This window comes from Abramis brama (assembly GCF_963993115.1).
Source record: "Abramis brama genome assembly, chromosome: 1".
NCBI lineage: Eukaryota > Metazoa > Chordata > Actinopteri > Cypriniformes > Leuciscidae > Abramis > Abramis brama.
The window spans coordinates 52,593,961-52,660,033 of record NC_139963.1 but is presented as its reverse complement, the minus strand read 5'-3'; the positions used below and the strand labels follow the sequence as shown (position 1 = coordinate 52,660,033).

Sequence of the window (66,073 nt, the reverse complement as noted above, 5' to 3'; positions counted from 1 at the left end):
TCGTCCTCTTCTGCCACCTCTTCCTCCACCTCTTGAGTAATTTTCCATCATCAACCCTCCCATCTTCAGCAGAGCCAGTTGAGTGTCTTTGTCAGTCTTTTTCTGTTTGTTCTTGGCTTGGTCTCTCAGCAGCTTTTGTTGATGCGTTGCGTGTCGTTGGATTTCTTCCAGCCGCGCTTGGTGGTACCCCACACAAGATGTTTTTGACCTTTTTCCCTATTTCAGGGTCCAGACCGTCCAGAAAAAACAGTTTTCAGATATTCTTCATACGTACTTATCGTTGATTGTCTGGCCTGTGCTTCTCTTTGGGTTGGTGAACATTTACGAACTTTGCAGATGGAGGAGTGTAGTCTGGAGGAGCAGAGGGCAGGGTGATCGAACCTAGCAGGCTTCGATATGGGTGTTTTGGTGGTCTTGCTTGCAGACTCGTTCCCTCTTCTTCTTTGCCTTCCTCAGGATCTTGACCTCCCATTGCTCCTGGTTGTCTTTGTGGTTCGTGGAGGGCCACTGCTGGTGGTGGTTGGTAGGGGGAGTAGGGAGCCGGACAGCGGTCGTCCTCAGCCAGGCGGGTTTTCATGCATCTCATTTCCTCGGAAGAATTAGAAACAGAGTTTAGTAAAGTTTTTCTGGCTTCCCCTGTTGCCACCCTGTTCCATTTTTCTTGGTCATGGAACAATAATTCCCCTTTGAGAAATCCACTGTCTCCAACTCTTTATCATTAACATTACCCATTTTTGCACTAATTTTACTCAGCAGTATTTGTATTTTCGTATTAAAATTTTTCCCCTGCGTGGTCACCACGCACTATATTTATTGTATTAATTATTTCCCCAGCGTGGCCACCACGCACCTGCCTATATTCGTCAATATAGGACTTTCAAAAATGCCTGCATCCGTCGATGTAGGTCTTTCCCAAACGAGTGCCTCTGTGATGTTTGAAAATTACTATCAGGCTTATTTCAAACAAGCACCCCATCTGGTGTTGAGAAATTACTATCCGGCTTATTCAACTTATTCTCAAACTCTGGCCCTTTTGGGAAAGCAATTAACACATGGCATTTGAGAAATTACTATCAGGCTTATTCTCAAACCCTGTTTGGAAATTACTTTCAGGCTTTTTCCAAATCCAAAATCCTGACCCTTTTAGGAAAAATATTCAATACGCAAATAATTTTCTTATTTACTACGTAAATAATTTTCTCTCACTGTCTTTTGATGACCTTGTGAGTTCGGTTCTAGGAGTGCATCAACCTAAGTCGTCGTGATGAGTAGAACAATTCTCTCTCCTTAAGATTTGAGGATATTGAGCCGCAGAGTATGGTCTCTCGGGATGATCAATTGTTACCCTCAGTCACGCCGATCGTCGGTTAACTGCATCCCATCCTCCTCGTCGCCATTTGTCGTGGAAATTACTTTCACGACTTTAAATAATAATTAGAAGACAGCTGGAAATTTCAAAAGTTATAAAGATCTTTATTTCTTGCAAGAAATTTTGGCATTCACATACAGAGAGCATCTGATATGAGAAGGCAAAGGTTAGTTCCCTTTTGCCCAGCTATATACCCTTAACACATCCTGGTCTGTCTCAAAAGATCGCCTTGGTTTACCTTAAAAGGAAACGTCTTTGTTCAAGATCTCGTCTAACATAAATTCTATCTAGACAGAACAATATCACGTCTGCAAAAGTTTCCTGTTTTTAGCTGCTGCTCTTATTCACACATTTTGCTTATCTCCATTTTCATCAAAGCTGGACACATACTTTTCACACTTGAAGTACACAAAAGGTCACTTTGAGTACTCATAGTCTCTTTGCTACCCAGAACATTTTGTTCCTGCAAGCTTATATGATTATATTTCTTTAAATGCTTATGAGTAAAAATAAATGTTCAACGTTAACACAAGTTGCACACACCTAAAAGTAAAAAACACATCTAAATGTAAAATTTCCATTACACCGCCCGAAAGGTCGTCTCCACCCTGGCCGCCCGAAGAACCTGCTCCGCCCTGGCCTCCCGTCCTGCCACAGTCTCCAGGCCCTCTTCCGCTCCATGGGCCTGGCCCTCCATCCCACCCCCAGGCCTCCGCTCCACCTCCCTCCTGGAGAATTTTAGGAGAATCTGGAAGCTGCTCCTTTGAGGTGGGGGCTATGTAACAGTCATCAGCTGGAGTGCTCTTGAGAGCCACCTGAGGGCACTCCACATCAGACTATCATTATTCACTTACAACTACATTTCCCATAATTCACTGCCCTTACTCATCATCCCTGATTATCACATTCACCTGTGTCTCATTATATTGTTTAGTTCACCTCATACAAGCCTGGTTCACTTCATCATTCTCTGTGAAGTCTTGTACGTTATTCCACTGCATTTGGATCCTCAACCTTCGTGTCTCGGAGAAGTTTATAACACTTTTAATCTATTTAAACATAGTTCATGTTTTTGTTAGTATATTTTCAATGTACTATTGAAAAAAGGAATACATTTCAAATACAATAAAGTATACTTTTTTCACTAGGGAATTGAAAAACAATCCTGTTATTTCTCACAATATGACATGGATAAAACATTGCTAGTGATGACGTAATCGGCAGTAAATGGTAGATTATCAAAACACGTATAAAAAAAATAACGATGGATTACACGCCTTTATTCACGCTGCTCTCTTTCTGCTGGTTGTGTAAAGTTGTGGTGAGAGAGACAGTAATCATGTGTTTATTTTGTAAAACCTGTTGTTTAATTTAAGTTCATAGTAATTGTTCTGACTTCATGAAGCCTCATGGTGTGAATGAACATCAAACTGACTAGAACAAACTCTCTGAAATGTATATATGATACTGGATATCAAGGGTGAAACTGTTAATAATGTAGACAGATAGCAATCTCATTCAACATCAGTCATGTGTGCAGTGAAATATAATTTATTAGCCAGTTAAAAGCTATTTTGAGAAAATTAAAACATGGAAAGCTCAAAAAGCAATTATATCAGGATTCTTCATGGCTTTCAGAACTAAAATTATTCCTGATTCAATCAGAATCAGCAGAAAATAAAAACAGACAATAACAATGAGATGTTGATAAAAATTGAGTAATGAGTTTAATCAATCATTACTTTAAGCAAATACAAACATTATTGTACATTGTATATTGTTAAAAGTGAAAGCGAATGAGACAGATCTCTCTCTTTACTGACCAATAATAGCCAAAGCATCTCAAGAGAAGAAGAGAAGTGTCCAGTTTCAAAGACAAATGAAAGTATATCTTGCGTTTGCATGGAAGAGGAGAAAGTAGATGTTCTAATGAAAAACAAGTTAAAAATTTCTATCAGATTCAGGTCTCTCTTAAAATGTTATGGCCTTCTTCTCCAGTGTGACTTTTTAGTTTATCTTCTGTAGTGAAGGACTTCCTGCACTGAAACACACACCGCCGGGTCTTTTCTGCTGTAATATTACGAATGAATATTCTCCTTTGTGTGAATCTTCAAGTGTTTCTTCAGGACTGATGCCCAATGAAACGGTTTACCGCACTGATCAGTTAAATGGTCTTTCTTCAGAATGAGAGTAGATGTGATTTCAGAGAGAAAGCCTGAGCCGCTTCTTCCCAGTGTGAACTCTCATGTGAATCTTCAGCCTTGATTTTCATGTGAAGCGTTTTTTACACTGAGGGCAGGGGACAGATTTTTTTGGCTTTTGTTTTTCCTTTCTTGTTCACGTCCATCAGGTCTAAAAGAAACATTAAATCAAGTGAGATTTCAAATGAGAGACAAATGTGAAATGAAAAGTGAAGCCAAGTCAAAGTCAAGATCACTGATGAGTTTAATAGTCATTTTAATCCCATCATATCTGGTCATCAACTGCTGTGCACGATTATTATCTATTTTAATATTATGAAGATGATTTGTGTTATAAATCACTAGTTTGGTCATGAAACGATGTAAATCTAGTGAGCATCATCATGTTCTTCATCATGATGTATGAATGAGAAATCAAGAATAAACACAAACCTCTTTGTTCTTCAGTATCATGATGTTTCATTCTGCAGGTTCTGGATCACTGCTGTTCTCTCTGTCCTCTCCTTCCAGATGCTTTCTGGTAGAATTGCCAAAAATTATAATAGGCATGATGAGAGATGATAAATGATAAATCACATATTTTAAATAAATAAATAAATAAATAAATAAATAAATAATAATAATTATAATAATAATAATAATAGTGGAATTGATCGTGTCACAAATGGTTGCAAGACACACACGATGAAGATCAGGTATAACGTCTTTATCCACTCAGAAGGTAATACAAACAAGATAGGCAAATGAAACCAACCGCTGTTTGACCAGAAAAGTGAAAAAGTGACCAGACAAATGAGAACTTAAAAAAGGCAAATGAGGGTATAATAACAAACACCTGTGCAGATCTAATCAATGGCGATGACAACAGATAATGTTGGAGATTTTCCTTTGCCTCATGTAAAAGTCTGTATTTCTGTGTCTCAGTCAGAACCCAGGTTAAATCAGGATAAATCAGGTTAAATCAGGTCAAGGGGTCTGTAAGGATGAAAGAGTACCTAATAAGCTCAGAGAGAAGATGTGTATAGGTAGTTGATAAGATGGTACTAAAAACGTTAATTAAAAATGATGGATGGCATTACAACACTGCAGGTGCAGAGAATCATGTGACCCGAGATATTCCTTAAAAATGGGAATGGCCAAAGATTTTTCCAGCAATAGAAAAAAAATGTCTCCGGGAAAAATGATGCTAACGGTAGCGAGATCTTGAGGTGGAGCAAGAAGAGAAAGATAGCTGATTGGCTACCTAGTGATAAGAAAAGGACACGATTTGAGGACTTAGAATTTGCTACAACATAATGTGGTGGGAAAACTAAGACAAAGGAGAACATGTGACTGAGAAAACAAACTAAAATCCATGAAAATGAAACTAACAGAACTGTGACATCTGTAACTAAAGATCTTCAAATCATGCAGTATAACATGGATAATCAGGTTTTGTCGAAGCCACAGCAACAAACAATTATTCTTCAATTATTTTTAATGATCAAAACCAACTTCAATGAACTAGGGCTGCAACTAATTAATGAAATTAATAATAACAAGCAGATGTTAGAAACAGAAAGCTGATTTGATTTAATCTGTTTTCATCACATGATGTCGGTGGGACAAAGTATGGAAGCCTGTTTAAATCACAGTTGCGCAAATAATATAAATATGTAAGTCACAATAATGAGAAATGTTGTTATGACTTAGTATCTTATAATAATTAGAAACTTTCTTGTAATAACTTAACATTGCATTATAATGAGGTGCTTTCTTATAATAACGATTTAACATCTCATAATGATAAATGTTCTCATAATAATAATGAGATACTTCCCTATAATTATAACTCAATATCTCATAATAATGTGAAAAACGTGAAGCGGATAGCAAGCAACCACCAAGATGTCCTGTTGCTCATCATGTCTGTTAGGAAACTAACTTACACAGAAGAGACTTTAAAGGGCACCTATTATGCAAAATTCACTTTTACATGGTGTTTGAACATAAATGTGTGTTGGCAGTGTGTGAGCAAAACCACCCTAGAATGATAAAAATCCACCCAGTAGTTTTTTTACTATCTCAATAAATCACAAGCACTGTCTCAGAACGAGCTGTTCTAGATTTTCCTCAGTGTGACGTAGAAATGAGCTAAGCCCCACCGACGCGGTTTGATTGACATCTGGTTTTGGCATAGACCCCGCCCTCGGTGATCTGTTCTGCACACCATTGCCATTGTTTCGACAGCCGGTAATGTCTCCTAAGAAGTGTAGGTGTTCTGTTGTGGGATGTAAGAATGGAGATACTAGTCTTCACTGACATCAGAGCCACTGAAAACGCAGCGGATGGATTTTATTTATGAAGAAAAGGCACCACTTAAACTTCCTAAATACAAGAATCATTTTCTGACTGACTGTTTAGTGAACGAGGGTCAAAGTTAATTCTCAAGTGTGGATCGTTGCCTACAGTTCGTGATCCAACGTCACCTCCAGAAGTAAGTGTATTTTATCATTTTTGAGCAAATAGTCATTTCAATCGATGTCAGCCAGTTCAACAACAAATGCGTCTAAAGCTATTTATTGTCGTCGTCATAGGATGTCTCAACAAACAACGTCAGACAGTTTTATGTCACGTACATTATTTTTTGCAGCAATAAAAAATGTAAAATGAATACCTCTATCTCCACAGACAGTATAAACGTCTATCTCCCTGCAGCATTTGTTTCTGGTTCTGTAACGTTAGCCGTCTTCTCATATTTGCCACATAAGCGTGTGTGTAAGTTAGTTTTTCAAAAAATTGCGCGAAAGTTATCACAATTTGTTTGTGTGTGTGTGTGTGTTGCACATCCATACTGTAATTGCAAAGGGGACGCGATTAAAACTCTATAAGTACATAAATGTATCAAATAACCATTCCGAGACGTTTAGTCCATTCTCATTCGTGTTTATTCTGTGCCGGAGTCTCTTCATCATCTGGGTCCAGCAGGGCGGGGATTATGCAGCTCATTTACATTTAAAGTGCTACACACAAAAACACCTCTTGTTAAAACAGGCCCCAAAAATGACATTTTCAAATGGTTATAATAAATTAACTGTGGGGTATTTTGTGCTGAAACCTCACAAATACATTCTGGGGACACCCAAGACCAATATTACATCTTGTAAAAAGGGGCATAATAGGTGCCCTTTAATGCTCAGCACTGAACTACTCACCGTGATCTCAGACTGCGGTGATGTGGTTTCTCCACTGCATGGATCTTCATGTGTTTCTTCAGGTGACTTTCAAAAAAGAAACTCTTTCCACACTGATCACATGTGTGCGGCTTCTCTCCAGTGTGGATCCTCTCGTGTCTTTTCAAATGTGTTGATCGACTGAATCTCTTGTCACAGTGTGAACACTTGTAAGGTTTTTCTCCAGTGTGAATCATCTGGTGCAGTTTCAAACATTGTGCTGTAGTAAAAGTCTTCTCACACTCAAAGCACATGTACTCTCTCACACCAGTGTGAATTTTTTGATGTACTTTTAAATTTTGCCGCACTTTAAAACTCTTTCCACACACAGAACATGAATAAGGCTTCTCCTTCGTATGAACCGTCAAGTGTGCCTTCAGGTGTGATGCACTAAGAAATGTTTTCCCGCATTGATCACATGAGAATGGCTTCTCTCCGGTGTGGATCCTCATGTGTACTTTAAGGTTTTCTAAAAGGGAGAAACTCTTCCCACACTGATGGCATACATGCGACTTCTCTCCAGTGTGGATCTTCATGTGTATCTTCAGGTGACTTTTAATAGTGAAACTCTTTCCACACTGATCACACGTGTACGGCTTCTCTCCAGTGTGGATCCTCTCATGTGATTTCAGAGATGATGGCTGACTGAATCTCTTGTCACAATGTGAACACTTGTAAGGTTTTTCTCCAGTGTGGATCCTCTCATGTGTTTTCAGATTTACTGACACATAGAATCTCTTGTCACAGTGTGAACACTTGTAAGGGTTTTCTCCAGTGTGGATCCTCTCATGTGATTTCAGATGTGATGACACACTGAATCTCTTGTCACAGTGTGAACACTTGTAAGGGTTTTCTCCAGTGTGGATCCTCTCATGTGATTTCAGATGTGATGACACACTGAATCTCTTGTCACAGTGTGAACACTTGTAAGGTTTTTCTCCAGTGTGGATCCTCTGGTGCAGTTTTAAACATTGCGCTGTAGTAAAAGTCTTCTCACACTCAAAGCACATGTACTCTCTCACACCAGTGTGAATTTTTTGATGTACTTTTAAATGTTGCCGCAGTGAAAAACTCTTTCCACACACAGAACATGAATGTGGCTTCTCCTTCGTATGAACTGTCAGGTGGCTCTTCAGGTGTGATGTACAAAGAAATGTTTTCCCGCATTGATCACATGAGAACGGCTTCTCTCCGGTGTGGATCCTCATGTGAAGATTAAGATATGATGATTGTGTGAAACTCTTTCCACACTGATCGCATGCGTACGGCTTTTCTCCAGTGTGGATCATCATGTGTATCTTCATCTGACTTTTAATAGTGAAACTCTTTCCACACTGATCACACGTGAATGGCTTCTCTCCTGTATGAACTCTCATGTGAAGCTTAAGATGTTTGGTTGTGAAACTCTTTCCACACTGAGTGCAGGTTGTAAATTTCTTGGCTCTTCTTTTCTTTAAAAATGTCTGTTTATTCTTTGAGCGACGCAAGTGTTCTTCACTCTCCTCGTTCTCTTCCATCAGATCTGAAGTGGAAAAAAAAATCATAAAAATCATACAAAGAGAAAAAAAAAATGAGGTGAAAGGACATAAATGTAGACAACAGCTATAAAACATTACCATTTTGCCGTTTGTTTTTTTCTATTAATTAAATAAAGTTAAATAAACAAGTTTCCATGTGTTCCAGTTTGAGTTTGGCAAATCCAATTCCCGCTCTGCTTGCCACAGAAACGTCACACTGTGGCATCTTAGTTGAATTACAAGAACACAAACTTTATGCAGTCAAGTGGAAAAGACTGTATATTATTATATTTTGGATTTATTGTTGTTAATTAATAATTATAATAATTCATTACATTTATATCGCGCTTTTACATAGAAGGGGAAGGGTCGGATTATCCATAGATGGCAGCCATATTGTGCCAGAACACCCACCACACACCAGCTTAATGGTGGAGAGGAGACAGAGTGATGAAGCCATTATATATTTTAATGGGGATGATTAGGAGGCCATGATGGACAGAGAACACTGGGCAAATTTGGCCGGAATGCCGGGGTTACACTCCTACTCTTTTTCGAAGGACATCTTGGGATTTTTAATGACCACAGAGAGTCAGAGAATATCTGCTCAAATGGATAGTTCATCCTGTTCATCCTGTTCCCTATGATCACGCGCGTGAACTCGACAATCGACTACTATGGACTTCGACCGAAAACAGGAAGTAACTACAGGTATGTGCGCTGGCTGAATTAACATCACTTTTATTCATATCTTTCACATCTACTGCAGTCAGATTCACCCGCGTTCACTCTGAAGGAATCACTCACATGACCTGTGCACTTGTAATGACACATCAAGGATGTTAAGAGGCTAAAAGCAGGTTTAAAACTTGCCCCATTGAAGTCAACAGGGTGCAAATTTTAAAAAGAGGATAACACGGTGTAGGCAACACCGATTTTTGTCGCTGTTCTCTGTATTGACAACACTCCAAATTTACAAAAAAAATTGACCGGAGTTCTCCTTTAATGCTAAATCCTGAAGTATCCCTTTAAGTAGGGTTGTCATTGTGGTACTTATACTTTTACTAAAGTAATTATTTCCCTGGTTATTTGTACTTTTACTTAAGTACTGAGATTCAGTACTTCCTCCACCACTGGTTCAAAACATCGGACAAAAATTTCATATCGGTGCAACCCTAGGTATTGGTTATAAAAAACAGTATGGTTGATCACTAACTATCTGGGCTCTTTTTAGAGCATGATGGGAGGACAAGAAAATAATCTCAATCCAATTACACAAATTGCACAGTGTTGCCACATTCATCAACCCTGTTACCTAAGATATTATAAGAAGACTGATCTCTATAACTATGAATAATTAGGGTTGGGTATTGTTTGGGTTTTTTAAAATATCGGTGCCAAATCGATACTTTTTTAAAACAGTACCTGTGCCTGAACTGATACTTAAAAAAAAAGAGCCACAAAACTATGGTGAATGACATTACATTACGCTTACAACTCTGTCTGCCATTCTAGCAAGTTCATTTACTTGATACAGAATGTGTATTGCAACAAAACAAAAAAACTAAACAATTGTTGTAAACTATGAAAAGTCCAAAATTTTTAACAAAGAAGAAAAAATGTGAACCAGATATAAATTAAAAGTAAAAGAGCTAAAATAATATTTAGTTTGACCTGATGTTGACAATAAATATGAAAAATTCTCAAACCTCGCGTTACTGACCTTTTTTTGAAAACCAAAAATGAAATTTTTGTACCAATGTCATAGTTTACCTGTTTAACTAAATGTGAAGAAGTGCTTGAATGTTTCTAACACGAATGTTCTACAGCATCATGAATGAATGAAGAATAAACACCAACCTCTTTGTTCTTCAGGATCTTCAGTGTGTTTCATTCTGCAGGGTTCTGGATCACTCATGTTCTCACTGTCCTCTTTAATAAACTCAGTCTTTGCAGATTTCAGCTCTTCCTGATGCTCTGATGCTCGTCTTCACTTGTAGACTGATGGGAATTTACAGCATTTATTGGAGAATTACAGTGGGAGGAGCTTCACTGATGATGTGATTGCTGTGGGAGGAGCTTATCTGACAAAATCAAGAATACATCAGTTAGTGAGTTTGTTTTTATACTAAATGACACTTCTAAGCATTTTTATCTATCCGTCTATCATTAAGTAACTGATGCTCATTCAACTCATAACCCTAAAATTAGTCTCCTTATTCATTCAAATATTGTTGTGGAGTCTTTCACTTAAAATCCCTCTTGAAGTCTTGGGGTTTTGATGCCAGAAAATAAACTTTATTCTTCAAGTAACAAAGTCAAGCGCTTTTGCAAACGCAAATCCAGAGTCCAGTCTCGAACATACAGTATAGCCTACACCTCAAATGTAATCAATACACATACGTGTGTTTTAAACAGTGAACATGAGGCTAAGGGCTTTACCATATTTGAGCATTTCCATCCCGGCCTGAAATAAGCAGCTGTAAGTTTCATAGTATAAAATGCAAAAAGCACGTTTTATCACACTAAGTGTTGTAGTAGGAGACCATTGATGTGTGAACTGAATTTGGTCACACTACAGTGTTTAACATTGAAGTTAATGAGTTTTTTTGTAGTAGGGTCATTGACGAATAAGGTTTTTAAAAGTGTAAAAAAATAGAATGGCGATATAACTATATTTGAAACCATTTTTTAGTTTACCTAGGTGTTAACAATAAGATTTTGTGGTTTGTACAAATTCAATTTAAACTGTTTTTTGTCTTTTTTTTTCAAGATCTAATGACATGAATATATCTAAAATTATTAATTTGCAGATAATTCTTCATGAAAAAAAATGATTTGACATTGATGTTGAGATATAGTGTGTACCACAGAAGAAATATTATATAAAATTATCACTGATCTCATAAATGTAATCATTTATTGGACTACTCTAAACACTCCAACATATTCAATATTATTCCAATTAAATATTTACTATATCGGTTTTACCGAATGACCAAGGCCGGTTATACCGGATGACCATGTCTGCTGCCCTTGACATTATGAATATTTAAGACAATAAATAGACACAAATAGCTTCAAAAGCACATTTTATCGTTAATATATATTAACAATATTGTTAATATAATAGGCTATTAATGTAAAATGTAGGCTACTTCAAACATTAAAATATTTTGATATCCAACATTTTGATATTGGAATGAACATATAACTCATATCGCAAATTATATTAATTAAAACATTAGGGGCCCTATTTTAACGATCTGAAATGCAGGTATCAAGCGCGAAACGCAAGTAACTTTGTGGGCGAATCTCGCGCTGTTGCTATTATACCGGCGGGATAAATGACTCTTGCGCCCGACGCAAATCTAAAATGTGTTGGTCTGAAGTAGCTTCATTACTCATAGGTGTGGTTTGGGCGTAACGTGAAATTAAACCAATCAGAGCGACATCTCACATTCCCTTTAAGAGCAGGCGCGCTTGTTCCATGGCGGATTCCTATTATAACGGCGGATTTGCCAGGAGCGATTCACAGCCGAGGAGACCAACGTTCTCGTCAGGGCCGTAAAACACAGAGAAGTGACATTGGGGATGGAGAAACCCACCCAAATTAGCTTCAGTTAAACAGGCGTATAATAATTTTGGTAAATGTGTAAGCTAGATTTATGCCTATTTTTTTCACATCTTCATGGACACAACAATGATTTCCCTCGTGTGTTAATATTTTTCCTTGTAAGAATGTATGATTTGCAAAAAATGAAAATTGCTTCATCTGTGTGTAGATGAGACAATCAAAGTGTAAGCGCGTTGTGCACATGCTACATTGACTATGGCCAAGCATGCGCCCTTAAAATAGCATCTGAATAACATGTGCAACGCACCACTGACTTTAGACGAGGTTTTTCCTGGTCAGTGGCGGAATTGTTTTCTAAACCTGCAAAATAGCATGAGGGAACGTTTGTGCCGGAACACGCCTCCTCTTTGCGCTGAACTGCCCCGGGAGCGCAAGTTCATTTCCAAATTTACCGCCGTGCGTCTGTGGAGGGAAAAGTCCGCTGTGTGCGGGTGCAAAATAGGAATGATACATGCATCGGTGTACAAGTCAATTGCGCTGGGTGCAAGATAGGGTCCTAAAACATTAAAGTATTTAATTGGTCTTGGAACAAGCGTTTAAATTGTCAAACAATGAGCTGCTAGGCTATAAATAGGGCTGGGTATCGTTCAAAAGATTTCGATACCAATACCGATACCTTGATTTCGATACCGGTTCCTAAAAGATACTTTTTTCTATACCAATTTTATGAAATCCATTTTAACAAGATTACATAAGACATTACCTCACAAAAACTTTGGTTTTATTTTTTCAGTTTGACTCATGCTCCCTAGCCAGTGCACAAAGGCACAAAAAAAGTACAAAGGAACAAAATATTCCTTATACATGTACATAAGGAACAAATTTTTTTTTTTTTATAAAGAGCTCATGCTCACCAAAGTTGAATTTGTTTGATCAAAAATACAGTAAAACGTGTAATATTGTGGAATAGTATTACAATTTAAAATCTTATTTGAATATATTTCAAAATGTAATTTATTCCTGCGATGTCAAAGCTGAATTTTCAAAATCATTACTTCAGTGTCACATGATCCTTCAGAAATATGAAAACAGCTTTTGGAAACTGATACATTTTTTCATGATTCTTTGATGAATAAAAATTTCAAGAGAACAGCATTTATTTGAAACAGAAATCTTTTGTAACATTATGTTTTAAGGTCATTTTTGATCACTTTAATTTACTGAAAAAAAAATCTGACCAACCAACACATTTTTGAACGGCAGTGTACGTTCAGTAGGTCATTATTGCAATATAAACACTGGCAGAGTGATCAACAAGGTATCTCTTCATTTACCAGTCAAAGACGGAGCAACTTTCTGCTCTTATGTTTACTCCGTGCACCGTCAAGGGCTTCATCATATCTGTCGTGGTACCGGTCTTTGCAGCAATTATTTTACCGCAAATACTGCATTGTGTGCTGTTGGCATCGAGCCTGGAGAAATGTAGCCACACTTTTGATCGACTTTTCCACATCTTTAGGGTATTGTGAGTGTGTGTACTGTGCTCGCGTCTCATTGAGTATGTGCGCAAGTTTGTGTGTGTGTGCTCGCGTCTCATATGAGAATGTGCGTGCCGTGGACAGTTTGTGTGCGTGCGCACGTCTCATATGAGTATGTGCGCAGAGAGTTCCGTGCGTCTCGCATGTGTAGTTTGCGTGTATGTGCGTGAGTGACTTTAGGCGTTTCATATGTATTTGTTTGAGCACTGACGTTGACGGGTTAACCCCTTAGGCATCGAAATCTGGTACCGAAAAACAAGTACCGTAACTTTTCGATACTCGATAGTATCGAGGCAATTCGGTCGGTACCTAAAAAGTATCGAACTCGGTACCCAGCCCTAGCTATAAATTCATGAAAAATGTTCGGATTTGAAGATCCCTCTCTGTTTGGGTTGCTAAGGTGCTCTTAATGGTTGCTAGGGCGTGGCTTGATAGCTTCACAATGATCCTGAGAGACTGATTGGTTGCCCGAGTAAAATGAGCCCACCTCCTTGCCTCTATGAAAATGTGCTGCAAAGATATCCTTCTGGGCCTTTTATAATGGCAGTCTATGTAAACAGTTGCTAGGGTGCTCTTAATGGTCGCTAGGATGTGGCTTAATAGCTTCATGATGATCTTGAAAGACTGATTGATTGCCTGAGTAAAATGAGCCCACCCCCTTGTCTCTATGACACTGTGCTGCAAAATCATGTTCAATACAAAATCCCTATGCAATTTACCATAGTAGGATAAAAATGCACAATCCAGGTTTTTTGGCCATTCCCTTCACCATAGTATGTCTATGGGGTACTTTCAGACACCTATATTATTGGATATAATTAGGGCTGGGTACCGAGTTCGATACTTTTTAGGAACCGACCGAATTGCCTCGATACTATCGAGTATCGAAAAATGACTTGTTTTTCGGTACCAGATTTCAATACCTAAGGGGTTAACTCGTCAACGTCAGTGCTCAAACAAATACATATGAAATGCACAACGACACGCCTAAAGTCGCTCATGCACATACACGCAAACTCTACACACACGAGACGCGGAACTCTCTGCGCACATACTCATATGAGACGCGCGCGCGCACACAAACTGTCCACGCATATTCTCATATGTATGGCGCTCGCTTTGTGTCATTTCTTTCCTAACCAAGCTTAAAGACGTGTTAACGTGTGTGTGGAGAACGTCTACACGTCTGCCCGTCTTAACGTCTGCCCGTCTGAACGCAAAACGTGCCTTGGCTAATTTAAAAATAGCGCACATACTTTTATGCAGCTACTTGTATGATGGATTAATAAACTACTTAGCCTACTTACTAACTGTATTTTTATATGTACATTTCTGAAATGCATTTTCTGTAAAGCTGTTTTGAAACAATATTGTGAAAAGCGCTGTACAACTAAATTTGAATTGAATTGAATTGAATTGAATGGACTTGTCTTATTTGAGACACTGTTCGAACAATGTGGGCTAGAAGATTTGATAATTTAGCTATTAAAGGTATTATTAAATTATATGAAGTCATTTTCAGCAGAGAAAATCACATTAATAGCTATTTAACATATATAGGCCTAGCTTTTAACATCCTCGAAGAATATTAAGAAAATACTATTTAGGTTTGAATACATAAAAAAAACTAATCTCAACAGTAAAAAGCTTTTAATGTATTTTGCAATATCAATTATGCACGAGCATGTATGGGAATAGGAAATAGGCTATAGGCTACAATAATAATAAAAAAAGCTCTATAGTAGAGTGGATGCATTACTTAATTATATTCTTAAATTCTATGTTATAAAAAATCGTTCTATGAACTTCTAGCAAGCTCTTTTAAACCGAGTTGTAAATGCCGCAATGAACGGAGGCTAAAAATATATAAAATTGCCAGTAGATGGCGCCAATGCCCTGTTCTATTGAGATCACTGGTTGATGTTCAACCTATTCTTTCAAAAACACAAATATATATTTAAAACCCACACAACCACTCCTTTTAGACAATTGCAGTTGTTCTGCTGTTTGGAACTGTATTTTCATAGACTATTGTGTGAAATGCCAGTCATTAATATATTGTTTATTTACTGGCATTCTGGTTTTCTAAAAACTGCTCATTATAGAAACATTCAAACAAATATTTACAAATTTGTGTTTTACTTGGTATTTTTTGATATTCTTGGCATGTTGGCAACTAATTTTCATTATATAGGGCAGGGATTGCAATAGGCGGCCCGTGGGCAATATTTTCTGGCCCGCCGGATTATTTTGTATGGAAGCCCTGAACCGCAACGAAAAAAAAAAATCCAAAAAAAAAAAAAAAAAAAAATTAGCCTACGTAAAAAAAAAAATTATGTTAAAAAAATGCCATCATTTCGAGATTAAAGTCGAAATGTTTCCAGATTAAAGTCGAAATGTTTCCAGATTAAAGTCGAAATGTTTCGAGATTAAAGTCAAAATATTGAGAGAATAAAGTCTTCCGTAGAAGTTGTGCGCTTGCTGTTATTTCACAATGCCGCACAGGCATTCATGTGTGTGCGTGCGTGTGTGTGTGTGTGTGTGTGTGTGTGTGTGTGTGTGTGTAAACTGGATCTACACAAAATAATAGCTTTTTACCACTTCATTAAGTTTTGTTTTATAGAAAACCTTTATTTAAAGTGAATTTCGTTTTGTATGAATTGTATCTTAATTTTAATAAATTTTTCGTCAACCAATTGCCTGGATTTAAGCAAATATAGCAGACAAGAGGCGCCCGCGCGGTGACTTTTATTGCATGTTAACTGGAGCGCATCTCATCCTAACTTAACCAAAACTCAGTGTATGCCTCACACAGATGAGAAATACATAAAATACACAAAGCTTGAAATGTCTTTAAACGAAATAATTCAAAACGAAAAGAAAAAGGCTACTTATTATGTAATCCATTATGTGCATTTCTCTCTATAGACGCATTCACTACGGAGATGGCGATCGTCAACTTCATCTTTGCAGTCGACACTGTCAGAAAACAGTTTATTAATAAAAATCAATACACGCGTCACTTTACAAATGCACATCTTGCTTGTTGCACGCACACATATTATGTCGAAATAAAAAAAAAAGTCCCGCGTAGACCTCCTTAAACCTTAGGTGTGTAGCCTACGTGTGTGTCCCGAATAAATAATAATAAAAAGGAATAATGTTCAAAAGTCGGACTAAGCGAATGAGGCATGATTGCTATTCAGTTCGATTGCTATTGAAATGGGAGGTGAGACAGAGTTCATTAAGAGTATTTAATTTGTATCCATAGGCCTGGCAAAAAAAAAAATTGGCCCACGGCCAAAGTTACTTGCCGACCCCTGCTGTAGCCTATACGTACTCCACTTGCATTTTACATAATACAGTAAATATACTTTATAGAGAATGTAACACATAAACACACACACTATATATATATATATATATATATATATATATATATATATATATATATATACACACAGAGTGTGTGTGTGTGTGTGTGTATGTGTACATATGTATGTCATTGTGATGTAAAGAACTGAACAAGGAGTGGACATGGCTAATGAGCAGATAAGTGTCCCTCTGCTGCCACCTACTGATGTTAGTGGTCATTTACTGTCATTTTTGTTTTAAGTGTTTGTTTTTCCTGCAGGTGAAAACAAGATGCATCCATTTAAGCCTTTTACTTTATTTATCAGGGCTGTCAATTGTTTTGCCTGAGTTGGGTGATATATTTGTATGATCTTAACATAGTAGCAAAAAAATGTGCAGTATGACTAGGCTACATTTAATAGAGTGCTAGGCTTTATAAAAACTTTAGTGTAGCTCTATTAAATAGTATATTTATGTTAAACAATTTTAAATGGAATGATTAGTGACCTGTTCAGAATAAGTATAGCAGTAACCAGCAATCAGAAGTATGATAATTAATTTTAGTTTAAAATCCAATACGTTTTAAAGTGGTTTCTGAACGGTTAATTAATAGCCTACTAAATGCAGCATCTATGAATGAACTTGAGGCATGCAGACCGGCTGCTGCAGGGCTTTAACAAATCTTAAACAAACAAATAATTATATGACCCACTTTTTCTGAATTTTACTAGCCCATTTTATTTGTCTCTCATAAGATTGTATACATGACAATATACTTTTATCTATCATTGGGATACCAAATGTATGTACTTAAAGGGTTAGTTCACCCAAAAATGAAAATTCTGTCAGTAATTACTCACCCTCATGATGTTCCAACCGCGTAAGACCTTCGTTCATCTTCGGAACACAAATTAAGATATTTTTGATTAAATCTGAGAGTTGTCTCACTCCTCCATAGGCTGCTATGTGACCGAAACTTGCTGGCCCAGAAAAGTTATTAAAGAGATCGTTAATATAGTCCAAGTGACTCCAGTGGCTCAATCTTAAGTATATCAAGCGACGAGAATACTTTTTGTGCGCAAAAACAAACAAAAATAACGACTTTATTCCACTTTTCATTTCCTTCTCTCTGGGCCTTTGGAAACAGGATTTCCTTTAAAAATATAAATAACTCATGATAAATTCTTGATTGTTAGGTACCTTCTCCTAGGAGAACCTGGGGCCTGTTTCAATAAGGAGGTTCAACCAACTCTGAGTTAAAACTTGAACTCTGAGTTGACTTACCCTGAGATGGGAAACTCTGAGTTTTCGGTTACAGAACAGCTGAAATGAGTTAGTTCAATCAACTCTGAGAGTTGACTGACTCTGAGTTAAGCGCGTGCACCACAACTATAAAAAGCCATTATAAATGGAGCACATATATTATGAGTCACCATGGCAACAGCGCCAAACAAAAAGAGGAATTACTGTTACTGTACGTTCACACCGCCGCCGACTTGAGCTTCCAAAGTTACCGGAAGTCATTCATTTTCAATGGAAGCTGGCTTCTCTCAGCTGCAAGGAGCGTCAAATCCATCGGCGTCGCGTTTTGGGCGTTTTGAGCGTTTTGAGCGTCAATCTGAAAGTTGAAAGTAGCTCAACTTTATGGTAATGAGCTATGACGCGGTTCAGCGGCAAGCAGCGGCAAACGCCAGCAACCAATCGGAATATAGACGTCCTTCGCGCTGGCTGATTCCGGAGAAACATACGATGTAAACTTTCGTTCCTACCAAAACATTAGTTCCGAGAAAACGGAGGAGAAGCTGATCATCGCCGTTGCTGGGTTTCCTATCATTATCGGATTAATTGCACAGTTTAACCATCACAGAGTGAAAGTTTATCATTTTATCACAGAGTCCTGACCAGTTTAACAGGGCGCGCTTGACAGGGCATATAAGAACGAGCAGAGAGAGAGAGAGAGAGAGAGCCCCGGCCGCGCGCGCGCACCCACTATTAATAATAATAAATAATAATGTGACCAAAACGGTTATACAAATGCGGTCATTATAAAAGGTTTCTAGTGTCAATGTATTGCTTGTTTATTCTGTTTACTTTTCATGGTGTGACACTTCTCTTCTCCCATGAACGAACATAGAACGCTGCTACGTCAGAGCGGCCAAAGCGTCAACAAGCTTCCTCGTACTTTTTGACAAGCGTCCTTGACAGGGCGGCCAGAGCTTCTTTGCCGCTCAAGTCGGCGGCGGTGTGAACGTACAGTTATACAGTGTTGGGTGTAATTAATTACCAAGTAATCTAAATATTGTGATTTAATTAAAGGGATAACTCTTAATTCTTCTGTAATTTAAAATAAAATCTGATGTAATTACATTAAATAGGCTACTGCATAGACTATAGAGAACATTCTGTATAAAACAATAGTGGATTTAACATATATTTTTAAAAGGTATATTTTTTATGTAACCTTCTCCCTCTACACACTTTGGTCAATTCAAGAATAATTCATGCAATTGTATATTGTTTATTTGAAAGCATTAAAAGTGCAGTTTCTTGTCTCTCCTTGTATTGTTCAAGTGGTTGAGGATGATATGGGATTTAGTAATTAGTAATAAGTAGACCAAAACTTTCTAAAGATAGTAATTATTACATTAATCTAATTACACTGTTGAAGATAACATTGATAACTATTTTAGAGTAACTTACCCAACTGTTGTAATATCAGAGGTGAAACTGGAAGAACAGTAGGCCTATGTTATTCAACCTAATTTTAATTTTCATGTGGAGCAATCCTGCAGGCATTAAAAGAACATGGCAGCAGCTGAAAATTAAATATAAAAACATAAATCAATCAAGTAAGGCTTGAGCATATTATGGGTGAAGGCTGCCTGACTTTATAAACATTTGACATATTAAATTACTAAATAGCATCCAGTGTCTAGCAGTGCAGCAGCATTTACGGCTGAGGGAATTCCTGGAGGGACTTCAGAGCCAGTCACTCCCGAAGATCCAAGGGCCTTCATAAAATGTAAGAGGTTAATTATGTGTTATTTTTTAGATAGGCTATTTTTGATATTTTCATTTATTTTACTTTGAGGTTGGGTTTTTTGTTGGTCCTAACAGATTCTGATGGTAATATCTGTCTTTCGGAGCCTCCTGTCCCAACAGAACCCCAGGCAGTTGTAAGTAGCCTACTCAATACACCAGAAATTAAATAGTGTTATAAAGTGTACTCGACCAAATGCTCATCTTCACAGGACGATGAGGATAAAGAGTTTCTGCTGCCACAGAGAGGCCTACAGAGGTAATGTTAATATTATGTGTCTACACATCAAACAATCTACACATTCAGATTTTTTCAAATTTTTATGTGGATAATCTAAGTTTAAATCTAAGTATAAACGGGTATTCTTATCTCTCCCTCCGCCCTCAGAGTGTGGAAGAACAGCAGGAGGACGGTCCATCAACTTCTGGTGCACAGATCAACACATTTCAGTGATTTCCAGTAAATGTCACTGTTTAATTCTGTAGAATTTGTTTAGAACTACATTATGTAACTCTAATCTACTAGTGTATTTTCAGTGTTAAGGAGTTATATAGACTTCATCTTATTAAAAAAATAAATAGAAAAAAACTGCAGTAAAAATAGCAATGTTTTCTTTATTAATAAAATATTAATTTTATTAATAAAAATGTACTGAAAGAATGAATGAGGTGTTTAAACACCGCTTCCCCTTTAAAAAAGGGGAGGAGACTGATAGAAACTCTGGGTTTACCGAAGAAAACCTGCTCCCGACCAGGTTAGGTTCACAGAGTAAGTTACCATGGTAACTGACTCTGAGTATAAGTTACCTCTCTTTCAGAAACGGGCTTGACTTACTCTGCTTTCTCAGGTTTAACATACCTCCCATTCTGAAACAGAAAACTCAGAGTTTCCCTCATTTCAGGGTTAACATACTCAGAGTTTTCACTTAACCTCCTTTCTGAAACAGGCCCCCGAAGTGTCAGCTCATTGATTTCTATATTTCTTAAAGCGTGTCTTAACTGGGACCGCTCTCTTTCATAAGCTTCACACTCTATAAGCACATGTTCTACAGTTTCAGCTAACCCACATTTATCACAATTTCCATTCTCATGTTTACCAATTCTTTGTAAGCATTGATTTAATAATTTAATAATAAACAATGTTCAATACACATTCTCGTTATTAAAACGTCCTCTTTCCTGTTTCCGAATCTTCTTCTCTCTGAACCAACTTTTTCTTGAATGCAATAAAAATGTCTACCTTTTGTTCCTTCATTCCATTCCTTCTGCCAAATTTCCTGTATTTGTTTCGCTATTATCACTTTAATTTCTGTTTTACTTAATGCCACTTCAATGTCAGTTTGTGAATGATTTAATGCCTGTTTAGCCAGATTGTCAGCCTCCTCATTTCCTTTCACACCCATGTGCGATGGAACCCATACAAGATTTACCAGAAGTCCATACTGTCTTGTTCTGTAAAGACTCTGCATTACTTCGTTTATCATGTATTGCCTTGCTGATGATGTTCCACTTTCCTAGAGCTGATAGAGAATCAAATCACTGCCCTTGTTGGTTGTATTTCTTCTATCCACTGAAGTGCTAGACATATTGCTATTATTTCTGCAGTGAATACCGAAATATGATCTGATATTCTTTTTGACATTCTAATGTTAAAAAGTGGAATATATACCGCTACTGCTGTTTTCCCAAATTCTGGGTCTTTTGAACCATCAGTGTATATTTGCACTGCACTATAATAAGTTTGATCAATGTATTGCTGTATACCTAAATTTTCTAATCCATTTGAATCGTTGTGCTTTTCTTTAAGCAATTGGATACACTGTAAAAAAAATCCTAATTTTATAGAAAATAACTGTGATTTTTTGACGATCATTTTCTTTAATTTTAAATTGTAGTCAAAACACTGTAAAATTACACATAATATTCTGTAAAATAAAAATTCAGCTGTTATTTTAGGTATTAAATACCTTCATTGAAAAAAAAATCGTAAAAAAGGGTCAAATGACTGGCAGCTACGGCTGCCAAACAAAAACCATAAAATTAAAGTCAAATATTCTAATTTAAATAAACCGAAAAAACACTGTTATTTCACAGGTATTTCCTGCATCATTATGGTCAAATACCTTGATTGTAAAAAAAATCGTAAAAAAAGGCTGCCAAACAAAAACCCTAAAATTAAAGTAAAATATGCTAATTTAAATAAAGTGTAAAAAACTTTTAAAATAAATTTGATGTCACCATGATTGAGATCAGTGTCTGCTTTAATAATAATAATAATAATAATAATAATACATTTAATTTTAGGCGCCTTTCAAACCACCCAAGGTCACCTTACAAAAAAAATAAAATAAAAATAAAATAAGTAAAATAACATTAATGTCTAAAAAATAAACTGTTAACTGCTATTAAAAGAATTTAAAAACAACTAATTAGCTAATGCTAATGAGGTGGAGGGGTGCTTAAAGTTTATAAGCTGACTTGAAAAGATGGGTTTTGAGAGTGGTTTTGAACTGAGAAATAGAGTCTATAGCACGAATATGAGGGGGAAGAGAGTTCCAGAGTTTTGGTGCAGCATGGGAGAAAGCCCTTGCTCCCATTGTGGAGAGTCTGATGTCTGAATTAGTTGGGCTCATGACCCGTGAGTTTTTAACTTTAGGTTTCTCTGGTAGCTTTATCTGTGTATTTGATACACATTTGTTATAGCAAAAAATGCTGGAGAATATATCAGATGGTCTCGATCATTCTTTGATGATGTTATAGTCATTATATGATGATTAGATTCACTGATATCACAGTCAATTTTTTTAATGTATTAGCATAGAATACATAACAGATAGAATGTAGATTCATCCAAAAGTCTACAGTAATGTCATAATTTTTCATGTAACCTTGGAAATATTGTGGCATCCCTATTACAACGATCAAAAATTCAAAAAGATGTTTAGCATCACTAAAAAGTGACCAACATCATCTGATTGGAGTTTCTCTTGGATTCCTGCAGTAACAAATGTGCATCAGAGACACACAATTAATGCAGCCAGAGAAACATTAAAGTTAAATATTAAAAGGTCAAGAGCCCAACTAAAGCAAAATCTGATCTCCATCATGGTGACATCAAACTTTATTATTTTCAATAAGGCTTCAACTTCTAAACCTCTGTTAATTCTCAATAAGAATGTTAGTATGAAAGAAATAAAGTCTGGATTGTAATAAGTGAAGATGCTGAGATGCTGAGAGATCTGGTAGTGTTTAATGTTCTGTTGGGGTTTAAAGTGTTTCTGTATGGTGTGTTTCGTGTGTCACCATTGTGTTGAAGAGTAGAGCCTGAGAATCAGTCCAGGATGAGCAGAGAAACTCTGATGAAATGCTGCATGTTGCTTTATTTAACTGACAGTAACTGTGTAGTTGCTGATGCAGTGACGTATAGTCACAGTGAATCATGCATATAATTAACTGCATGTTTTTCAGTAAAAAAGTCAGAAAATAAATGTGAAATAACTGTGTTTTAACTGTGTGTTTCAGTTAAAAAAAGATTAATGAAGATTTCTATAAAAGTATTTTGCACTTATTTAAATTAGGATATTTTACATTAATTTTACAGTTTTTGTATGGCAGCCATTGCTGACAGTCATTTGACTGTTTTTTTATGGGATTTTTTTTACAATGAAGGTGTTTGATCGTAATAATTCAGGAAATAGCTGTAAAATAACAGTGTTTTTCTGTAAAACATTTAAGGAAAATTTCTGTAAAAGTTTTTTGCACTTCATTTAAATTAGGATATTTTATTTTATTTTTACGGTTTTTGTTTGGCAGCCGCAGCTGACAGTCAATGACTGTTTTTTTTTACGATTTTATTTTTTACAGTGTATCAATCAAAGGCATTGGGAAAATCCAAGGAGGAATTGCTGACCTAGCCACAGTAGGGGCAACAATGAAATCACTTTATCCCATTCTCCGGGCTTCCTCACTGGCCTTCCATCCAAAACTTGATAACTTTTTATGTCCATATTCCCAACAGTCCTCCAACACCATTTTGTGACTGTCCGAGTGTCCCTTAGCTAGATGCGATATAAGTCATGCCTTTTGTTTTCTCTGTTTGCTATTTCAAAGCCCTGTCAGGGAAGCGTTGTGGGCAACGACACAGAGGGTAAATGAGATGATGCAGTTTAACTTGATCCGATCATCGAGATCCAAACAATGGCTTGTGTAGATAATATAGTTATACAATGGACATGTCTCTGTTCAAATACAATACGAGTCCATAAGTGTCAGTTTTATTATATGTAGGATACTATATTAAAATAGAAAAATAATATAGTGTCTCTTCATCAATTTGACATTCATTCAGTCATGACAACTTGACAAATATGTTGTCAATATCATTCAAATTAAGATAAATTAATGGTCTACAAGTATTTTGGAGATCACAGTTTTTTGCAAACTTATTATATTGGGCTTTATCAAACTTTATGAAACGATAATGAACTTGTATGCAATTTTTTTACAAGAAGTCAATTTATTGAGCAATTTCACAGTCTTTAAACTAAGATCTTAAAGGATTTGTTATCCTGTGTCTCCCTCTATTGGACAACATTAGTATTCATCTCTGAATCACATTGATTTAAATGGCTGATTTTTTTTTTCTTTTTAAATGATTACACATTTTTTAATGATTATTTTATTACTGATAATATACCCACATAATACACCATAAATGCATCAATTACATTCTGTCCTGTTTGTGAACTGAGCAGTGTAAACAGTATTAGACAGAAGCCTGTATAGTTATACTTTATATCTGGTGTATTTTGAATGGTTACTTTTGTGGTACTTTTTAACATCCTTTTGTAAATAATGTAATCATGAATACTCATTTATCAGTAAGAAAACACTTGGATTTATCTGATCCCTGCAGAATTGATGTGAATGGCATTAGTTTCACATGTTTCCTCTTCTTTCATAATTTTCTATGGAGAGAATGACATATTTGCTCTAGGAATTACAGAAGAAGAATTGCACATGTGGAAAGATACAGACATAGTATATAGTACATAAGATATAGTTTTAAAGGCTTAAATATCTCACTGGCAGATTTCTGTCGGGCGCGAAAGGGTTTTCTGCATATTTTTCCCCCTCACATTATGTGAAATATTTACTAAATGAAATTGTTCCTATTTCTCATGCATGGAAATGTAAAATATGTACATATATTGCATGTGCGCACAGGTTTATGAGGATGTTTCATCACTCAAGATCAGGTGTTGTGATCTCTGTCCATTTCTGCTCATAGTCCCTTCTGTGAGTTTCCTTTCTGCATCTGACTCTCCATTCACTTCAAGTTTAAAGTTGTATTAATTCCCTTGGGGCGACTAGTTTCGGCTACATTGGTGGTTCACATACATAGACAACACAATACATTTAAATACTAAAAGAAAAGAGGGTAAAAAACCCACTCATAACTTCAGGCTCAAAGGTAGCCTACATAGTGCAAAGGATGTGTGCTGCCCCCTATTATTAATTTTTAAACACATTTTTTAACTATACCTTGCAGACGATTTTGTCCTTCATGGAGAGTGAAAAATAAGAAAAGGACAAAATGATTACCAACATCACATAAACACCGTAATTAATGTTTCCTGCATTTGCCAGACATTGAAGGAATGTTTTTTTTTTATGCTATGTTGCTTCATTTTACCTTGTGTTTCTTTAAAGGTGCATTGCGCAAGTCTCTGAGTTTTTGCAGAACTATGCCCATATATTGGCGACAAGCGAAACTGCAACACTGTAACTGAACGCGCATGACATCACGCCCAGTCTCAAATTCCGTCCCGAATCCCTCTTATTTATTTTACTGTACAGGATTATAGAGGCAATCGCAGTGATCAGAGAAGGGCTCATTCAGCCCATCAGGCAATTGTTTAAGCATGTATGGGTTAGAAAAACGGGTATGTTTAACATGAAATGTTGCACCTTTAAGTCAGGAAAATATGGCAAAATATGCTCAGTGTGTCACAATTAAAGGGCTCACGACTTGGATTATGTTTATTTTGTATGTTTCTTGAGCTAGTGCTTTTGCGCCTGATACCGAGGCTTTGAAGCTTGTGTCGAGAACACCAGGATCTTCCAGTCGGATCTCCGTATCCAGGCTTGTGTTGTTTTAGTGAAGGGACATTCGAAGCCTTGTTTGATTGCAGTGCCTCGAGAAGGGTTTGGACTCGGCCTGAAGACAGTGGAAGAAATATTGTTTTTAAACTTCCTCTTCCACTTCTCTCTGTCCAGTCCATATTAATCACTTTCACCCTCTTTAATCCTGTCTAAAGAACTCCATCATTCCCTCTGTTCAACAAAAGCACTGCCCAGTTACAATATTATGAAACAACAAAACTCAAAGAACTCATTTTTTTATTTATTTATTTATTTATACATACATGTGTTTATGCGTGTATATGTTAATATATCATGAACCATGTAACACATCTTGGTGCTGTCAAGACTCCTGAGGATTTTTGTTCTGCAGAATATTTGCACTGACCAGCAGGTGTCGCTGTGTGCATTCAAAACCTTGAGAAATCAACCACTTTTACACACATCAGGCTGAAGCTTCATCTCACCATCACTACCTTCAGGTTCACTTAGCTCAACAGTTATATGGTATATATTCGCAAACATACATATATGTATTTACTGTAGTAAATCACTTGCAACATTTTTTGAATAATGTCCAAACATGAAAAAAATAAAACAAAGGATGAGTTTTGGTATCTTGCCACTGTCACATTCGGCTTGCTCAGTTAATTAATATTCTGAAAATACTATAATAACTGTACTTGACCCTTTTATATGAGAACACAATAATTGAATTGATTTGAGCTGGATAATGACACTATTGTCTTCAATAGAGGTGAAGTTTACAGAACATCTTCAGTTTATTGTATACAGTGACACTTCACACGAGAGCATCCGCTAAAGAATGAGTTCCCTTTCAGACTGTAATGTTCGACGTCACATCAGAACGCACCGATGAATTGGGATCTGGCCTGAGAGATTCTGCTGTTTATTCAGCTTGAAAGAGTGAGTGCTGCTGCCATTTCCCCTGTGCGCTTCAGCACTATAAAGAGAGTTTCAGTTCCCTGAAAGAGCGTTATACACGTGTGACACTGCGTCTTTTGCTGTTGTTTCCTGGCGCCGGCTGATGGTCACGATCGTTGCCTGGCATGTTTGGGCATTAAGCACACTGAGGTAGAGTTCGTGGTTCAGTGATGTTCTCACTGCGGGAAGATGATCATCTCGGTGTTACGGTTGAGACTCCAATACCTCAGGAGTGTCTGAAGAGGAAATAATTGTTTAAGGTCCGGTGTTACCCGTGTGGCATGATTTCCAGAGTTAAATGATTGGGCCGGGCATTTTAATGTCATCAATTGTGTGGGCTATAAAAGCCATTGTCGCAGAGCGTCATTTCCCGGATGTGGTGTGGTGTGGTAGAGCAGAATATAGTAGGATAGAATAGTCTTTATTGTCATTATACACAGGTGCAATAAAACTCTACACAGCAAATTTACCTGTGTTAAATGAACACTGCTCAGTGTTTAAATGAGTCCAGAAATAAAGTAAATCTGGTTAGTAATAACCCACATAGCAACATTGTGTCGGCCCAGATCCGGCCCACATCTGGCACACGTGGAAAGATGATCTGGCCCACATGCAGCATGGACTTACGGCACTTGTGTGGGCCACTACTGTTTGCCAGATCTGGGCCACAAGCAGGCCATAGCAATGCCACATGTCAGCCAAGGGCAAATAAATAAACCAGAACTGGACCTTATCTGAGCCACACAGTCTGTATATATTAAATATGAAGTCATCTCAGCCTTAATAAGTTAACAAAAAGAATCACTGAAATAAAGAAGAGAACAGAAAAAGAGACGAGCAGAAACACAAGAACTACAACTGACTTCAGACACAGCATTAGATGAAATCAACTGAAGAGAAAAGAAGACATTAAATCTGTGAAGATCTCAGCAGAGGAGGATTCAACAACTCCACAAACAGCATTACCAGCTTCACTTATTACTAACCAGACTGACTTTATTTCTGGCAGACGTCTACAGAAGTTTTTATTGAGAATTAACAGAGGTTTAACTCTAATGTGTTTCATTTGAAGTCACCATAACAGTGATGAGTGCTTCCATTAGTTGGGCTCTTAACTCCTCTTATATCTTTTGTCTTCTTTGGCTGCTGTGATGGTGTGTTTGTCAAACACATTTGCAGCAGCAAAGAAAGCTAAAGTGAAATGAGTTCAGGTGATGATGGTTACCTGTTGATGGTTTTATTATCATCATGAAATAACCTGTTTCACTGATATCTTTGGAATGTAGCAATTGTGTTGTACCATTAATATATTCTCATCACAAACCCTGTGTTAATGCAGCATGAGGTCCAGCAATATTATAACAATCACTTAGAAGATTTTAACAAACATGAGCACGAAATATGAGGCAATGGTGACACACAGAGATATCAAAAATCAGCACATGAATCTCAACAAGGGTGACAATATTTTTTTTTTAAATAGATTAATTCAGAGCATCACTGAAAAGCTACTAAATGTCACAACAAAAACAACAGCAAAAAATAAAAGCAAATATTTAGAATCAAACAAAATTATAGGACAATTCAGCTGCATAATTTATTCATGTTGCAATGCATGCTGGGAGTTTTGTACAATGATGGTACCCATCATGCATTGCAGCAAGGTACTTTTGGTTGTCACCATTGTTGAGATTCATACGTTGGTTATTGATGTCTGTGTTTGTCATCAAACAGTAATGTTTCGTGCTCATGTTTGTTAAAGTCTTCTAACTGATTGTTAAAATATTGCTGGATCTCACGCTGCAGTAACAGGTTTTGTGGTGTGAAGATATTAATGGAACAACACAATTGTTAGACTCCAAAGACATCAGTGAAACAGGGTTTTTTTAATGATGATTACAAATCCATCAACAGGTAACCATCATCACCTGATCTCATTTCACTTTAGCTTTCTTTGCTGCTGCAAATGTGTTTGACAAACACACTGTCACAGCCGCCAAAGAAGACAAAAAATATAAGAAGAGTTAAGAGCCCAACTAATGGAAGCACTCATCACTGTTATGGTGACTTCAAATGAAACACATTAGAGTTAAACTCTGTTAATTCTCAATAAAAACTTCTGTAGACGTCTGACAGAAATAAAGTCAGTCTGGTTAGTAATAAGTGAAGCTGGTAATGCTGTTTGTGGAGTTGTTTAATCCTCCTCTGCTGAGATCTTCACAGATTTAATGTCTTCTTTTCTCTTCAGTTGATTTCATCTGAGGCTGTGTCTGAAGTCAGTTGTAGTTCTTGTGTTTCTGCTCGTCTCTTTTTCTGTTCTCTTCTTTCCTTCAGTGATTCTGCTTGTTAACAGGCTTATTAAGGCTGAGATGACTCCATATTTAATATACACAGACTTTGTGGCTCAGATAAGGTCCAGTTCTGGTTTATTTCTTTGCTCTTGGCTGACATGTGGCATTGCTATGGCCTGCTTGTGGCCCAGATCTGGCAAACAGTAGTGGCCCACTCAAGTGCCGTAGATCCACGCTGCATGTGGGCCAGATCATCTTTCCACGTGTGCCAGATGTGGGCCGGATCTGGGCCGACACAATGTTGCTATGTGGGAAGTGTGTCACGGAGTCACCAGATCAGCTCCGCCCACTCGTTCCCTCTCCCCGGAAGTCTGATTCACCGCTCCTGCACATCATCACCGACTCACACTATAAAGAGACACTTCCCTAGTGATGGCGAAATGAGGCTTCCTGAACCACTGAGACCTCACAGCCCATTGCTTCACTCAAAGGGTCATTACTCGAAGCTTCATTCAGCATTGCTCACTAGTGACACCTAGCGAGTGTGCAAAGAAATAGCAGACAAATAAATCAATACTGAACCAATGACCTGAGCAGACATTTGTCCATTGCCTGGGTATAAAATAAAATGTTTCTTTCTCTGTCTGAATTTACTTATGCAGAGACAACAGAAAAGTGTGGGGTGTGAAAGGTTAAGAATTGTTTCTGGGTTGTTTAGTGCATTGAACTGTTACTAGTTTTAGTGCAGTGTTGTGCTTATGGGACTGGGGATATATGAGCAAACTGCAACACTGCAGGTCGGGGTGGGTGAAGGAAGGATTACAAATTATTTTTATTGAGGAACAGAATTGTTTCAAGTGTGTTGGGGTTTAGACGATTCCTCTTATTCTTGGGGCTCTCTCCTTTTGCCTCCTCTCTCTCTCTCTCTCTCTCTCTCTCTCTCTCTCTCTCTCTCTCTCTCTCTCTCTCTCTCTCTCTCTCTCTCTCTCTCTCTCTCTCTCTCTCTCTCTCTCTCAGGTAACATTTTTTTTCATATATGCTGGGTACAATTAATAATATAAGTTATCATCATCTCATACGTCTATTTTGTAACTATTCTAAGTGTGACCATAAACATATTTTGTCATTAAACCTTTTCAATTACAACTAATGTGCTAACTACAGTAGTTTTGATTTGGTATTGACTTTGAAGTGCTACATATTGCAATGCAATATCGTAACTTTCTATAGCAACGCTCTCCCACAAATAGTAAGCTATTGTAACTGCACTTATTTCCATCGTTGGTATAAGTGGCAGTGGGTGGAATAGACAAGAAATGTGCAGTTTTCTACCATCTTGCCAATAACGTTTCTTTAGTCATTCGGCATTTCTTGCAGCTTGAACCACTGCAGGAATCCACCCTTACAGCGTGACAGAGTGAAGCTGGTAATGCTGTCTGTGATTTATGAGTTTTGGAGGGCTCTTATTTTGGAATACAACATCAGAATGTCCTGAAAAGGTGCAGTTGACTCAATAGCTGTGTCCCAATGTGAAGGTTGCATTCTCCGAAGGCCGATTGCGTCACAGCAGCGCGACGAAGGACGTCCAAATTCAAAGGCTGCATCCTTGGAAGGTCGCATTTGAAGGCCGGTTGTGTCATCGCGATGCGACGAAGGCTACCCTGATTCAAAAGTGATGCCAAATGCACCCTTAGTTTCCCCATGAAAGGAAGGATACATAAAAGGATCCTAAGCGGCCTATCCTACCCTATTCTACCCCATAAGTCATTGTGCGCCGTTGACGACAGCATTTTTTTTTTATTTTTAAAGGTGGCCGAGACTAGAGTTCGGTGGTGGACAGCAAATTCACATTTAAATGTAAGTATTATGTTTTCATTTACTCAAACAGCTAGCAAACCCAGAGTTAAAGTTTCTTATAAACTTCATCTTAACTCCTTCGTCACCATTGCGTGGCTTCATTTGTCAGGTGGTTTGAGGCAAAATCTGTGCTAATATTAGTTTAACGACCTATTTGTAATATTTGCACTAGTCTATCTCACTTGTGTATTATAAGAAATATCACTCACCCTATAAAGTAGTATTTTATAGGGTGAAGTATTTTGTATGCATGTCTTGATGTGTCATATTTTGCAGTGTTAACAATGCACTTAAGATTGCATGCCTGTGTTAAGTACCCTTTTCTGCTTTTTTAGAGCAATTCAGGAGAAAAAAAAAAAAGTAATAAAGTTAATACACACGTCTTTGCTGAAATGTATTGTGCTGTTGTTGTTACCAAGCCATGGTTCATTTGCTCTGCCTTAGGATTGCACGTGTCCTGGGACAGTTGAGGGTGTGAGTGGGAAACCCACTGCTGAAACTTGCCCGGCCCGGTTGTGTCCTCATGGATCAGGTGTTGGGACAGAGGCATTGCACCAACCCCCCTGTCCTCATTGCCTCAATCCCTGAGGACACACCAGGGCCGAGTTCAGCAGTGGGTGCCCACGGTGAGGAGGAGCCAGGTGCAACACCAGCACCACCAGTAGCACCAGCACCCGCACCAGCACCAGCAGCACCAGCACGAGACAGAGGGCAACTAGAGAGGGAGGCAGAGGCGAGGAGAGCACAGGAGAGGATGGACAGGCTGTATTCTCTTCTTGAGAGAATGATTGAAAATATATATATTTTTTCTACATATTCTTCTTTAACTTTTTTCACTTTTTTTTAAAAAAAGGAAAGAAAAAATCTGTACATTATTTTTATGCAACTTTAAATGTGTAAATAAAAGAGAATGAATTGTTCTGGACATTGTTTATTTTTGTAATGACAGTAATAATTTCTACATGAAACAAATTCTTCTATACCTTTTTTTTTTTAATAAAATTGGTAAATGAAAATCATTTGTTCCATGGGCTACATTAAAGTACTTTTTCCAACTATTAACAACATACGTTAAACATAACAAAATCAACAAAGACATTTACATTTACAGTACATAAAATAAGAAAAAACTGATTCAGCTGAGTGGGAGACCCTGGTGGAGCTGGTGGAGCTGCTGGACCGTAAGGCCTCCTGCTGGTGGAGTGTTTGAGTGCATATTTCCACTATCCACTAAGTTGTCCACCAACAGGTTTGCAGGGCTGACTCAGTCGACGGCTCCCATGTCACTGAGGTTTTTTTTTTTTTAAAAGAGTATATTTCTGAAAAAAGTACTTTTAATAACTACTAATACTGCATTGGGGAAAAACTACTAAAACCTTAGTTAAGCAAAAATATCTTGCATACTCTAATGTACTTAAAGTATCAAGAGTAAAACTAGAGATTCTGCAAAATACATGATCCGGCAGCGCCGGGGCTGAAACATCCTCACCATGTCCTCCAGTAAAATATAAAACATAAAAATGACAATAGCCAATTCTGGCTCCATAGCGCCTGGAGTGGTGATCAAAAACACCTGGTTGCGCAATTAGGAAATCCTACGAAAGCTACATGGAGGATGAAATGAAGGATGCAGCCTTCACATTTCACAGCTGTTTACTCAATTATATCAAATGAATTATCAGGATGGCAGCTGTCCTCTCGCACCGTTGCTTGTAGACACAACAGCATATTTATGAATTTTGGAGGGCTCTTATTTTGGAATAAACAGCTAAAAATAATTGGATGGATAGATAGATAGATAGATAGATAGATAGATAGATAGATAGATAGATAGATAGATAGATAGATAGATAGATAGATAGATAGATAGATAGATAGATAGATAGATAGATAGATAGAGTGTGTGTGAATAGTGGCGGATCTGATCTGTTTTCTCAGGGCTGGAGAGAGTAAAGCAGAACATTATAATCCATGTGTAGAAACTCTTCCTGAAGACATTTAATATCTGCTTTACAGACGCTCATGAAGTGTCTGCAAATACTTTCTGTTTCACCAAACTGGAGCTGATGTTAATCATTTCAAAATACTTTAAAACTGCTTTAGAATTAATTTTCTACAAGTTAGTCATGGACAGTGGAAACCTTTTCAGTAACAAAACAATTCTTTCACTAATAATGTAATAATCGTATTTCTAGATTTTAACGTCATGTGGGAAACTGCTAAAATAAAGAAGTGAGACTAATAGTAATTCTCTCGTGTGCAAAATTAGCCAATAAACTGTTCAGAGCAGATGTGTGTTGAGACAGTGTGATTCACAGTATATGCACTTCTCACACACTAAAGCAACACTTTAGTGTCACTATAGCAACTCTAGCAGGATTTAAACACTCAGTATGTCAGATGACAGGAAGTTAATAACCACAGAAGGAGATGATGATGTTTAAAGGAAGAGCTGTAACTATATATAACGAAGGGAAAGACTGACAGAAACACAAAATGGCTGATAAGTGTGATCTGTGTCTGCTGGGACTGATCATTCTCTCTTCACTTCTCACAGGTAAAGAAATCTGTATTTTCTCTAAACACATTGTAGGATTGAAAATAATCCAAGAGCTCTCTCTCTTTGCCTCCTCTTCTCTCTCTCTCTCTCGCTCTCTCTCTCTCTCTCTCTCTCTCTCTCTCTGGTAACATTTTACATATATGCTGGGAACAATTAATGGTATAAGTTATCATCTCAGACATTTATTTTGTAACTATTTTAAGTATAACTGTAACCATGTTGTCAATAAACCCTTTCAATTACAAATAATGTGCTAACTAGTTTTGATTTGGTAATGACTTGATATATAGTATAATAGTGCTTTCTATTGCAATACAATATTGTCACTCTCTACAGCAACGCTCTCCCACATATTAATCTATTGTAACTGCGCTTATTTACGTCGTTGGTGTAAGTGTCAGTGGGTGGAATAGACAAGAAATGTACAGTTTTCTACCATCTTGCTGACAATGTTTCTTTAGTCATTCGTCAGTCCTGCAGGAAATCCACCCTTACAACATTTAGTGGAATTAGTCTGGAAAGAGTTCATTTGAACATGCTCAGTTTATTCTTGCACACATTCACGTTGTGATCTCAGAGTTGTGTATTGATACACACAGATCATACTGTATTATTCCTGATACTGGACATAGTGTCACTCAAACATCTGATGATGAAGAATTATCTTCATATTAAGAGTGTGTCAGTGATTTGAACAGCTCTCTGATAAAGACTAATAGTTTATTCTGGAGAGTGTGTTGTTTGCTTTAAGTGAGGGTAAAGCTGTGTGTGGAGTTGTTTAATCCTCCTCTGCTGAGATCTTCAGAGATCTAATGTCTTTCATCTTCAGTTGATTTCATCTAATGCTGAGTTCACACGGCACGATTTTAGCCCCGATTTTGTTACTGTCAAAATTTGGCAGGTTTTTTTACAGCAAATTTTTACAATGTGCACAGTAACAAATGGCCACATTTTGACAGTAACATGCTGTTTTCCATTAAAACAGCAATATAACGTAAAACCAATGGATTCTGGGAGATATTTGTTTTTTTCAAGAAAGTAGCCTACAGGAATATACTGAGAATTAACAGCTCAAAGTCGACACTCAGAGACTGTTCAAACACACACCATACTCCCTCATTCACTATTCCCTACATTAGTTCACTAATATAGTCCACTTGACTGAGTGAATAAAAACAAGTGAGTTAATTCAGACACTGATAAACACCTGCTGTTAACAAGGAGAATCACTGAAGGAAAGAGGAACAAGAAGAACAGAAAAAATATGAAATCAACTGAAGATAAAGACATTAAATCTGTGAAGATCTCAGCAGAGGAGGATTAAACAACTCCACAAACAGCATTACCAGCTTCACTTATTACTAACCAGACTGACTTTATTTCTGTCAGACGTCTACAGAAGCTCTTATTAAAAGGTGACAGAGGTTTAGATGTTATTGTATTTTCATGTGATGTTACCATGATGGTGATCAGTGTTTGGTTTATTTGGGCTCTGGACCCTTGACTTTTGAACATTAGTTTTTCTTTGGCTACGATAGCTTTGTCTTTAAACACATTTGCTATTGCAAAAAAGCATCAGATGACAATGGCTGTTTGTTAATGGTCACATTCATCATCTAGTGCCACAGATCTCATTTATTGTCTAATGTATTTTATCAGCGCAGTTTTTTTTTACAGTGTGTATTTTAGTTTTATGCTGGTATGTTTTATGTTTTCATTTATTAACATAATGATCACTGATACTGTGTGTCAGGTACCAGTGGAGTGGATGTGTTCATCAGTTCTGGTGAAAATGTCTCTCTGTCCTGTAATAAAACTCTTTCTGACTGCAAATCAACTACATGGATCTACTATAACAGCTTCAGACATTCAGCATCAGTTGTACTGATTGATTTAGGGATAAAGAAGAACGACACACAGAGACATGAGAGATTGAGTCTGGAGTCTGACTGCTCTCTGAACATCAAGAACGTCACAGAAGAAGATTATGGAAGATACAGCTGCCTACAATATGTGAATAACGGACAAGGAACTGATGCTTATGTTTATCTGCATGTTCTTCATGGTAAGTTTATGATTATGTGGTCAATTTAAAAGTCTCCCTTTAAACTCAGATGATGATTGAAGAGTCTGTGATTTGTGTCTTGTGTTCAGTTTCAGTGTCTCCATCTTCATCATCATCATCATCCTCACAGACTGAGATCAGTCCAGGCCGCTCTGTGACTCTCTCCTGTCAGTTGTATTCATATACAGATGCTGGATACTCCTGTGATTTTTTGGTCAGTTCTGGGGGATTTGAGCTGTTGTGGGTGAATCAGGCTGGTGTTGATCTGAAGACAGACTCCAGATATCAGATATCATCATCATCATCAGATCAATATCCCTGTATCATCATCACTCTGACTACAACACTCCTGAATGAAGATGACAACAGAGAGTGGAGATGTCAGCTTACTCACAGAAATCAACTCCAGACCTCAGTCAGATACACTGTCAAGTATTCAGGTGAGAAAACAGTGTTAGAAGAGCCTCATAATGTCAGTAACACTAAGGTCTATCAGTATCACTGAACCAGAACAAACTGAGGGAACAAAAGCTTCTTTGACTCTCACAGAAGAGTAACTCAAAGCATCACTGTCTTTCTCACATCAGTGCTTTTCATAGCATAATTCTAGAGTTATCTTCAGTGTTCACTCATCAAAATATGACTGTCATTTTCTACAGTATGATTGAGTTGTTGTTTTAGTTTCATTTCATGGACTTTTATGTGTGTCCCAATTAGCGTACTTATGCATATTCTATGACATGTTTAGTATAAACAGTGAGAGTAGTGTGTTCATATAACACTGCGGTTCTTTCACTCGATTCTCCCAGAAAGCGTCACATGAAGACGATATGTTGAGCTCATCCATGCAGCGCATTCACTGTAGATCCATGAAAAACACCAAACAGACATAAAATACTGCTCATCCACTCACACAATTATCAAAAAACATACATGTAAAAGTAAACAAAACAAATATACAAAAAAAGAGAGAAACACAAAATAGGCCGTACACTAGTAATGCTCGGCAACAAGTTTAACATATAAAACTTCAGTTATTAATCAAGTCTGGGTGTCTTATGACCCCAATATGAAATAAACTGATTTAAATACCTTTTTAGAAATATATCTTTTTGACCTTAAAGAAAAATAGTTATCTCTTGCCTACATTTTGTTTCGTCTGACCGGAGAAAGATTGACCAGCCATTCACCTCAACAGCTCAGATGAAACTGAAGAGAAAATGGCCGACTTCACTTATTTTTTACTCTTATGCTCAATTCTCTTATACTACGCCCTAAAAGTATGTACTCTTTTTGTGAAGAAAAAGTAGATATTTTTGAGTGTGTACCAGAAGAGTACACTGTAAACCCTAACATTCAAAAATAATTAATTGGTTTGAGTAGGACAAACTTAAATTTAACTAATTAGTTCAGTCAAATTAACTTATATGAGTATTTAGCACTTTCTTTTTCTTTCAAGTTCACAGAACTGATTTATTTTAAGTAAACTGAACTGTTTCATTGTTTTGAGTTTTATGAAATTATTTATTTTAATTTAGACAAACTTAAGTTTTACTGAAATGGCTGGGATGTCTATTTCCCAGCATGCTTTGCCCATGGCACTCGAAAGGGAGAGTAAATGCTAAAATTAAGTGTAATATGTTTTTTTGTGTGTGTGTGTGTGTGTAAGATTAATGTTAAGTGTGAGATTTAGTAGTAATTAATGTTTTGTCATGCTAATTTAGAAGAATTTCTGTTGTTTCTGTCTCTTGTTGGCTTTACACTGTAAAAAAAATCCCATAAAAAAACAGTCAATGACTGTCAGCTAAGGCTGCCAAGCAAAAACCGTAAAATTAACGTAAAATATCCTAAAGTGCAAAATACTTTTACAGAAATCTTCATTAATCTTTTTTAACAGAAACAGTTATTTCACATTTATTTTCTGAATTATTTTACTGAAAAACATGCAGTTAACTACACGCATGATTTGCTGTGACTATACGTCACTATATCAGCAACTACACAGTTACTGTCTGTTAAATAAAACAACACACATCATTTCATCAGCATTTCTCTGCTCATCCTGGACTGAAGCCCAGGCTCTACTCTTCAACACAATGGTGACACACGAAACACACCACACAGAAACACTTTAAACCCCATCAGAACATTAAACACTAACAGATCTCTCAGGATCTCAGCATCTTCACTTATGACAATCCAGACTTTATTTCTTTCATACTAACATTCTTATTGAGAATTAACAGAGGTTTAGAAGTTGAAGCTTTATTGAAAATAATAAAGTTTGATGTCACCATGATGGAGATCAGTGTTTGCGTTAGTTGGGCTCTTGACATTTTAGTGTTTAACTTAAGTTTTTCTCTGGTTGTTTTAACTGTGTGTCTTTGATGCTTATTAGTTATGGTAGGAATCCAAGAGAAACTCAGATCAGTAATCAGTAATTAAAGCAGCCAGAGAAAGCTAAAGTTAAATCTCACGGGTCATGAGCCCAACTAAAGCAGACACTGATCTCAATCATGGTGACATCAAATTTATTTTAAAAGTTTTTACACTTTATTTAAATTAGCATATTTTACTTTAATTTTATGTTTTTTGTTTGGCAGCCGCAGCTGCCAATCATTTGACCCTTTTTTAACGATTTTTTGCAATGAAGTATGATCGTGATTATTCAGGAAATACCTGTAAAATAACAGTGTTTTTCAGTTTATTTAATTTAGGATGTTTTACAGTTTTTTGGGGAGCTGACAGTCAGTTGACCATTGTATCATTTAACTGTTCTGTTACTGTTTAATTACAGATTATATTTGTAATTTTACATACATTTTTATGTAATTTAAGAAAACAGAAAAAATACTATATGAAAAATAGTCAATTTTCTGTATAAAAAATGTGAATTACTTGAATTTGTTATTAATGTCACAATACCTAAAATAACAGCTGAATTTTTATTCTACAGATATTATTTGTAATTTTACAGTGTTTTGAGTACAATTTAAAATGAAAGAAAATGATCGTCAAAAAAATCAGTTATTTTCTGTAAAATTAGGATTTTTTTTACAGTTTTTACGTAGGATAGTTACCATCATGGTGACAAGTGGTGCATGCAGCTTGATTTGAGAGCAAATAAACTTTTTATATTGTTGCTCTCATACAGCAAGTGCTTTTGTATATCATACTATTGTTAATATGTTAGCAAGTTAGTATGTTAACATATTAGCTTTTAAAAGCTAAGCTTGTACTAATAAAAGTGATCCCATTAAGATTACATGAAAGTTTTAAGTTAATTGTATGAATTAATGTAGGCAATTGATTGCCTTAAATGTTTTGAGTTCTGTCAGCTTATTCGGGTTTACAGTGTACTTCATAGATTTGAGTTATATTAATTGAATGGACTTAGTACTATTAACTTTATTTACCCAAGTTATCTTAACAATAAGTTATTGAGTTACTTGGACACAAATCAAATATCTTTGATGAATTAAGGCAATCGGTTTCCTCAAACGGTTTGAGTTGAACTAACTCATCAGGTTTTACAGTGTACTGTTAAGTTGTAAAATGTATATATTTGAGTACAGGAAACTTAAAAAAAACAAGGCAATCAGTTGCCACAAAATATTTAAGTATCATTACTACTACAATTTAAGTTACGTAAATTATATAATTTAATTTAATAACACTTAAAGTTCTTTAAAGTAAGTTTAGATAAATTAAAAGTGTTGATATATATTTGAGGGATATTTTAATTAAGTGAAATGATTAAAGTTGTCAGTACTCAAAACTTTGAGTTGCATTAAAGTAAAGATGAGCAATACACTAAATATATATTTTGATTTAAATGAATGTTTATTTATAATTTACAGGTACTCAAAGTAAGTAGCTATATGCTTACTGATGATATTTAAGTTTGCAAACTTACACAAATAGCGGCAATCAGTTGCCTCAATTCTTTTGAGTTAGTAGAACTTATCCGGGTTTACAGTGTAGACAAGCTTTGGGACATACTATAACGTCATATCCCAGATAGCAACATTGTTTCGGCCCAGATCCGGCCCACATCTGGCACATGTGGAAAGATGATCTGGCCCTCATGCAGCGTGGAATGACGGCCTTTGGGTGGACCTCTCCTGTTTGCCAGATCCGCTCCTGTTTGCAAAATAGTAATAAGTGAAGCTGGTAATGCTGTTTGTGGAGTTGTTTAATCTTCCTCTGCTGAGATCTTCACAGATTTAATGTCTTCTTTTATCTTCAGTTGATTTCATCTAAGGCTGTGGCTGAAGTCAGTTGTAGTTCTTGTGTTTCTGCTCATCTCTTTTTCTGTTCTCTTCTTTTCTAGATGAGAAAGTTCGTCGAGACAAACTTTAAGTTGGCTTGAGAAAGCTTGGACCAGAAAGTTTTTTGCTAGGCGGTTGCTAGAGTGTTCTGGGTGGTTGCTATGGTGTTGCTAGGCGGTTCCTAAGGTATTTTGGGTGGTTGCTAGGTGGTTGCCAGGGTGTTCTGGGTGGTTGCTAGGGTGTTGCTAGGCGGTTGCTAGGGTGTTCTGGGTGGTTGCTATGCTGTTTCTAGGTGGTTGCTAGGGTATTCTGGTTGGTTGCTATGCTGTTCTGGGTGGTTGCTAGGGTGTTTTGGGTGGTTGCTAGGTGGTTGCTAGGGTGTTCTGAGTGGTTGCTATGGTGTTGCTAGGCGGTTGTTAGGGTATTCTGGGTGGTTGCTAGGCAGTTGCTAGGGTGTTCTGGGTGGTTGCTATGGTGTTGCTAGGCGGTTGTTAGGGTATTCTGGGTGGTTGCTAGGCAGTTGCTAGGGTGTTCTGGGTGGTTGCTATGGTGTTGCTAGGGTATTCTGGGTGGTTGCTAGGTGGTTGCTAGGGTGTTCTGGGTGGTTGCTATGGTGTTGCTAGGCGGTAGCTAAGGTATTTTGAGTGGTTGCTAGGGTGTTCCTACACTGTTAGACCTTACCGGGTTTTTTTACAGTAAAATACTGGCAACACTGTTGCCAGTAAAATACTGTTAATTGTACAGTTCTTTACTGTAATCTAGTTTGTTTCTGTAAAAATGCACTAAATTATAGTTAACTAATTACACTTGCAGAAACCGACTGCCTTAAATTGACCAACTGTCATTTAAATGTATTAACTAAAATTTATAATGCATTAATAATGTGAGCAAAGTTTTACTGTGAACTTCTTTCATTTGAGACCACTAAAAAACTATTGTACATAAAAAGATTTTCACTGGATCAGCAACTACACAGTCACCGCCTGTTAAATAAAGCAACATGCAGCGTATCATCAATGTTTGTAGATCTTCTCCTGGACTGAAGCACAGGCTCTACTCTTCTGCACAATGGTGACCCAAAAAAATAATTTTACAGTAAACTACTGGCAACAGTGTTGCCAGTATAAACCTGTTTTATAACTTACAGTTTATTACTGTTAAAATACATTTTGTGGGTGTGTCTTTTTTATCTTACACAGTTAACCCTTTCAACCCCTCAGGGAAATCCACACTACGAGTAAAAAGTAGCGATGCAGTGAGATAATTAAGGGAATATGTAAGTGATTGTAAGCAGAATCACTGAAGAAAAGAGAAACACAAGAACAGAAAATAGAGAAACACAATAACTATGACTGACTTCCAGCCATTACACATTATTACACTTATTATTAACCAGTATGACTTTATTTCTGTCATACAGAAGTTGTTATTGAGATGTTTAATTGAAAATGTTTGGTTTGAAGTTACCATTATAGAGATCAGTGCTTGCTTTAGTTGGGATGCTGATGCTAAAACGTTAGTTTTTCTTTTGCTGCTTGAGCTGTGTTTTTGCAAGTCACACTTGTGCACACACAGTTTATGAATGACTGCAGTTATTATGATTATGATGACAAAATCATCATATTGCCTGTTCATTCACTAAGGAATTCATTCTCACTTATTCAGAGTTTAATCCTCAGTCAAAAGTGTTGCATTACCACCACTGTGAAAACGCAGCAATAAGATACAATGACTTTTTTTTTAACACATGATGCATAACCAGAGAAACAGAGCTACACTGTGTTTTAGAAACACCGAGATATCACAATTTAGCACATGAATCTCAACAATGGTGGCAATATTTTTTTATTATTATTATTATTATTCATGCCGCAGTGCATGCTGGGAGTTTTATATTATCCTGGAACCCAGCATGCATTGCGACATGAAACTTTTCACCATTGTTGAGATTCATGTGCTGATTGTTGATATCTGTGTGGGTCTCAGTCAAGCAGGAGTAAAATAAAATTGAATGCACTATATGATTACAATATTCTTCAGAAAACCTGATTACAGAAATATTGATTTCATTTTGTAGATTCACAGATATATGCTAAATATGAGAACTATAATTTCAATGACTATATACAGGAAAAATCTGAAAATCAGGCATGTCCAGGATGATTGTGACATCATCACAAAAAAATAAAAACATCTGATCATCTTCCTCTTGACTTTTTCTTGCCATAACAAATGTGTTTTATAAACTCACCTTTACAGCAGTCAGAGAGAGATGAATGGTAAGAAGTCCAGGGACAAGAGACCAACTAAAGCAAATACTGATCTCAATCATGGTGACAACAAATTTTATTAATAACTAAATCTCTGTTAATTCTCAACAATAACTTTTGTACATGTATGAAAGAAATAATCATAAACTGGTTTGTAAACTGGTTTCACACTCAGTGCTGCTGGAAGTCAGTTGTAGTTTTTGTGTTTCTCTTTTTTCTGTTCTTGTTTCTCTGTCCTTCAGTGATTCTGCTTATCAGGTGTTCATCAGTGTCTCAATTCACTCACTTCTTTTCATTCAAGTGGACTATATTAGTGAACTAATGTAGGGAATAGTGAATGAGGGTATAGGGTGTGATTGGGAAAACAGCCTCTGAGTGTCGACTTTGAGCACTGTTAATTCACAGTATATTCCTGTAGGCTACTTTTATTTTCTACGGTATATTACTGTTTTAATGGAAAATGGTATAATATTGTCAGAATTTTACAGCAAGGGTTAACAGTGTAGGCAGTTGTTAGGGTGTTCTGGGTGGTTGCTATGCTGTTGCTAGGTGGTTGCTAGGGTATTCTGGTTGGTTGCTAGGGTGTTCAACAGAAGCGTTAAGAAAGTGTCAGGAACCGTTGTGTGTATTATTTATGTAACTTTAGGGAATAAACTTGCTTGAAAGCCATGAAAACAACAGTGAGACAGAGTTTTTGCAGCTTGTCAGTCGAGTTGCCCCGTTTACATGGTAATGTAAAACGAAATGTTCGTGCCCCCTTTAAGAAATCTCTCTCTTCTCGCGATACTATTCACTGGTTTTGTATGCAGGCACGCGACCAGAGAAGCATTTTCACTGTACAGAAGAGCTCCACGATCTTGTGCGTGCATCGATCTGATTCACTGCTTAGTATAATATAGTATATTATAGTGAAATCTACATTTTTTGTTGTGAAATCTCTTCAAACAAGTCAAGCTTTTCTTTAATTAGACTTGTATCTGTCTAATTGTGCTCCCATCGACAGCTGTTGGCCCACTTATTTAAAACAGCAGTCAGAATAAAACCCCAGTTAGTTTGCTTCAGGTGTGTACTTCCTCCACACCGGGTTACAAAAAATAGGCAACAAATTGCAAAAACACACTGATTAAAAATAAATTTTGTCTCTGATATCTACATAGAGGGTATGGCTTATTTAAGGGCATTTAAAATGTCCAGATATGGTTTTACAGGTCCATTTTCAACCCTAGAAATTGGCCCTAGAATGAAATGGTCTGTTTTTACCTTATTTGGAAGGGTCATGAATAGTAATGAGGAGTTCTGCTCTGATTGGCTGTTTCACTGCAGGCTCATAACAGTAGCTTAGAGTGACAGCAAAAAGGTCCCTGATGTCCAGCGTGACAATGGAGAGATTAGGCGTTCAACCGTACATCAGAGTCCTGCACGGGTCCGATTTTGTAAATCCGCACCCGCCCGTACCCGCAGTGCTTCAAACCGCATCCGACCCCTTTTCCGACAGCAGCACTAATTAAAATCCGCACCCGACCCACTTAAAATAGAACCGACACCCGACCCGCACCTGAAATAAAATAAGTTTAGCCAATCACATTATAGACACAATTACAAAAATGTTTATTGCCAGGTCATACAGAAGTTATTACACGACAATTAACACAAGGACAACTGCAGCCGAAGCTGTCAAAAGGCTGGTACATGAAAAACATGGCTACACAGCAAAATCCCCAGTGTTAAATTAACACAACTCAGTGTTTATATGTGTCCACACTACAGGGTGTTAAAAATTAACACTGAAGCAGTGTTGAAGTTAATGAGATAATTAAGTGATTAATTAAGTGATGATTGGCCATTAGTGGTGACACCTGATGTTAATAAGCAGAATCATTGAAGGAAAGAGAAAAAAAACAATAACAGAAAAAAGAGAAACACAAGAACTACTGACTTCGAGTCATTACACATTGTTGCACTTATTATTACCAGTTTGACTTTATTTCTGTCATACATCGACAAAAGTTCTTGAGATTCAACAGAAGTTTAGACGGTAATATTTTATGGAATTTTTCTTTTCAAGTTACCATTTTGGTGGTCAGTGTTTGCTTTAGTTGGGCTCTTGACACTTTTCATTTTTTAATATTAGTTTTTCTCTGGTTGCTACAACTCTGTGTTTATAAAGCACATTTGTTACTGCAAGAGAAAACATGACCTGCTCACAATATGTTTTGATGATAAAAACATTATCATCATGTAGTGTCCTGATTCACTGATGTGAGAGTCTAAATGTTTGACTATATGCTTGATGTCTTGTTTTAGTATTGGTGGTTGTAGCTCTGAGATTCTACAGTTTGAGATCCAACAGCAATATCAAAAATTTTGAAAATACTTTGAGCAAAGAAGAAATTGTGTTTAAACGCACAGACATCAATAATCAGCATATGAATCTCAACAATGGTGACAAAAAACAAATTAGTGACAAACAGATCAACTCTGAACATCACAAAACAAGCTACTAAAGTCAGAACAAAACAATAGCAAAATAAAAGCAAACAGAAAAAACAATGAAAATTACAGGACAATTCAGCTGCATAATTTATTCATGCTGCAATGCATGATGTCAGCCATTGATGCGTTCTGATTGGTGGCTCCCATCATGCATTGCAACATTAAGCATTTGTTTGATTGTCACCATTGTTGAGATTCATATGGAGATTCTTGATGTCTGTGTGTGATTTTAAATCCTTCAGATCTTTAAAACATTGCTGGAAGTAACTACTTTAGTGAAAAATTAATAAAACAATTAGATAATCAGTTTATAATGCTGGGTGACATTTTTGAATCAGGTCACTAGTAATTTCATCATTGAAACATAACCGGGGCTGCATTTCCAAAAGCATCTTAAGTCTAACTTGATTGCAGACCAACTGCAACAAATGGTCTATACGATCAAATTAGGCTTGCGATGTTGTCAGGAAACACAGCCCAAGTCATAGTTTCTCTTGCCACAACACATATGCTCTATAACAGGGGTCGGCAAGTAACTTTGGCCGCGGGCCAATATTTTTTTTAGCCAGTAGATGGCGGGCCAGCTACACAGAGTAGGCCTATGGATACAAATTAAATACTCTTATATAGGCCTATAATCGCAGAATATGATGGGTCCGTCACCGTCCGTGGATCATTCGTTCAATCGTTTTTTTTAAAAATTAAAACCAAAAATAAAAAGATGAAAAACGACTTGTTTTTCCATTATTTATTTCCTGAACTAAAATGAAAAAAACGAATAACGACGGGTTTTCTGATGTTCTGATTGTGCTCAGATCAAAAATAGAAAAAATGAATTACTGGATTAGACAGATTTTAATTTTTATTTTGAATTTAACACCTTAGGCATATATCAAGGAAATCATTTTAAACAGATCAAGTACTATTGTGGTAACAGAACAGATTACAGCCATTTTAATAAAGGTGAGAATCATGCCTCATTCGCTTACAGTCCGACTTTTGAACTTTATTCCTTTTTTTATTATTATTATTATTTATTCGGGGGGCACACATGCACACCTAAGGTTTAAGGAGGTCTGTCAATATAAATATTAGGCTATTTTAACATTGTAGGCCTACTGTCAGCAGAGAAAAAAATGCCACAGAAAAAAATTTGGAAATATAAATAACATAAATTAAATAGGACAAAGCCTATCACTCAAATTTCTAAGCAACATAAACGAAAAACATATTGCCCTACTGACAAATGAAGTAGGCTATTTTCTGCCGAACTATTTCAAACATCCTTGCAAAAAAAAGAATCTTCTTGCTCCTCAGAGCTAGGTGTAGCCTAAAGGTGGTCAGAATTAAGTGTGGATGCGCTGTCCAAAGGTGTATGGATGGGCTATTGCCAGTCAGACCGCCCGCTCCGTCCAAAGTACACCAGAGTTGTGACCGCTACCATCTTTTGACGCGCGAATGGACACAAAGTGGTCAAGCGTATAACTAGACGCGGCAGGCGCGAATTTGACGTGCTATTCGCGTCCGGTGTGAACGCACAGTTATACTTTAAAATGTAATCCCGCGCCGCATGATTCCCTATATGTGCGTTGCACACGGCGGTGAAATCGCCGCACGACTACGGCTTTTCTCAAGTATTGGAAGAGTTTTGTGCAGCATTTAGGACTTCCAAAATAATCCGGCGGGCCAGAAAATATTGCTGGCGGGCCAGTTTTGGCCCGCGGGCCGCCAGTTGCCGTTCCCTGCTCTATAAGCACAGAGTTGGAGCAACCAGAGAAAAACTAATGTTATATAGTAAAGGGTCAAGAGCCCAACTAAAGCAACCACTGACCACCATAATGGTGACATGAAACGAAACATTCCATAAAACATTACCATCTAAACTTCTGTTAAATCTAAATAAGACCGTGTGTAGATGTATGACAGAAATAAAGTCAAACTGGTAAAATAATAAGTGCAATAATGGCTCGAAGTCAGTAGTTCTTGTGTTTCTTTTTTCTGTTCTTGTTTCTCTTTCCTTCTGTGAGTCTGCTTGTTATCATCAGGTGTCACCACTAATGCTCAATCATCACTTAATTAATCACTTAATTATCTCATTAACTTCACCACTGCTTCAGTGTTAACTTAATTAACTCATTAACTTCAACACTGCTTCAGTGTTAATTTTTAACACCCTGTAGTGTGGACACATATAAACACTGAGGAGTGTTAATTTAACACTGGGGATTACACTGGGGTGTAACGTTACCACAAAACTGAGTAGCCTTATAACATTTTACCAATCGAACAGATGCAGCTACAACACTATACCTGCCACGCAATTTCGTCGAGCCTACATCTGACAATTTTGGGTTCAAACACGCCCTGCACACCACACATACTTAACAGTGTTAAATATGAAAAATACCGTTCGATAGAACTGCTTTGTTACCACAGTTTCTGCGTGCTTCCTCAGCGATGAAGTTCCACATTTGCGGCTATCCAACACGAAAATGTTTGCAGCAAAGCCTTTCACAATATTTTCTTCAGATAACTCCAAATTTCTCCCACACACATGCATCCATCTCAACGACTGCAAGCAGATCGCGCGCGCGCACGGTTATGATGAATTTTTGAAAGTGAAAGTAGCCTAGGTAACGTTAGATCCTGGGAGGGCGCAGTTCCGCCTGGCCTTGAACATGGGCTGGCATATGCAAATTTTTGGAGGCGTACATATTAATGATCCCGACTGTTGCGTCACAGTCGGTGTTATGTGGAGATTCGCCTTTTTTTCAGGGGTGTTTTTCAAAAACGAGATTTAAATAAGAAGGAGAAAACTATGGCGTTTGAGACTCACTGTATGTCATGTCCATGTACTGAACTCTTGTTATTTAACTATGCCAAGATAAATTCAATTTCAAATTCTAGGGCACCTTTAAAATATATTTTCAAAATATATTTCAAAATATTTAACAGTGTACCACACACTGTAAAAAATGATCGTAATTTTAACGGTAAAAGACTGTAAAAATGCTACAGTGAAAAACTGTTAATTGGTTAACAGAAAGTTTCCGTACTATATACGGTAAATAACTGTGATAGATGTAACGGTACATTTAATGTAATTTTACTGTTTTTGAAAGTGAAAAAACAACTCATTGTATCATTTACAGTGAAAAACCGTAAATTGACATTCCCACAATTCCCTGTGACACTTCACATTTGATGTATTTTTGTTGAAATAACTATGTTTGTTTCTTCATAGTTTTCTTCGTTTTTTCTAATCAGTTATGTACATTAGGGGTTTATGTTACATTTAATGTTGTTAAATTAATGTTTATTGCATTTTTAAAATTTCATGTGTTACCATGATGGTGTTTAATGTTTGTGTGAATGACACTGTGCAGCTTCTATATCAAATCAAATCAACTATATTTGTATAGCGCTTTTCACAATACAGATTGTATCAAAACAGCTTCACAGTATTAAAATAAAATAATACAACAAAGTTTGTTTCTAGTGGAATTTATTGATTGATAGAATAAAATTAAATATATATATATATATATTAGTATTAACTCTCTTGTGGAAGAACTGCTTATGTTGAGCTTTGATTGATCATGTGACTCTCATCACTGCTGTGATTGGTGGTTATCAGTGTACAAAACAGATATTAATACTTCAATAGGACGGTAAATTAACATTATATCATATTACCGAAATCCAATGTTAAATATACAGTTTTTTTCCGTAAAAACAACGCCCCTGCTGCCAGAAAATTACCGTTTTTTTACTGGGTTTTTTTTTACAGTGCATATATGTGAATATATTACATTTCTGTATGGGTAAACTTCTGCCTAGCCCCCCTAAAATATGTTTGATTAACTGTACACTAATTCATGATTGCTTCAGTCCCCTTTAAAACATGAAACCGGCAGCAGGCATCGGCTTCACAGCGAGCGCACGTCAGGAACAGAGGACTGGGTGTGTGTGTGTGTGTTTCTGTGTGTGTGTGTGTGTGTGTGTGTTCATCTGAGCCTTATTGGTCTGTCACTGTCCGTCAATGTCAGAATATTTGAGATGACCGATTTAATATGTGACAGCTGTTTTAGGTCATAATTGTTAGACGAATTACAGAAATAATCAGGTAATCAACTAATAAACTTTTGTCTAATTAGGCACAGGTCAGTTAGGTTAATGTGTACATATTAAGAATGAATATAATATTAGTACATTTGTAGCGATCAGTAAATTAAAAAAGCCCAGCTTTAGGAAGTGAAGAGACAGAAAAAGAAAGAGCGATGGATAAGAGGAGAGAGCAGGTATTGACAAATAGCCTAATCTAACATGGTATTAAAGCTATTTATTATCCTTTTTTGGCCTTCAAAAGTCTTATATTGCACATATATAGATCAGAGAAATAAAATAAAAAACCAACAACCTCAAATGTAGGACCTCAGTGATTATAAAGCCCTGCCTGTGGCCCTGTAGGATCAATAATGAATGTGTACATATTGGGAATGAATTTAATGCACTTAGTTACCTATCTTTCCTGGTAGCCTTCAGTGAATGAACGTGTCTGAGACCCTATGATTACTTTCTTCTCTGACAGAGACAAACTCATGAAAGGCCTATATCAGTCAAAGCTCAGCTTTAGGAGGTGTTGTATTTTTATCCCGCTGTAACCTCTAGATCCTTCTAAAACATTCCCATAATCTGCTGCAATCAAACATTGCCCTTACCTGTAGATTAAAGATGTAAGATGTGGATTCAGGGTCCTCGGCGGAGCCTCTAACAGCTCAATCTTGAATTCGGATACATTGGGCGTTTGCCAATATTAATATTTAATTACAAAAACACATTAGTCAATTGTCGAGTTCACACAGTTAGTTAGTTACCTATGATCACGCATGTGAACTTGACAATCGACTACTGTGGACTTCGGCCAAAAACAGGATGTAAATACAGGTATGAGCGCTGGCTGAATTATTATCATTTTTATTCATATCTTTCACATCTACTGCAGTCAGATTCACCGTGTTCACTCTGAAGGAATCACTCACATGGCTGTGCACTTGTAATGACACATCAAGGATGTTAAGAGGCAAAAAGCAGGTTTAAAACTTGCCCCATTGAAGTCAACAGGGTGCAAATTTTAAAAAGAGGATAACATGGTGTAGGCAACACCGATTTTTGTCGTTGTTCTCTGTACTGACAGCACTCCAAATTTACAAAAAAAATTAGCTCAATGTTAAAATTGACCGGAGTTCTCCTTTAACGTTAGATGAGCGCTTTGTGATGCGTCTTCACATTAGATCTTCTAAGCGACACATTTCGGTTGAAAATTAGACAAAGTAGGCTACAGATCCAGATCGCTCAGCAAATTGACCGGAGTTCTCCTTTAAAGGGATAGTTCACTTTGAAATTAATTTTTGTTATGTTTTAGCTTACCTCAAGGGCATCCAAGATGTAGGTGTCTTTTTTTCCGCAGTAGTTTCAATTTTGATATTTTTAGGTCAAACCGTTCTTGTCTGTCAGTCATTTAATGCAGGTCTATGGTCACTGTCTCAAAGAGCATGCACAAAGTCCAAATTAAAACAATTCCCCGTCGTCCAAATTAAACAATTCCCCATCGTAAGTTCACATTGATGGCCTAAGACACGAAACGAGCGGTTTGTGTGAGAAAACTAGTATTTATATCGTTTTTAGCTCTTATACACAGCCACGTCCAAGTGATCTGAGGGCGCGCGCGCATCCTGGTGTGTGACATGTGCGCAGACTGGTGCATAGATATATACACTAGATGTCGCCTTAAAGACATTCGTTCCAATAAGCTGCCGTAGACAAGGCGACATCTAGTGTATATATCTATGCACCAGTCTGCGTACACGTCAGATCAGATCACTTGGACGTGGCTGTGTATAAGAGGTAAAAACGATTTCAAGTCAAGTATTCAGGTGAGAAAACAGTGTTAGAAGACCCTCTTAGGCCCCATTTACACTGCATGGTTCAAGTGACCCAATTCCGATTTTTTCCTCTCATGTGGCACAGATCGGATATGACCGGCGAACGTGTAAGCAGGAAAAATCACATGGATTCCGATATTCTCAGATCGGTTTCAGGCCTCACTCATATGTAGAAATAAATCATATATGAATCGGATACGTGCATTTGCGTCTGCCATGTAAGCAGACAAATCGGATATTCCCCAGTAAATACGAGTCGTACATCATTAAAAAAATGCGACGTCAACTCAGGTGGACATTAACTGCGATCACTTATTAATGGCGCGATGGAGGACGAAGGCTCAACACAGTGGAGTAATTTTTTCTTCGCCTTACGAGAGCAATGTTTTAAATAAAAATGAAAATAGTGAAAATAGTACGGAAAGCAAAACACTGGATAATTAAAGATGCGCGGACCCACTAAGCAAAATGATGTCCAAAACACGTCTTTTCAACGTCTTTGTCACAAAAGTCGGACGTTGAAAAGACGTCCACTGAGGAGCCAGAATGAAAGTTTTTATGACGTCTTTTTTTGACGTGTTCTGCACGTCCGATATAGACGTTCATCGAACCTTCGTACAAGCTTAAAACTAGTTCAGATGTGGCCATTGTGGACATATTTTCAGCATCATTTATGGTCTCATTTATACATAATTACTTTGACTATTGCTGTCAGATGATCTTAGTGAGAATTAACAGAGGTTTAGATGTTGATATTTGTTTAAATTTGAAGTGTCACCATTGTGGTGATCAGTGTTTGCTTTAGTTGGGCTCTTGGTCCCCGTTCCTTTTACTTTAACTTTTATTTGACTGCTTCAACTGTGTGTTTGTAAAACACATTTGTTGTGGCAGAGAAAGCCAATAATAAGTAAGATCAGGTGTTTTCATCTTATTGATGATCATGAAATCATTACAAAACAAGCATCTAATGTTGTCAGATGCTTTGGCATTCTTAACCACCAACTTTCTGCAATATTGGTGCCTAAAGCATTAAAATGATCACTTATTTGAAGGTGTATAAAAAGAATGTGCACATGATGTTTTGAGCAAGTGTATCACATAGTCACACACAGACATCAAGATTTTGGATATGAATCACAACAACGGTGACAATCAAAACAAAAAAGCTTGGGAATTAAGGAGGAGTTTTGTACTATGAAAGCTACCCATCATGCATTGCAGCATGAAGTTTTTTTTTTGTTTTTTTTATTGTCACCACTGTTGTGAATCATATGCAAAATCTTGATGTCTGTATGTGACTATATGATACATTTGCTCAAAACATCATGTGCACATGCTTTTTATACACCTTCAGATAAGTGATAATTTTAATGCTTTTGGCACCAATAATGCAGTTCCACAAGGTTGGTGGTTATTAATGCCAAATATAAACACAAAACTTTAAACACATTATTAGATGCCCATTGAGCTGATAACACCTCATACTTGTTCTAGGCTTTCTTTGCCACAACAATTGTGTTACACAAACACACTGTCACAGCAGCCAAAAAAAAGTTAAAGTAAAAACAAAGGGGACCAAGAGCCCAACTAAAGCAAACACTGATCACCACAATGGTGACACTTCAAATTAAACAAATATCAACGTCTAAACCTCTGTTAATTCTCACTAAGAGCATCTGACAGCAATAGTCAAAGTAATTATGTCTAAATGAGACCATAAATGATGCTGAAAATATGTCCACAATGGCCACATCTGAACTAGTTTTAAGCTTGTACGAAGGTTCGATGAACGTCTATATCGGACGTGCAGAACACGTCAAAAAAAGACGTCATAAAAACTTTCATTCTGGCTCCTCAGTGGACGTCTTTTCAACGTCCGACTTTTGTGACAAAGACGTTGAAAAGACGTGTTTTGGACATCATTTTGCTTAGTGGGGATGAGCTCCAAAGTCACCCGAATCCAGAGCCAAAAACAAATCATCCACCCACCACTCACCCGCACCAATAATTTTCTCTGATTTAAATATCCGCACCCGATGGTCAAATTACTATTATTCTTATGTGTTGTTACGTGCAGGGATGTAGTGGAGGCTAAACGCACGTAAACGCCGTTTACGCACCTCCCAAAATTCGGAAATAGCGTTTGCCCACCTCCAAAGTGCATTTATCCACCTCTACATTGCGTTTATCCACCTCTAAATTTCACGTTATTTGAGCGAACTTTGTTTTTCCAGTGCGTTTATCGCCGATCGGTAGCCTATACATGATTCGAGCATTTGAGCCGTTAACGACAGAGCAGAACGCGTAGCACAAACACGGAGCAGAGAGCGCAGCGCGCCGACACACACACACACACACACACACACACGGAACAAAGAGAACGGCGCACACACGTAGCAGAAAACACACGCTCTTGAAGTTACTAAACAAACTGCGTGAGAATGAAACTTGATCGCAGCCGCAACAGGAAATCATTAAAACAATGCAAAAAAGGGATTTTTTAAATTTCATTACAGGCAGCTGGTTTAATGTAGGGAGAATATCAAAACCCAACTGTACAAGAGATTCAGAGAGAGTCAAGCCTGCACCAGGTTTAAAACTTTTCCCTCTACAGGGAAACACTGATCCACATTTTTCTGATAGACCAAAAAATTAATCAATTAATCGAGGAAATATTCAACAGATTAATCGACTATGAAAATAATCCCAAATCACTAATCATTATGCACAAGTGCATTGCATTGGAAGCCCTGGATATAAGCCTCCCTCTCGATCTCTCATAAATATTTTTGATCTCTCTGTTTTGTCATTTAGTAAACTTTATAGATTTCAACCATATTATTCCTTTTTGAGTCTCTTTAACAAGAACTTAGATTAATGTATGAATTGAATAGTGATTGTGTGACCTATGATGAGGGAACAACCAGTGATACCCTTGGTAGTACCATCAAATGATAGCCTATAGCGATGTCATCAGGATACACGTCGTGGTCCACCAGAATTTATAGTTTACCCACCTCTTTTTTTACCACTACACCACTGGTTATGTGTGAGGATAAATGAATGACGCAATGCGTGGAAAATCTCAGAGATGGTACACAAAGAGCATTTGTGGTTAAAAAGTATTTATATATATATATATATATATATATATATATATATTTAGAAAATGACCGATCGTTTTGCTAGATAAGACCCATATTTTTTTAACTGGGATCATGTAGAGACTTTGAAGATGCATTGAGATGGACATTTGTACCTTCTTTGTACATTGGTATAGTTGGTTGCACCCGGATTAACCTTAACACTCTTCAGAGTAGGACCATGTGTACTCTCAGCAGAGTTAGATGAAACCTGGGGATTTTGCTGTGTGTGTTCTCATGTTAGATTTCTTTAGTTTGGTAAAATAAAGTTCAAGCTGCTAGGTTTGCTACGCCTCTCCTCTTCTTCTCCTCATTCTGGATATTATTATGATGCATCTCGACTAACATTCATCCTTTTCAGATCAAGCTGATACAAAAACACCAGTCACAGAGTCTCAGGGTCACTGGAATAAAAACACACCAGGTACATAATCACAGTGTTTTGTCTTTGTCTATAGTTGTCCCCAATCTGCCCTGTCCGTCTCTGACTCTGTGCTCGATCTCTTCTTCAGTCATAGTGATTTCTGTCGCTGCAGTCGCTGTTCTCCTTCTTGCTCTTCTCTGGCTGATCTGCAGAGAAAGAGCTGGTGAGTTTTCAGATTTACTCCTTTACAACAATTAAAAACAGTTCAGATGAGCAAACAAACACATCATGTTCAGACTGTAAGTATCATAGAAACATGTGGATTATATGAAATTCTCAAACAGAAGTTAATTCCTGCTGAGAAGTCCTGTAATGTCAATATCACAGAGTTATCAAGTCAACAATCATTTTTATTATTCATTTTACTGCTTCAACAAAATCTGCTAGTTGAAAAAGCTTAATACTTAATATTCTGTTTTTTTCCATAAATACTCATATTTCATGAGGCTCTTGTTTTCAGATAATAAAAGAGGGACTGGCGACTCTGCGGTGAGTTCAGTAATGCAGTGATTTAGATTTGATTACTGTCTTTAAAGCTCAATAAAGTGTCATTCATGCAGTTTAACTGTTTGTTCTGAAGGTCAAAGATGAGAATGATCATAACGGGGCGAATGAGACGATCAACATGTCCATTCCTCCCGCTGCAAGAGCCGATGTGAGTCCACTAAATCATCAAACATTACGTTCACTGTCTGTTCAGTAATGTGATTTAAAAGCTTTTGTGTTATTCTACATATTATAGTGAGAGATATGTCTGTTCTGTGTGTTAAACTTGACTCTCTGCACGTCTGCATTGATGTTTAGGAGCAGACAGATGATGTGACTTATTCTGAGGTCACTTATTCCAATACAAAGCCAGTAAAATCACTCAATGTGAGTAGATACCAGCACATGAGTTTGACTCTCAGATAAATGAAGCTCATGCTCTAATAATAATAATAATAATAATAATAATAATAATAATCGCTGTGGTTCAAACATTGATGGACAGAATCTGTTCTTTCAGGATCATGATGATACAGTGACTTATGCTGCCATCAGAGGAAGAGAAGATCAACCGCAGGATCAACTTTACGCCTCTGTGAACAAGAACAAGACCTTCACAAATAAACATTAATGATCCAGATCATGAGCTCATCATATCAGGAGCAGACGGGAAGATTTCATTTCTCTGGGGTTTGGAGGAATTATATATTTGTGTGTGAACGAGCAGATATTTGTTGAATGTCCTGTGAATATGAATGAGATTTATTGTGAATCATCATCTGGTCAGAGCACAGAATCTCATCTATATCATCACAGCTACAGTAAAGTTAGAGATTGAAGCCCTGATGTGTTTTCATACAGGCCAGACTCAATCTAGTGTCACACAAGCCTCTTCCATGACTGGAGTCTGTTCATCCACTGGATTTCTGTCTGAAAACCTTCATCTTCATGCAGAAGCTCATGCTGAAATGATCCTCTTGCTTCAGCTTGTATATCAGCTGTTTCTTCTACAGAGAGACGTCCGTCTGAGAATTACATCAGTGTCTGCTCACATTATATCTTCATAAAATATTCTAAAATTTGACTTTGCAGTGTGTATATGTCACGCAATTAAATGTCAGTTATTTCTTTCCTTTTTTTCACATGTGACAATAAAGAGCTTGAAAAATCATGAGTTAAAAGAAAAGTTTTTGTCTCTTCTATTCCTGTAAAAACAGACGTAACTAAACTTGCTCCTTTTAAAAACCCTCTATTTTAAAACCCACCAGCCGCCACTGGAAAACAGAAGTACGTTTGGCAGGAACTACAAAGCTATTTGATGAAAAAAATATTACTGATTTTCAATTTTTAAAAAATAAAATAAAATAAAAAAATAGAGGGGACCTAGGATGATAACAGCACTAAACACTAGACAAGAGAGTCCATTACCACCCTCTGAGCTACAAGGAAACGCTGAACATTTGGACACCATGTTTCACAGTCTCTAGACACTTCCTCAAATCTGCTTCACAGTTTTATCAGCGCTTTAACCTATTCTGAGAGCAGAGCTATTCTCTGAACGTGTTCAAATGCATCCTGCAAAATCTCCATCATCTGGAAATCACACTGAATGCTGCACTTAAAGTCCATTTCAGAGTCTTGCATATCTGAGCTTTCTCTATTCTCCTGAGTAACTCTCTCAGTTAAATGATCTATAAGAGATTATTTGAGGTTTTGCATATGTGATAGTCCTATTTCTCTTTATTTTGCAGATTTTAAACACACATAAACACTAACATTTAACATAAAGCATTGGCTTTATCTGTCAATGAATAAATCATGTTACTGCCATGATGGTGTTGTTCCAGCATCTACCAGCAGAGGGTTGATGAGATTATTCAGTCAATTCCTGACCTAATCCCAGAGGAAAACAGTGAGGATCAGGCACTCTTTTAAAAAGACACATTTCCGGCTATACTTTTGGACTCTGCTCATATACAGGTGCTGGTCATATAATTAGAATATGATGAAAAAGTTGATTTATTTCAGTAATTCCATTCAAAAAGTGAAACTTGTATAATGTATACATTCATTACACACAGACTGATATATTTCAAGTGTTTATTTCTTTTAATTCTGATGATTATAACTGATAACTTATGAAATTCCCAAATTCAGTATCTCAGAAAATTAGAATATTGTGAAAAGGTTCAATATTGAAGACACCTGGTGCCACATTCGAATCAGCTAATTAACTCAAAACACCTGCAAAGGCCTTTAAATGGTCTCTCAGTCTAGTTCTGTAGGCTACACAATCATGGGGAAGACTGCTGACTTGACAGTTGTCCAAAAGACGACCATTGACACCTTGCACAAGGAGGGCAAGACACAAAAGGTCATTGCTAAAGATCCTGGCTGTTCACAGAGAATGTCCAAGCACATTAATAAAGAGGCGAAGGGAGGGAAAAGATGTGGTTAAAAAAAAGTGTGAGAAGGAGAGGATAGTGAAACAAAACCCATTCAAAAATGTGGGGGAGATTGGTGTCAACTGAACTGGAGTCAGTGCCTCAAGAACCACCACGCACAGACGTATGCAAGACATGGGTTTCAGCTGGCGCATTCCTTGTGTCAAGCCACTCTTGAACAAGACACAGCGTCAGAAGCGTTTAATGACAAAAAGGACTGGACTGCTGCTGAGTGGTCCAAAGTTATGTTCTCTGATGAAAGTAAATTTTGCATTTCCTTTGGAAATCAAGGTCCCAGAGTCTTGAGGAAGAGAGGAGAGGCACAGAATCCACATTGCTCGAAGTCCAGTGTGAAGTTTCCACAGTCAGTGATGGTTTGGGGTGCCATGTCATCTGCTGGTGTTGGTCCACTGTGTTTTCTGAGGTCCAAGGTCAACGCAGCCGTCTACCAGGAAGTTTTAGAGCACTTCATGCTTCCTGCTGCTGACCAACTTTATGGAGATGCAGATTTCATTTTCCAACAGGACTTGGCACCTGCACACAGTGCCAAAGCTACCAGTACCTGGTTTAAGGACCATGGTATCCCTGTTCTTAATTGGCCAGCAAACTCGCCTGACCTTAACCCTATAGAAAATCTATGGGGTATTGTGAAGAGGAAGATGCGATACGCCAGACCCAACAATGCAGAAGAGCTGAAGGCCACTATCAGAGCCACCTGGGCTCTCATAACACCTGAGCAGTGCCACAGACTGATCGACTATTTCAATGTCTGTATTTTTCAATAATATAATCTATTTTCTTTGCCTAAATATCTTAGGTTCTTCATTCAGGGAATCCTCCAACTGGTGGGCTTCATCTTTTGCGGCAACTGAGAGTGTCTTCTTGTTGATTTCATCTATGGCTGTTGGCTGAAGTCAGTTGTAGTTCTTGTGTTTCTCTTTTCTTCAGAAACCCACTTTAAGAAAGAAGAGGAACTGTTTTCTGAATCTGTGAGAATTCACACCGGTCCGCCTAAACTGGGTTCAGATATGATCACAGTTGTGTGTGGGTTAAACCAGTGCGGTCAAACTAACTGAGCTCTCAACGCCAGCGGAGACATGCTTCTGAAAACACTAGAGCTCAAAGCCACAACACAAAGAGACTGTCACGCATGTGTATAAACACACACGAACATGAAGATGAATATTTAATTAAACCAACAGGTAATCCAAACAGGAACAGAGTAACATGCAACACACCCACTAAAGACGACACCAGACATACAGTATCATTGTTCTCGGTGTGACTCAAGAAATCTGCCAAGACCCGTTTCATTACAAAAGGAAAAAATAAAAGATATTATCTTTTTTTTTTTTTTCTTTTTTTTTTTTTACAAGGAAGAAATATCTTGAGTATCTTCAGAGCATGGTGCCGATGACACATACTGACTAATGACACACCAAGGTATTCATAAAATATAGCCAACACTGGCTCGTTGGAAAAACGCTGCAAAATGCAAAATACGTACCAGTATGTACATATTACTGCAGTTTATAAACGAAATGAAGACTAGAGGCAGTAAAACAGCAAGCACTTTTAATCATTTTCACACACATTAATAATAACTTATTAAGCTTGCTCAGTAGCTCAGCTGGAAGACCTTGGGTTTGAATCCTGTGAAAGACGAGTCATGATATAAGAGCTCAAAGTTCATTAATAATCTTAAACATGCTACGATTATGTTTTTTATGTCGCATTTGCTTTTGTTAACACTATCGGGTAGGTTTAGGGTATAGTGTAGGTGTACGCTATTTTAAAGCATGATCGTTAATCTTTTAACGCCACTCACCGGACATTTAAACTCAGAACGGCGATGATACGTACAAACTTCGACGTGATAAAACGTTGCCATATTCACGTTCATCTGTCTTTAGCGCCACATTTAGCATTTGCTATTGTTAACACTATGGGGTAGGTTTAGGGTATAGTGTAGGTGTACGTTATTTTAAAGCGTGATGGACCATTAATCTTTTAGCGCCACTCACTGGACATTTCACTTTGAAACTGTTGTGAAACATGCACAACGCCACAGGTTCGTTTTTCACATGAGCCAGGGTTGCAACATCGTATTTTACAGCAAATTAAATTCAAAATAGCCTCTAAAGCATCTCTGAATTGCTTTAAACAGCTCCGCCTGTGTCACAGCACACAAAACCAGCTGACCGAGAATTATCCCCGTCAGAGCGGCTCGTGCCACTGCCAAATCCACCGGCCAAAGGGAAAATGACTGGCATTTGGTGTTTGTAATGTTAATAAAGGAGTCTGGATCTGATCTATTTTCTCATCGCTGGAGAGAGTAAAGCAGAACATTATAATCCATGTGTTGAAACTCTTCCTGAAGACATTTAATATCTGCTTAACAGACGCTCATGAAGTGTGTGCAAATACTTTCTGTTACACCAAATAGGAGCTGACGTTAATCATTTCAAAATACCTTAAAAAGTGTTTTAGAATTAATTTTCTACAAGTTAGTCATGGATAGTGGAAACCTTTTCAGTAGCAAACTCATTTTATTACTAATAATGTAATTATTTTATTTCTAGATTTTATCGTCATGCGGGAAACTGCGAAAAGAAAGAAGTGAGACTAACAGTAATTCTCTCGTGTGCAAAAGTAGCCAATAAACTGTTCAGTGTGTTCAATAAACGATCATATGTGTGAGACAGTGTTTTCACAGTATATGCACTTCTCACACGTTTCACACACACTTAAAGCAACACTTCACTGTGGCATCGTGTCACTAAACAGCAACTCTAGCAGAATTTAAACACTCATTTGATGAGTTAATAATAGTTAATAACCACAGGAGGAGCTGATGATGTTTAAAGGAGGAGCTGTAACTAAGAGAAAGAGCTGTAACTATATATAACAAAGAGAAAGACTGACAGAAACAGAAAATGTCTGATAAGTGTGATCTGTGTCTGCTGGGACTGATCATTCTCTCTTCACTTCTCACAGGTAAAGAAATCTGTATTTTCTCTAAACACATTGTAGGATTGAAAATAATCCAAGATATTTTAAATGAACAAAGACGTTTGCTTTACTGTTTTCCACCCCCTCTTTCTACCACAATGACCATTTGTAGTTCCTAAAGGCACAGAGGGGCTGATAGTGATCACTGTAGGCCAAGATGTTTTGGGGGTCGATGAATTGTCACACATTTAGTACGGTGGGGGAAGTTGTAATTATCTGACTGGTCAGTTTGAACGTCTCACATTTGGGTTTTAGTCACATGGTCAGGGAAAGAATAAAAGAAGATTGTAACTGTTGATCTGTCTCTTTTATTCTCTGGGTCCCTTTCTTGGGGCTCTCTTTGGAAGTCCAAAGTAGTCGATTGTCGAGTTCACGCGTGTGATCATAGGTAACTACACCTATGCGCGTGAACTCGACAATCGATTACTATGGACTTCAACCGAAAACAGGATGTAAATACAGGTATGAGCGCTGGTCACATTGGAGGACAAGGAATCACTCACATTGGCTGTGCACTTGTAATGACACATTAAGGATGTTAAGAGGGTAAAAGCCAGAGGTGGACAAAGTACACAACTTCCTTACTTGAGTGAAGGTACAGATACTACTGGTCAAATATTACTCCGTTACAAGTAAAAGTTGTAAAGGCCGATTCTTACTTAAGTAAAAGTACATAAGTACTCGTTTTTAAAAGTACTTAAGTATCAAAAGTAAAAAGTAAATGTCAATGCATTGTTTTATTATTGTTGCATTGTTGAATGCAATACTTACAGTACCTTATGCCTCTGAATCTATGCCTGCATACCCTTATATCAATATCACATTTATTTCTAGAACACAGTTCCAGTAGTGGGATTGAATAGGAGATTGAATAAGTCACTCAATAACGTCTACAATGGTTTCGGACACCCAAATGGCTGTTCCATCAAATAGTGCACTTGGCTAAGTTTTTTGGCTTTGATGTCAACCCGACTTTCATTTCCAACCAAAATCCAACGTCTGTCCGACGTCGGGTTCTGACGTAAATCTGACGTTCATTTCCAAACCAAAATCATCCCCTGACTGACGTTACTACTTTCCACTCAAGGACCTTGACAGAAATGTAGTGGAGTAAAAAGTATGATATTTGTCTTTCAAATGTAGTGAAGTTAAAGTAAAAACTTTCCAGAAAAGATAATACTCAAGTATAGTACAGATACTCAAAAAGTGTACTTAAGTACAGTACTCAAGTAAATGTACAGTACTTTGTTACTGTCCACCTCTGGTAAAAGCAGGTTTAAAACTTGCCCCATTGAAGTCAACAGGGTGCAAATTTTAAAAAGAGGATAACATGGTGTAGGCAACACCGATTTTCGTCGTTGTTCTCTGTATTGACAGCACTCCAAATTTACAAAAAAATTAGCTCAATGTTAAAATTGACCGGAGTTCTCCTTTAAAACTTGTGATTTAATGTCAATACATCAACATAAGTGTATGTCTTTAAAGCAGATTATATAATAATTGAAAATGCAATTTGACATTATTACAAAGTGCAAAGTAAAAAAAAAATGAAAAAAATTAAAACCAGCCATGAAAGTGTCCCTCTTTAAGTGAACTTTAGTGGCCCTTTATTTTATTAATATTATATTATCTGCAAGTAGTTTCTTTTTAAAGTATACTTTGTAGAACACTACAAGTGCACATTTAATAACATAAAGATAAAAGATAAAACACAATAGTGTATAACAACATGACGCAATTTAAGTGATACTACACTGGGTGCGGTGAGACACTACACAACAAAACCCCGACAGTAAACTGATGCCACACTCTATTTCTGACGTACTCCGAGCTCTTGTGCAAGTTCTGTTATGAAGGACAAATGGACTTGGACTTGTCATGTGTAGTGTAGACAGCTGGTCTCGTCCAGTGTAAACACAGTGTAACAGCGACAGGAGTTCAGATTCTGGTGTGCTGATATATTTGTGTGCGGCCCAACTTACCCATCCTTCAAACACATTCACTGACATTACATTCACTGCAAACTGTCAAAAGCCATACATGCCATATTACTTAACAATTAGTTATTAGTCATGTGCCTTAACAAGTAAAGTCATAACATAATGACACATTTTCAAATTATTAGTTAATGATTAATTAAAGCAGACAACTGGAAGTTGAAGTACATTGCTTTGACCAACTGTGGTAATTAACGCATTAACTTACACTATTAATTCATAAAATATGTTATTAAGAAATTAATACATTATGACACATTTAATTAATAACAATTCATATATTACTTAAATCTATTAACCATATAGAATCTTTATTAGTTGCTGATGCAGTAACCATTAATTAATGGTTTAATTTTTCATGAGTTAAATAATGCATATTAGTGCACCCGTATTGTAAAGTGTTACCAAAAATACTATGATTGAAAACCTCTGCTTTTTATGCTGGTGTTTTATGTCTTCATGTATTAATATATGTATCATAATGGTCACTGAGATATACTGTGATATACTATGTTTCAGGTACCACTACCAGTGGAGTGAAGAATGTGTTCATTAGTTCTGGTGAAAATGCCTCTCTGTCCTGTAATAAAACTCTTTCTGACTGCAAATCAGCTACATGGATCTACTCTAACAGCTTCAGACGTTTAGCAGAAGTTGAACTGATTACTTTAGGGGAAAAAACTAAAGTGAGTCTGGAGTCTGACTGCTCTCTGAACATCAAGAACGTCACAGTAGAAGATTATGGATCTTACACTTGCCGACAATATGTGAAAAACGGACAGAATGACATACAAGGACCTGATGTGGATGGAAAACACCAAAAACAAGATCCTGATGCACGTGTTTCTCTGCATGTTCTTCATGGTAAGTTTATAATATGTACTCAATTTACTGTAAAATTCTCCCTTTAAACTCAGATGATGATTGAAGGGTCTGTGATTTGTGTCTTGTGTTCAGTTTCAGTGTCTTCATCATCATCATCATCATCATCATCATCATCTTCATCTTCATCCTCACAGACTGAGATCAGTCCAGGCCGCTCTGTGACTCTCTCCTGTCAGTTGTATTCAGTCATCTGTGATGTTCAGGTTTATTCTGGGGGAATTGAGCTGTTGTGGGTGAATCAGGCTGGTGTTGATCTGAAGACAGACTCCAGATATCAGATATTATCATCACATCACTGTAACATCACTCTGACTACAACACTCCTGAATGAAGATGACAACAGAGAGTGGAGATGTCAGCTTACTCACAGAAATGAAGTCAAGACCTCAGTCAGATACACTGTCAAGTATTCAGGTGAGAAAACAGTGTTAGAAGACCCTTCTTAGGCCCCATTTACACTGCATGGTTCAAGTGACCCAATTCCATTTTTTCCTCTCATGTGGCACAGATCGGATATGACCGGCGAACGTGTAAGCAGGAAAAAAACGCATGGATTCCGATATTCTCAGATCGGTTTCAGGCCTCACTCATATGTGGAAATAAATCAGATATGAATTGGATACTGCCATGTAAGCAGACAAATCGGATATTCCCCAGTAAATGCGAGTCATACTGTACGTCATTAAAAAAATGCGACGTCAACTCAGGTGGACATTAACTGCGATCACATATTAATGGCGCGATGGAGGACGAAGGCTCAACACAGTGGAGTAATTTTTTTGTCCACCTTACGAGAGCAATGTTTTGCTGACCTTTGAAAATAGTGCGGAGAGCAAAACATTGGATAATTAGAGATGCGCGGATGAGCTCCAACGTCACCCGAATCCGCAGCCAAAAACAAATCATCCACCCGCCACTCACCCACACCAATAATTTTCTCTGATTTAAGTATCCGCACCCGATGGTCAAATTACTATTATTCGTATGTGTTGTTACGCGCAAGGATAAATGGATGATCATTCCAGCGTGATGACGCAATGCGTGGAAAATCTCAGAGATGGTACACGACGAGTATTTGTGGTTAAAAAGTATATATTTTTTTTATTTTTTATTTTTTGAAAATGACCGATCGTTTCGCTAGATAAGACCCTAATTTCTCAACTGGGATCGTGTCGAGACTTTAAAGCTGCATTGAGACGGACATTTGTACCTTCTTTGTACATTGGTATAGTTGGTTGCACCCGGATTAACTTTAACACTCTTCAGAGTGGGACCTTATGTACTCTCAGCAGAGTTAAATGAAATCTGGGGATTTTGCTGTGTGTGTTCTCATGTTGGATTGCTCTCTTTAGTTTGGTCAAATAAAGTTTAAGATGCTAGGTTTGCTATGCCTCACTTCTTCTCCTCATTCTGGATATTATTATGATGCATCTCAACTAACATTCATCCTTTTCAGATCAAGCTGATACAACAACACCAGGCACAGGCTCTCAGGATCATTGGAATAAAAACACACAAGGTACATAATCACAGTGTTTTGTCTTTGTCTATAGTTGTCCCCAATCTGTCCGTCTCTGACTCTGTGCTCGATCTCTTCTTCAGTCATAGTGATTTCTGTCGCTGCAGTCGCTGTTCTCCTTCTTGCTCTTCTCTGGCTGATCTGCAGAAAAAGAGCAGGTGAGTTTTCAGATTTACTCCTTTACAACAATTAAAAACAGTTCAGATGAGCAAACAAACACTTTCTGTTCAGACTGTAAGTATATAGAAACGTGGATTATATGAAATTCTCAAACAGAAGTTTATTCCTGCTGAGAAATCCTGTAATGTCAATCTCAGTTATCAAGTTAACAATCATTTTTATTATTCATTTTAATGCTTCAACAAAATCTGATTGTTGAAAATCTTAATACTTAACATTGTGTTTTTCCATAAATACTCATATTTCATGAGGCATTTGTTTTCAGATAATAAAAGAGGGACTGGCGACTCTGCGGTGAGTTCAGTAATGCAGTGATTTAGATTTGATTACTGTCTTTAAAGCTCAATAAAGTGTCATTCATGCAGTTTAACTGTTTGTTCTGAAGGTCAAAGATGAGAATGATCATAACGGGGCGAATGAGACGATCAACATGTCCATTCCTCCCGCTGCAAGAGCCGATGTGAGTCCACTAAATCATCAAACATTACGTTCACTGTCTGTTCAATAATGTGATTTAAAAGCTTTTGTGTTATTCTACATATTATAGTGAGAGATATGTCTGTTCTGTGTGTTAAACTTGACTCTCTGCACGTCTGCATTGATGTTTAGGAGCAGACAGATGATGTGACTTATTCTGAGGTCACTTCTTCTAATACAAAGCCAGTAAAATCACTCAATGTGAGTAGATACCAGCACATGAGTTTGACTCAGATAAATGAAGCTCATGCTCTAATAATAATAATAATAATAATAATAATCGCTGTCGTTCAAACATTGATGGACAGAATCTGTTCTTTCAGGATCATGATGATACAGTGACTTATGCTGCCATCAGAGGAAGAGAAGATCAACCGCAGGATCAACTTTACGCCTCTGTGAACAAGAACAAGACCTTCACAAATAAACATTAATGATACAGATCATGAGCTCATCATATCAGGAGCAGACAGGAAGACTTCATCTCTCTGGGGTTTGGAGGAATTATATATGTGTGTGTGAACGAGCAGATACTTGTTGAATGTCCTTTGAATATGAGTGAGATTTATTGTGAATCATCATCTGGTCAGAGTGCAGAATCTCATCTATATCATCACAGCTACAGTAAAGTTAGAGACTGAAGCCCTGATGTGTTTTCATACAGGCCAGACTCAATCTAGTGTCTCACAAGCCTCTTCCATGACTGGAGTCTGTTCATCCTGAAAACCTCCATCTATCTTACACCCGGTGCAACGCAGCGCCAGGCGCGACGCAAGTGTTTTTTGCTAGTTTTAGCCCGATGATCATTTTCACGTCCTGCTCCATGTTGTTTAAAAAGCAAACGCATTTTCACCCATT

General features: G+C 37.2%; 2 protein-coding genes and 2 long non-coding RNA genes across 4 annotated transcripts; 3 read left to right on the top strand and 1 right to left on the bottom strand.

The window, feature by feature from the left end:
• Positions 1–3,079: 3,079 nt before the first annotated feature.
• LOC311087264 (uncharacterized protein) lies at positions 3,080–10,384 on the bottom strand. The gene is made up of 4 exons (XM_084120566.1): positions 10,160–10,384; positions 6,765–8,304; positions 4,003–4,087; positions 3,080–3,721 (listed from the first exon to the last, which is right to left on the bottom strand). The coding sequence occupies exons 1-3, from the start codon at positions 10,215–10,217 to the stop codon at positions 4,030–4,032; spliced, it is 1,656 nt and encodes a 551-aa protein (XP_083976692.1). The 5' UTR covers positions 10,218–10,384; the 3' UTR covers positions 3,080–3,721; positions 4,003–4,029.
• A 9,492-nt stretch (positions 10,385–19,876) lies between these two features.
• Positions 19,877–20,235, top strand: LOC311087655. The gene is made up of 3 exons (XR_014607340.1): positions 19,877–19,944; positions 20,020–20,066; positions 20,196–20,235. It is a non-coding gene; the product is annotated as an uncharacterized lncRNA (long non-coding RNA).
• A 13,228-nt stretch (positions 20,236–33,463) lies between these two features.
• On the top strand, positions 33,464–56,079 carry LOC311087367 (uncharacterized protein). Its single transcript, XM_084120707.1, has 9 exons — positions 33,464–33,601; positions 35,358–35,669; positions 35,759–36,109; positions 54,153–54,215; positions 54,304–54,378; positions 54,676–54,704; positions 54,796–54,870; positions 55,020–55,088; positions 55,222–56,079. Exons 1-9 carry the CDS (start codon positions 33,541–33,543, stop codon positions 55,330–55,332), a joined length of 1,146 nt encoding a protein of 381 aa, XP_083976833.1. The 5' UTR covers positions 33,464–33,540; the 3' UTR covers positions 55,333–56,079.
• An 8,559-nt stretch (positions 56,080–64,638) lies between these two features.
• Positions 64,639–65,675, top strand: LOC311066540. Its single transcript, XR_014603102.1, has 5 exons — positions 64,639–64,716; positions 65,004–65,032; positions 65,124–65,198; positions 65,348–65,416; positions 65,539–65,675. It is a non-coding gene; the product is annotated as an uncharacterized lncRNA (long non-coding RNA).
• The last annotated feature ends 398 nt before the right edge of the window (positions 65,676–66,073 follow it).

What these genes read in the sequence shown, in the direction of transcription:
- LOC311087264 (XM_084120566.1), bottom strand. Translation starts at nt 10,217, where the DNA reads ATGAGTGATCCAGAACCCTGCAGAATGAAACACACTGAAGATCCTGAA. An exon ending in AGATCCTGAAGAACAAAGAG is followed by an intron (nt 8,305 to 10,159) that starts GTTGGTGTTTAT and finishes TTTCCACTTCAG; the next exon opens with ATCTGATGGAAGAGAACGAG. An exon ending in CACCGCAGTCTGAGATCACG is followed by an intron (nt 4,088 to 6,764) that starts GTGAGTAGTTCA and finishes CAATTCTACCAG; the next exon opens with AAAGCATCTGGAAGGAGAGG.
- LOC311087367 (XM_084120707.1), top strand. Translation starts at nt 33,541, where the DNA reads ATGGCTGATAAGTGTGATCTGTGTCTGCTGGGACTGATCATTCTCTCT. An exon ending in GAGGGACTGGCGACTCTGCG is followed by an intron (nt 54,705 to 54,795) that starts GTGAGTTCAGTA and finishes TTTGTTCTGAAG; the next exon opens with GTCAAAGATGAGAATGATCA. An exon ending in AGCCAGTAAAATCACTCAAT is followed by an intron (nt 55,089 to 55,221) that starts GTGAGTAGATAC and finishes CTGTTCTTTCAG; the next exon opens with GATCATGATGATACAGTGAC.